The following is a 72089-nucleotide window of genomic DNA, read 5'->3' on the forward strand; positions in this document are numbered from 1 at the left end:
GCATGACCAAGTTTCCTATGCCACAACCATGGATCATCAGACATAGAAGTTAAGCAAATATGACCATCTATCTTTTCTAAACCATTAAGAATATAAACATTTCCATACCTTTTTCCAGGAAGGACTATTTTACTTGATTCGTCTTCAATAGCACAGCCTGTTTTCTTAAAATTTACCTCATATCTTGAGTCGCAAAATTGAATTATGCTCAAGAGATTGTAGTTGAGGCCATCGACAAGATAAACTTCAGTGATGTCACAGTTGTTATTGAAGGGAATTATTCTAGTACCAATTATTTTGCCTTTTGAGTTATCCCCAAACTTAACACTTCCTCCATCAATTTTTGTAACTTCTTTGAACAGGTTTTTGTCGCCTGTCATATGACTGGGACACGCATTGTCTAGATACTATTTTCCTTTGCGGCTTATTCTGTGGTGTTCCTGCAAAATAAAATGATTACTTTCTTTTAGGTACCAAGCTTGTCTGGGTCCTAGAGGGTTAGTGTTACCAGATTCAGAATTATTTTGGTTTCCAAACCCATCCTGAAGCGTTTGCTTTACGAAAACAACAAAAGGAATATCTATGTCCACTTTTGTTACAGTAATGACACTTAACTTCTGACTCACCTTTAGGTCTTTCATTAGTGCTAGTATTAGTCGACTTAGTTCTGGCTGGTCCTTTTCCAGTTAACTTGTAAGTCGTCTGGTTTGACCTAACAGAACTGTGAGTGGTAGATTTGCGCATGCCATTGAGTTGCATTTGTGATTCCTCAAACTCTTCTTGAAGTACTTCTTTTTCGATTTCACATACTTCATGTTTAAGTTTCCAGTCTTTAACTTCTTTAGTAAGTCTCTTAAGCTCATTCATTATTTTTTGAGACTCTTTCAAAATTAAATCAAGAATATCCTGCAATTCATTGCATCTTTCACAGTTATAAGATCTTACCTCACTTGTTTTACCTCGTTCCAAAAAACAGTTTTCATTTTCTTCATCTGAAGTGTCCTCATCTGTCCAGCATCCTGAGGATTTGTTCATTTCATTTTCCAGAATCGTCATGAAGCAGAGATTTGATCTCTTCATGGTCTGAATTGTCCTCATCACTCCAACTTCCGAAGGATTTGTTCTTGTTAAAGCCTCTAGAGATCTTCCTTTTCAGTTCTGGGCACTCGGCTTGAATGTGCCCAAATCTTCCACACTCATAGCACTTTCCATCATTCTTGTCCTATTCGTTGTATTGCCTAGATCGTCTTGGTGGAATTCTTCCTTTCTTTGTATTCCAGAATCTTCTCATTAATCCATCCATGTTTCTTGATAGCATAGCAATCTCTTCTTGTAGAGCTTCAAGATCATCATCAATTTCGTTTTCAGCTATTTCAGTTGAGGTCTTGAATGCAACTATTTTCTTTTTTTCTTCTTGACTAGTCTTCTTGAGATGCATCTTTTCAAAAGCTATGAGTTCTCCTCGTAGCTCATCATAAGATAATTTGTTTAGATCCTGAGATTCCAGTGTGACTACTTTGGTCTGCCAAGTGGTTGGAAAACTTTTGAGAATTTTTCTATCTTGATCACCACCGGTATAAGGCTTGCCAAATGCCTTTAGATCGCTAATTATTTTGCTAAACCTGACAAACATCTCTTCAATAGATTCTCCTTCTTTCATTGAGAAGAGTTCGTAATCTTGATCCAACATGTTGATATGTGTTTTCTTTACTTTGTTGGTTCCTTCATATATGACCTCAAGCTTGTCCCACATTTCTTTGGCTGTGTCACAGTTTGATATTTTCTCATATTCTTCAACACTTATAGCATTATGAAGCAAATTTCTCGCTTTATTGTTAGCACTTACCACTTCCATTTGCTCTTTTGTATATGAATCTATATCTTCAGGATCAGCAAGTGGTGGAGTAGCAGCAGGTAAGGGATAGTTCCCCTTTTTTATGACTCTCCAAACTTTGACGTCATAGGCCTCCATCCGCACTTTTCAATGGGAGAAATGTTGTCCATTGAAGTATGGTGGTCTAACTTATGAATTTTCTTCCTGAAAGAGAGCTCCTATGATAACTTGATTTGCCATGATCTTTTCTCACAAGCTGTTAAGCAAAAGTAGAATGTGAGTTTTGCTTTGATACCAATTGAAAGTACAAGAAGGGGAGGGGTGAATTGTATATTTTTAAACTTAATCTCTTATTAGCTAGTTTGTCAATTAGTCGACTAGATGTAATGACCTAACAGTTATAATGACAGAAAGTAAGATACAGAAAGTAAGTGCGGGAATTAAAGACACCAGAATTTTATACTGGTTCGGATTCAATGTGAATCCTAGTCCAGTCCCCTTGGGTTGCAAGAGAGTTCTCTTTAGTAAATGCGTTTCTTCGAGTACAGTGGAAATGACTTGATAACTCAGTTCCTCTAACTCGTTTCTTTTTGATACAATGCCTCACCAGTTTTGTACTCTCTTTTTTTCTCTGACTTGTTACGCATCAGATCTTAGAGAACTACAATGTATGTTTGCAGTAGAACAAAAAGAGGGTTTTTTGGTTCGATCAAAGTATAATTGTCTAAGATTCAAAGCCGGGTATAAATACTTTGGTGAAGATTGATTGTTGACGAGGCCTGACAACCCAAGAGATTTGATCCTTGGAAAGAGATTGATTCTATCCAAGAATAAGATAGCTAGTCGTTGCTCTTCCTTGATATCCTTCCTTCAACAGTTATTTATGATGAAGATTTACTCCTTGATTGTTGGTCCTTCCGAAATTAGCCGCTTAGCAATCTTTACAAGATCTTCGATCTCCCGGATATGATGGCCTTGATTAATGCCTTAAATTTAGGCTTGCGTGATTATTTCCATCGCAACTGTCCGCAATCTTTGCTGATTGATTTATTGATTGATTTCTTTCCTTAGGCATCCAGATTTGCTGATTGATTCATAATCTTTGCAGATTGTTTTCTTTCCTTAAGCATCAAGATTGACTTCAGCGATCTTGTAGTATCTTCTTGATTCCTTGTTCTTCTGTAATTGATTTCCTACATAGATATATTATTTGCATCAATAAAACTAGATCTAACAAATTAATAGCCTTAGTCGTAGTAATATTTATTTGAATTATCATCTATTTCTCCTCAAATGTCTCATGTTGATTGGAACAATAGAGTAGATCTATAAATACTCTTCTAAAATATTAGATTTTTAAAAGATATTCAATTTATCAAAACAATTGATAATAAGGAACATAGCAAGTATAAAAATCCTTCAGCAAAATGGGTCATAAAAGAATTTTATGACGTCACCTAATACAATAATTACAATTATAAGCAAAATTAGTTAGTATTTGAAAATAAGACAGATAACTTGCCAAAATCAATAAAATCACATTGGTATGTAAATTTTTTTTTTTTGCGATATACATAAATTAATTATCTATGCTTTTACCTAGAGGCTATTGTAATTTTTTTCTAACACATGATATTGTAATCAATAATAATTGTGTATCATTTTACACGTAATCCAACCACAAAATAAAGAAAGAAATTTACACGTAATCAAGAGTTAAAGACAATTGTTGCGTGTTCACAATCCACACACGACCACTTAAACTTATCTTAGCTGATGTACCTAATAATTGTTATTTGTTAATTCGCCAAATAATTGACTAATTTAATTTTGTATGCTAAGATAAGAATTTAGAATTAGAATTAAAGAGTTCTCAAAAGATAAAAGTGCCACTTCACTTATTCTTCAAGTTTGAAGCTCTGTAACGTTTGCATGCTCCTTCCACTTATGTTATTGAATAACTTAGATGACACAATTTCTTGAAATATATAATAACATCTATCACCAAAGTCATTTTCTACTAATAACTCTTTCTCAATTAAAAATATAGCTAATCCATTTAATCTTTCTTGAAACACTATTGATCTTAGATAAATTTTTATCAATTTTAATTTTAAAAAATTTCTTTCCACTAAAGCAACGATAACATGAGTTATTTAACATAATTCTATAAGCACTATATGCATTTGGAGCCCACAAGGGTTGGCTGAATTGGTTGGGTGAGTGATTTTCCACACGGGAGACCTAGGATCCATTCCCCTCACCGACAGACTCCTCAGTCAGAGCTAGTCACATCGGACTTGCCTGGTGCAGTTTACATTTTCCCTGGATACTATTTTCCTTAACACTTTTAATTCAGAAAATAAATCTAAACCATTAATATCAGATTGATTATTATGCTTTAAGGAACATTTAAGATTATGACAATATTTTTTTAAAATTTTATCATCTAGTGATCTCGGTTCGATATTCATTTTAAATGCGATTTCCTTGACAGAAATCATAGTAGTTGCAAATTCTTTTTTTCTATATTTGTTAAAGAAAAAAATCAAACCTTTTCACTTTAACTTTTTCTTTAAAAAACTTATATATAGCCTACTAGGTATAACAAAAAATGGGCCCAGGGAATCCTTCCAATGACATCTCAAATAGAGTAAATTCTCATCCTAATTCATTTCATCAAGCTTTTTGGAGAAAACATGAATATTCACATTGTAGATATGTAGTTCTTATGAAATAATTTGTATTGTAGGTCGTTTAGTATGTAGTCATTACATAAAAGTGACGTAATAAACTTCACATAACAAATGATTGATAAAAGAAAAAGAAACCCCACTAAAGAGCCGTGCTTTCATTTAACTTTAACGGGTATTAGAGAAAACAATGTATGCATTAGCTTTTGGTATTACGAATTTTTTGTTTGGTATACTTTTTTAATCTATATATTACTAATGCAAATATCAATTATATAACCTATTTGGTATTATCATACGTATAATTAATACATAACCGACCGTGGTATTAGCAATATCAAGGCTATTAGTGCATGCATTATCGTGGTTAAAGATGAAACTGTCTTTAAAGTCCCTTAAAACTAAAGAATATGGAGAATATTTTTGTAAACAACTAATTTTCCTAAAAATTATGCAATGCCTTTTAGTTTTTACCAAACAGTGGATAAAAAATAATATCTATATAACTAATACTTGCATTACTAATTAATGCATTAATAATCCATGTATTACTAATACACCGTAATCAACACTATTCTTATACACCTACCAAACGACCTCTAAGATAAATATATAAATCCTACTATCGAGAGCTTAACTTATATGGATTAAATTATCAGTATTTATTCATTATAACATATTTATTTCATATAATATATAGTTACGAAATTAATTTAGCATACTTAAACAGTTCGTCGTTTTAAGTTTTGAAATTATGAAGAGAAAAATAATAGTATACAAAAGTTATGAAATTGGAAAATGAGAATAATATTAGGACGAGGAAGAAAAAATATAAATAGACATCGTGTTCAATCCTTTCAAGACAATCTTCCGCGCACCACACACACACCACCTTCTTTTTCTCTCTCCTCTCTGTCTCCTTTCTCTCTCTCTCTCTGAATTATTTGTAATCTGGACCAGCTGGTACGAGGAAGCAATTAAGGGAGAAATGTGATAAAAATCAATGGATTCAACCCGAGATTCTCTGGTAATTCAACAAACTCAATCTTCCTTTTTTTCAAAAAAAAAAAATATAATTTTCTGGGTATTCATTGATCTCTTATGATTTCTTCAGAGTTCGAGTTCATTGACAATCTCAGAGAAAATATGTGCTGCATTTTTCCCAATAATAGCACTCATTGAAGCTTTAATCTACGCTGCTTCTGGTTGCTTGGAATGTCAGCACTTGTACCGTCCCAACAAGAAGAAGTTGGGTTATGATTATACCGACCTTGCCCGTCTTGCCAACGAATCTCGATGTAATTGATATTCCCCTTTTCCTTTTTTTCCCCTTCTTTTTACTGAAATTCTTTTTTTTTTTTGGAACTGAAAAAGGTTGATTTTTTTTTTTTTTTTTTTTTTGTTGTTGTTGTTGTTGTGGTTGTGAATTTGATTTTGCAGTTAATGTAAATGAAGTGGAAGCATTATACGAGTTGTTTAAGAAGTTGAGTTGTTCTATTATTGATGATGGTTTGATACATAAGGTGAGCTTGTTTCCTTTTTGCCTTTGGTTTTGTTGTTATTACTCCTTTTTATTACTTGATCTGATACCTCCTCTACTCGATTGATAATTTGGGATAACAATGTTCTTTATTCCTTCTTTACTAAATTGGCAATGTCAGTTCTGCCAAGTTTTTAGATCTTTGAAAATATTGTCTTGTTAAATTAATCTTTTGCTTTCTTTTTTCAGGAAGAGCTTCAGCTAGCCTTATTTCAAACTCCATATGGTGAGAATCTCTTTTTGGACCGGGTAAATGCTCTAAAACTTTTGTTCCTAGTTCATCTCATGTTCTCTCTTGGAAGATCTGTCTCCTTTTCCATAATAATAATGATAATGCTAGCACATTATAAGTGGCTAATAGAAGAACTTAATTTCCTAAAAATACCACTTTAAGTGCACTTTGATGCTTCAGTATCTCTGGATGCATTGGATTGATTATACTTTTCCTGATCACAGGTTGATGCCAAATAAACTGATACCTTGGTGTTTGTAGTCTATTTTATTCACTCTGTAAATTTATGTAGAACTCATGTGCATTCCTCATTATGTTGAACAGGTATCATTGTTTGATTCCGGAGACAAACCCTAAACCTAATCTACATAAGACAGTCATTCCGACCTTTTAGTAACCTTATTTGTTCCATCTGAATTTCGTCTTACTCTAAATAAGTTAAGCAACTATGTTTTTATTTTTGTGGTTCTTTGCATGTAGTATCTTGTTCAAACTATATTGAGGACATGCTCCTTTCTAGTGGTTGACACACAAATTGGAGATATCTTTAAAACGAGGAAAGGTTTATAAGAAATCTGCCTTGCATCAACTTTGCCTTACCTTATTTCTTCATCAATAACCGTCTCTAGCTTCACGTTAATGAACTTTCCAGTTCCTTTTCTGCAGGTTTTTGATCTTTTTGATGAAAAGCAGAATGGAGTCATTGAGTTTGAGGAATTTATCCATGCACTTAATATCTTCCATCCCTATGCTCCAATAGAAGACAAAATAGACTGTAAGGGGTGCAAGGCGTTCTTTTAGTTAATAGTAACTCAAGTCATCTGATGCTTGTAACTCATTGTAATCACTTTTCTTTTTGGTTCTCTTGCAGTTGCCTTTAGGTTGTATGATTTACGACAAACTGGGTTCATTGAGCGAGAAGAAGTGAGTAAACAAGTTTGAAATTCTTTTTTAATTTACTCCAAAGATGTGATAGTACCAGATGCGTTTAAAATAACTACCTTCGATTTAAGTCTAGCAATAACTGATAACCTGCACTCTTTAGTGTTTAAGTTCTATTCACAAATACTGGGAATGATTGGAATATAGCTTTTTCTGCCATAATTGCACGCATAAACTATATAACTTCAACTAGTTGCCACCAATGTGAACCCTTAACTTATTAGAAAAAGAACTAAGTTGCCACCAATGTGAACCTAGAAAGTTGATTGGTTCTGAAACTGAAAGCTGGAATATAGATCTGATGATGTCTCAAAAACTATTCTGGATAAAAAATGATTGATTTGTAAAGTCAGATGGGAATGTGAGTAAAAGTGATTATTCATAAACTCAGACCGGATTATACATCTGAGAATATCAAACTATTGTTTTTTCCTTTAAGTGGGACAGACGAGGGAGACCACACAAGGGTTCATACAGGATATTTACTATAAATCAAGTACTTCAACTTATTAAAAGCTGTTACAGCTAATATATGAGAAGTACAAGTGTTGAAGTTGATATTTGGCAGCAGTTAAGATGCTATGAGGACCAATTTTTGATAGCATTATATACTTAGAAAGCACGTTGAACTTGCAAGCTTTCCCACACCTGCTCCATTTAATTTGATCAACTCCATAGCTGATAAATACTGATCCAAAACTTGATCAGAAGTCATCATTTATCCTTCTATTAAGGAAGAATGCCCTCCTTTTTTTCTTCTGTTGTTGATTCATTTGAAATACGGACACTTAGTTTCATGCAGTCCTGGTTAAATAAAGTACATATGTGGATCATTGTTGTAACTACTGAATGTTTGTGCATATATTGATGCAATAAAGGTTGCAATCCATAGATAGCCTTTGAGTTTATGGTAACTGAAATCGGGAATGTTTGGTCTAGGTTGTGTGAGTCTTTGGGTGGGAGAGAGAAGAGGCAGCTTCCAGAAAAGCGTGACCAATCTTTCCTTGAAATCCATATGCATGCTTTCAATTATTTTTAACTTTCAGCAGAATCTCCTTGCAATGTTCTGTTTATTAAAGTTGACATCTAATTTAATTCTATATTTCTACATACTTTTATCAAATGAATTGATCGGAAAGTTTCCTCATTTAGGTTAAGCAAATGGTAATTGCAATTCTGATGGAATCTGAAATGAAGCTATCTGATGAACTGGTCGAGGAAATTATTGATAAGGTATGCTTTCGCCAAGGTGAATCTTTTTTCTGAAACTATGTCTGCATCATAATATTTATGTCTCCATGTTTCCGACAGACATTTGCTGATGCTGATTCCGATGGAGATGGTAAGATTGATAAGAAGGACTGGAAAGACTTCGCCATTAGACACCCCTCATTGCTGAAGAACATGACCCTTCCCTATTTGAAGTATGTTAACTGTTCTTCTGTATCGTGGCTTCTGTGCTTTTATTATTGTTGATTCAACCTCCATGCAAGCCACCAGATATTAGGTCTTTTTCTTTTCTTTCTTTCGCTATACTTGTTTTGCTAAATAGGATGGAGTGGCGAAATAAAATGAAGGAGAAACTAAACCCCCAATGACCACTCTATACAGAAAAAAAACATTCTCATTTGGTTCAGGAGAGAATAATTGAAGGTTAATAGGAAAAAAAAATTCTGGTGTTTCGATCCCCAAATAAAAGAAGGAAGCTTGTAGTACTACTCATTATTTCCTGAGTAGTTTGAAGCTTGTAGTACCTACTCATTATCGCCTGAGTAGTTTATCTTGTGTATTCCTCTTTCTCTTTTGCCTTTGGACTCTATTCTGTTTGGTGGGTCATCTGATCGATCAAATTCTCTCCTCTCAGAGGAGGCCTTATTATGTGGCCGAACTAAAATTGTTGTTCTTCTGTGTTGTTTTGCTTCATCTCTTTGGTAATAAATCAGAGAAGTAAATTTTTTTTGCTTTCGTGAAAACCCTTGCATTTCCTAGTCAGAAGGAAATCTTTGTAAATGTTGATTTCTTGTGCTTCATTTTACAGGGACATTACTACTGCATTCCCAAGTTTTGTTTTTCATACACAAGTTGAGGACTCGGAGAAAAGCCATTTGTTGTGACAAGTGGTGTGCTAGATCATAGCGTTGCGATGTGATTGGAGCTGGGAATTCCTTTAATCTGGTTAAATACTTTCAGCCATTGCAAGAAATGTCCTCCATTATAGCAGGGGGCATGCTGGTCATCAAGTCTAAAGCAGCAGCCAGCGGCTTTTCTTCTGGTGAAATGGCCTAAGCTGCCATCGGCATCTCATTTATTTTCACAATCAATCTGTAAAATCTCTTGTATATGATGGTGATTAAGAGTATTGATTAGTGAATCTTCAAATGTATTCCCCCCCAAACCTATGCACTCTTGTTAGAATATGCTGTGTGTACTTACACCCACCCACCCCACCCCCTCAAAAACCAAAAAAAAAAAAGCCAATTGCCATGTATATACATTTTTGCCATTATTGTTTCTTTTGGTTATGAAAAGCTGGTCTGTTCTTATTCTACATCACTGCTGTATAGAGATTTTCGTGCTATTTTTCAATCAATTAGAAAGTTTGTTCGTTAGAGTCAAGTGGCTGTTTCTTTATAGTGTTTTCACATGCTTCCAGTTCAGAAATCCTTCCTTTTCATGAATTGCCATTCTAGATGTGGTACAGTTTTGGCTGGATTAGCCTGACTGTCTGAGTCAGAACGTTCCATTCTTTTTAGAGTATTTATTTTTGACATGATCATTTGGTTGAGTTTTTTTAATGCCATTATCTAACTTGACTCTTTATCTCATCCAGTAGTTTCAGAAGGTTGGCAATATTAACTGTTGGTCTTGTTTTTAAATAAACTTCACCGGATATTTTATTTATTTTTTGAACAAAAACTTCATCGGATTTTAGTATGTTGGTTTTGAAAAAACGAACGAGTTATTTGATACATGATAAAATGTACAATGAGTGTAAATAAACTTTTAAAGAGTCACTGGTTCACAGACAAGATAAGATGGGAACATATAGCACAACATATTATAATAAGGATTAACGGATTTTGTAATTCAGATCGAGTTAAAGATGTCAATCAGTATATGCCCCCGAAAGCGTTTTCTGTAAATGTAATAAAACAAAATTAACAGGTACACTTGATTTTTAATATGTTAGAAACGCTTTTAAACAAAAATAAATTGTAAAATTCAGAACAATTAATATATTAAGAGAGAATAGTAAAATAACTATATGAGAAAAATGCTATGAACTCTTTCATGACCCATACCATATTGGTGTAATTTCAGTTTTCAACTTTTGTGTCTGAACTAATTATGGATCAACTAATGGCTACACTTATTAAAATTCTCGTTGCTTTTGCTAAAAGAAAAACAAAATCATGTTGTTAAAATATTCTGACTTCACTGGAGTATTTTTGGCTCAGAAATAGATATTTAGAGACACATCCTGGCCTTCCCAGGAAGAAAGGCAAGGGGTCTCCCTTACTTAAGCTCCGTTGTTTAATTCTTCTGGGAATTTTCGTCATTCATTTGGTAATATTGACCTTTGAAATATCTAGTCAAATACATTTCGTCATTCATTTGTTAATATTGGCTCAGAAATAGATATTTCGTCATTCATTTGGTACTTACTCTATCTAGTCAAATACATGGAACACCTTTGAAAACTTGTTGAACAGTATTATTCTATAATGGTGGTGTCCGGCCAACTTGCAGCTGCTGAAGCCATAGGCAGGCAAAAGAAAACCTGGCGAACTGAAGATCTTAGTAGCCAGAAGGAAAGAAAGCAAAAGCGATTCCCGTAATAACAACGGACAAAATGGGAGTTGCCTAAACCATAAAACGGGATTGTGGGAGGGCAATACAAGCGTTGTGCAGCTACCGAAGCAGTCTGAATGCTGCACCCAAGATAGCGAAAGTCCAGTAGCCGCACCTCTATTAATCCACTAGATATCTGCTATCTCCCATGAGCATAGGTATTGAGCAACTCTACCTACGAAGACTCGAGCAGATGAAAAAAAATCACCAAATATTTTCGTCTCTGCTCTAATTTGTACTGTCGTCTCTCATGATTTGCTAGACTAAAGTGTTAGCTTGAATATATTATTATTCACAAGAATATTCTATGGTTCATATAAATGGATGGTTATGGCACTAAAATTATGTGTCATCTTTTCAAAAAGATTTTAAACATCAGGGTTCAAACCTTGTGATATCAACAGATAGATTTCAATATGGTGGCCTTTAGGCTATGGAAGGCTACAAAATGTGGAGCATGATGAAGTTCGTGGAAGGCACTGATAAAAGCTCTGTGTTAAGGGTAATTCGATAACTTCACTTAGAAAAGAAAGGCAAACATAATGAAGAGATTTCCACATTCTTCAGGAATAACTACAACTTAATAATCAGCAATGCACATTTCCATGTCATTTCTCTTTCATTTGGTACTGGCAATTTGGTTATCAAATTCACAATTTCGGGTCACACGAGGTGTCATGATGCAGTTCTACCTGGAGCTCTTGGTGCGTTAAGAATTAAAAAGTTTAAATCTTGTAGCAGTGTGATACAATAAATTAGGAATCCAACAGATTTTTTACACAGTAAGTACCAAAAACAAACCATGCTAAAAGAAGAAGCGAGAACGCCAACAATGCTACCAAAAACGGCCATCCCACCATGAAAATGCCAAAGCATACAACTAGAATAAAAGGTGAAAATGATCTCAAGATTGAGATGTTGTCAACCCAATGTCCTTTGAACAATAAAAGAGCTCCAACATTGATCATGTTCCAGTTCATTGATCCACCATAAGAGAGCCTGTTCAGGCAATTAGCGAGAAACGAATAGCTGTTGCATGTGAATAAGTTATACGATTTGTGCTCAAAATGACGGATACTTGATTGAATGGCATCATCCCAAGTAACTGCAGACCCAAACTCTGTGTGTTTATAGCCATGCTTGCATGTGTGCGCAGCAAGGTTTCGTGGAAAGCAGCACTGTCCAGGAATTCAACAATCAGCAATTCTGTCAGTATTATATTGGTAAGATAAATCAGCTCTATTGCTTAAGAATTCTAACATGTGAATGAAAAAACAACACCAATGCACTAAGGGAGATAGGAGTGGTTAGTGCGTGGAATACAGGAATAATGCTACAACTAACTGTTGAAAATATAATGAATTAACAAAACAGTATGCCCTCTAACAATTTAAACTTTGAGATGAGGTAGTTACATAATATAACATGATATCCGAGTAGGCAAAGGTCCTGAATTCAATTATCATTGCCGCACATTATCAAAACGAATTTTCACATGTTTAGCTCACACGTGAGGGGGCGTACTGAAAACATAATATATTAACTAAAATTGAATTCTCTCTTATTGCTGCAGCCCTTCCTTTTATTTTTCCTAAGCCGAGGGTCTTTCTAAAACAACCTCTCTACCTTCTTGAAGGTAGGGGGGGTAAGGTCTGCATACATAATACCCTCCACAAACCCCACTTGTGGGATTACATTGGCCTGTTGTTGTGTTCTCTCTAACAACTTAAACCTTTAAATGTGGTGGCCACACAATTCAACAATAACAATTCAAAGGCTTAGAGCATGTCACAAGAAGTTATACCTGCTTTCTGTGTAGTTGAAGGTATTTGGCCACAGAACCGAATGCAAAATCATCAACATTAATAAAGTTGGAACCAGAAAAGCCGACAGCAGTACCATCCTCTGTGCATATTCCTACATGTCCAATGAAAGGTGCCAACCATGAGACCACTGGTAGAGGAGTCCACACTAAACAACAGGGGAACTTAGCATTCTCTGGATCTATTTCGTTAAGAGGCCAAAATTCATGCTGAATGTCTTCGACTGTTCTTATGCTCTCCACTTTGTAGGCAGGTTCCAAATCCATTAAAGAAAGTCCTCCTGATGGCATAGGGCAATATACAGTTTTGCAGTCATGAAAAAGAGGTTTCTGTTGCACGAAAAGAAGAAAAACAAAAGTCAGTTGAGGCAGCTATCAAAAGACATTAGGTATCAATTGTCCTACTTTATACAACTGCACCAACTGATCAGCAGATGTAGCATCAACATCCATGGCTGATGATGGTTAAAGAAGTTTGAAAATGAAGATAAAACATCTAAAAATAATAAGAAACTTCATTGGATACAACTCGTATTCATCAATTCTAAGAAATGGGAAAGTTCTCTTCCATATAAAATGCGGTAACTGATACCATTCCTTCAAGCTTACAGTTAATGACTGGTTTCAGTAAAATTTCAATCACAGCTTAGAGAATTGTACTCTCTTTCTAGAGTTTTGACTGCATGGTCTCAGTGTCCCTATTTAGCATGGAATATTAAATCTTCACAATAATCTGCTCTACAGCTCACAGCAAACTTTCTGTCGATTCCCTTTCTTCCATAGTGATCCTTTGCACTGTTGCTATTAAATTTTCAGGTTTGTGCTTCCTTATAAAAAGGAACATGGGATATTAGATCTTCACAATGATCTGCTCTACAGCTCACTGCAAAAAATTTGTGTCGATCTCTTTCTTCCCCAGGAATCCTTTGCGCTCTTGCAATTCAATATTTAAATCCAGGTTTGTGCTTGCCATTTGAGCTGCATATGTGGTATTTTGGTATTCTTGTGAAATGACTAAGTAGAATTCTCTGAGTTGTTTCTTAACTTAAAAAAAATCAAAGTATTTCTCTGGTGATTCCTAATCCTGCTCTTTTGGGTTTCATTTTTTGGATAGTGAGAAGTGGCTTCTAGAAGTAGGCAACACTTGGGATCTGCTTATAGCTTTGAAGAACGACAAACAAATGACAGGTACTGGTAAAACGTATGTTTTGTATTCAATCACACTGAATGATTTCACACTACTATGTTTTTCCATTGACTGACAAAATATAATTTTATTGCTAACACAACATCAAGAAAGAGCCTGAAACGTTACAAAAGAATGCATGGTATGCTAGAAATCCAAGGAATCCAAGAATTCCAACATTTGATCTGAATCATATACAGCCTGTCTACTACACCAAAAATACTAGTTTTGTAGACATTTGAACTTTACAAAAGACGAGGATTAGCCTATCATTTCTCTTTAACCATACTGTCCAGAATACATGTGGAGGGATGATTTCAGAGTATTTAACCCTAATAAAGTGTGCCAGTGCAATGGAATCATCATCTAGATGGGAATCAACATTCCTATCAACAAGTTGCCTCGAGCAAAAGATATTGTGTGAATGAATGACACTATACCTCTATATTTGAAGTCAGATATGAGCCACAAGAAGTGGTGCTTGGAAAACAGAAGAAGCATTTTTAGCATTAAATTACTAGGTATGTTCAATAGTCCATGACATTGTAGATCTGAAGTAGCAAGAAACTAAACAGATATAATACTGCCTCGGAATAATTTCCCAACCTATTTCAACTAACAGACAGGAAAAGAATCTGAAGGGGTTTTAACCTTTCTATCCCAGGTGTGTTCTGTCATACGCATTTCCTATTATTTAAGTCCAAACTTCCAATACTAGTGTTCTTATAAGTCACGTGCCCAAACATTTATAGAATCTCGAGTCAGAGGGGGATGACAGTACAACAGATCCGCAGGAAACGAAATGGGGGAGCTCATTGGGTGCGGAGATTCAGGGAAAACCTACTGGATTGAGAAATAGCTTAGTTACAATGTTTGATTGACTTCTTTACAAATGGAATCAACACTACTAGCTAGGACACTTGGAGATGGAGATTGGAGAGAGAAAGAAGCGGTATGCTCTCAGTTAAATCATACTTCCACAGATTTTCTGGTGATAAATAGTCAGGCTCCCAATACCTATTGGACATGATTCCAAGGGCACCAAGGAATATGGCTTTTTTACATGGTTTACAGTAAAGGGGGTCATCTTAACAGCTGAGAACTTGAGGAAAAAAAAGATCATACATGTCAGTTGGTGCTTCATGTATAGATGCGCAAACATGCGGACGACCTACTATTGCATTTTCATGTTGTTACCAGATTGTAGTTGACGGAAACAGGGGCGGAACCACGGTGTTGCTTATAGGTTCACGTGACCCTAGTAGCTTTTGCTTAAACCTTGCATATACACATAAGAAATCCACCAAATATCTATAGATATTTGACTATGGACCCATATGTTATTGTAGTATGAACTTGAGGTCGTTGTAGGAACCCATAAAACTCAAATCCTAGATCTGCCTCTGGATGGAAACTGGTCCTGAGTACAGTGACACTACTATTATATCAGCACAAAAAATAAAAAAACAAGTGGAAACAATAAGATTTTCTGCATTGTATTTTGATGAATTTTGCAGTGATATAACTTCCTTTTGGCTTCTTACTGGACAATTTGAGAAGCTGCTAACTAGGACCTACTAAAATTGTTTTAGGACCTAACCCCCACCCCAGCCACCCCGATTAACTTTATTGGATGTCAATTGGTCACATTTTATTCATGAAATGGGTTGGATTGGTATTAGTACGGATGCGGGAAATTCATTCTATTAGATCTAGGAAGTACATTCGATCTTATAAGTACCTTGTGATAGAATTGAGAGCATCCTCTCCTCTTTGCAGCTTAAAATAAGAGAATCTTAACTTCATAGTTAGTTAAGACTGCATTGCACTCCCTCCCAAGAATATCTCACATTTGCAGACTATCTACCTAAATAAGAAATATACCAAATTCATATAATCAACGATTTAGTAGAGAATTGAAAAGGCTTATTTCACTTGGCACCGAAATATGGTGCTTAAACAATCATTTAATGGTTCAAAACCTTAATCCCTTTTTCTTACTTAAAATATCAACATCAAGAATGACATTTTGATGTATACTGCAGAGAATAAATAAAGATGGAAGAATCAACTAACTAAATTTCAGGAATGAAAAATAGGAAAATGCACCTGCAAATAGTCGGTAAATGGGGCACGGAATTAAAGTGATAAAACTCAGCAGCTTATACGACAAGAAGATGATGAAACTATACCTGAATGAGTAAGTTGTATAGTTTTATACTTCCAAATTGTTCTTGAAAATGGCAAATAGGGTTGATGAAGAAGAACGGGAAAATATTTGGTTGATTTCTTTTCGCATTTATTCATCATCATTATTATTATTATTATTATTATTATTATTATTATTATTATTATATTGATTAATACTAATAATACTATCTTCTACTTTCAGATATTATGGGGAAAAACAGAAGTTGGGTTAGATACATGAACCTGGCAACACCGACCCACCTGTGGTCCCCACTTTATCTGTGATTTTTTTGATTTTCTTTTCGTTCCTTTTTTTAAAATTAATTCTCAAAGTTTGAACTTCTATATACTTTTCTCAATATTTTAATACAACATGCTTTCATAACTATTTTTCAAATGCCAATCTAAACTAAAGGGGAAATCAAGTGCTCCTTTAATCCCTATTTATATGACATCCTTGCTATTTAATTACATTTGAAAATATTTTATTCATTCTCATAAGAATATCATTTCATAACTTCCATGAAATTGAAATTTAAACTATCGAAGAATTGTCTATCAAACTATTATGTAGGTAGAATTAGAGAAAATATTTGATCAAACGCTAAAGAATTAGAGAAAGTTTTAGAATAATTATTGAAAAAATAAATTACTTTGTAATATTTTTTCTACCTACACTTATCTATACAAAATTGACATCTTAAACTCTACGTCAACCAAATAAAATAAATCTGAAACCGTACTTTTAATGTGCAATCGAAATTTGAAAAGGAGATCTCAATGGAGGTAAGACTATTATGCTTATCCATTGGGAATCTATATCTATATATATATATTAAAGCAAGAAAATTTGCATTGTGGTTAAGTCAAATGACAAGCTATTATAAAGCCACTTGGCAATCTTAAAGAGTTTGTGGGAGATTTTCAAATAAGGAAATATCACTTAAGAACTATATATAAAATTCCATTTATTGAAATTAAATTGAAATAAGAATTATTTTTTTAAAAAAATAAAGTTGAATCACTGTACTAATATTTTCTAACTGAAGTTTTTTGTTTAGAAAGTAAAGAATTTTGATATCAATTCTACCTGAGAAGACTATATCCTACCATAATCTAATGTGTAGTTTTAATTTTATTTTAAAAATTCAATACTTTTTAATGAGTTGAAGAATATATTTTAAGGTTTTAAACTAAAGTTCAAAATAAAGATATATTTAATAATTTATTTATTTCATAATGGATAATCCAAAATATCTGTTTTAGACTAAGTTTTCTGAATTTTAAACAAATATACAATAGAAATAAAAATTTTAAAGGCTAAAAGCTTCAACAAAAATAATAATTACTAGAAGTTTAATAATAAAAATACCATAATATTTTGGTGAAATACTATATAGTTTGATCATATGCACTTTTATTTTTGTCTATTATTGAATAAAACACTAAATAAAATATCATACTTACTAGGGAAAACAATTTAGAAAGAGGGGGATAAAGATAGGGTGAGAGAATTTATACTTTGAATTAGCTTAAATGATAAAATAAAGCAAATAAATAATTAATACTAAAAATATTATTGATAAATTCAAATATTATATAGTGAAAGATTAAAAATAAATAAAAATATTATTTTAAGAGAAAGAAAAACCATATTCGTTATAGTATATTATATATAAAGTAGGTGACAAGCTAATAAAAAGTTAAGTAATATTGTAACCATATTAAGTAATGGGTAACACAGTAACAATAGACAAAGAACAAAAAAAATAGAGATTTTTTTTTGTAAATAAATAATATAATTGTAGATATATAGAAGGATTAGACATTTAAAATTGATATAAGAAAACTTTTTTTAATTATTACGAGAAAAAATAAATTATGTGGATAATATCACGCAACTGAAAATATAATTTATAAACCTAAAATTTAAAATATTTACAATGAAATAATGCCAAGCAACAAATTAACAATATAAAGATGTAATTAAAATTGTCATGTAGTTAAGTTATAAAACAAAATTAAAGTCAAAACTCTATACGAAAACAAAAGGAAAAAAACTAATTGCTTATTGTATATAATACTAAATAATAATTACTAAAAGTGTAGATTTATGAAAAATAATAAAAGAGCTTCTTTGTTTAAACTTTGGCACATTTTCAAAAGAATTAGAAAAATAATACGATAATGTTTATATTATAGATATAACACGAAATGTGAAAAATAACTAAAATATTATATGATAGAAAATAATGTATATAGAGGAGAATAAAAATAATGTGAAGGAGTCTACACTTTAAATTTTTTTAATAAAATAATTAAATAGAAAAAATAATATTATTGATAAATTTAAACAAAACGATTGGAGCTACGGAACAAAAGAACAAAGTTAAATTAAATTTTATGGTAATACAAAACTATATTCATTGTATTATACTAAAAGTAGAGCAATGAGTAAGGACATTAAGTAACTCCATAAGCTAATAAAAACTCTCATGAAAATATAGCAAGTGTGCATTATGGTTAAGCCAAGTGGCAAGCTAATATAAAACCACTTGATAAATTATGACAATATTTGTTATAGTATTTAATTTAAATTGAAAGACATGATATTTATTTAAATTTAAATAGAAAGATAGTAAATAAGATTCTTTTGAATATGAATGGAAAAAAGTTAAATTTGAATTGATTGATTAATTAATTAGGAAAGCTAATCAACACATAAATGTTCCAATTCAAATAGGAGGCTTAACGAGTGAGGCGAGTTGTTCTAAATAATGAGAAAGAGTTTTTTGAAATTTGAGTTCACAACAAAAATAACAGAAAAAATAAAAACATGTTGGTTACTAGAAATAAGACTAAAATATTTAGGTTCGAACCCACAATCGTAATTACCGAGTTGTTGGATCAAAACTTAACTTTCATAACTACCTTAGGGATAATGTTTAAATATGAATCGACTCAAACATTGGCTAAACAAATGTCAATTGTGTTGTCTTACGGTAAAATTAATTATCCAATATTTTATAATTTATATTATACCTCAATTGTTTGGAAGCAATACATACTTTTTTTTTTATTTTTTTTTATTTTTTTATTAGTGCTAACAGTTGCTATGCCAAAATATATAAAAAGGAGGATAGATTCTTCTCAATGGCACTATATTTTTAAGAGGCCGAAGGTTCACTCGAATATTATATATATATATATATATATTTTTAGCGCGTTGTTGATAATTATGTTCTCTCAAATTGTGTGTGTGTCAATTAGAATGAAATAGATTTGGATAGGGTAAACACATAGATGAATATAATTGTACTATTTGGGATTGCTATTTACACAAAATAAAGTGAATCATAACATCATAAGATAAGATTCATTTAATTAAGAATTACATATAAGAACTCATCTTTTTTTTAGTACATGTGCATCGTGGAAGAAAAATATTTAAAGTAGGTTAATATTTATTTAATTATAATATATTAATCTTAACTATATCCCAAAGGTATCATTTAAATTGTTAAAAATAATGTAACTTTAATTGTGTGGTTGAAGTTGAGGTAACTAGCAAAATTATTGAGCAAAATTACGATCCAAGTTGGTAATTCCCAAAAGTTGGAATATATTGGTTGTTAATAAATTATCATATATGTATATATTAATTTGTCACCGTGTAATTTTAGGTTGGTAGAAGTTGACGCTGATGTGAGAATTTATTATGTTGAGATAATAATATAATATATTTTTATAATTTAAATTAAGATATTACTAAATGTATTTTTATTTGTTAGTACTCGATATAGTATGACTTCACTCAGTTTTAATATAGATGATATAGTTTGACTTAACACAAAATTTAAGAACGAAAAAGAAAACTTTTGAAACTTATTATCCTAATAGTTTTGTGGGACCATGATATTTGTATGAGTGTAAGAACTTCTCATTATATGTAAAATTGGTAAAATAAAAAATTTAAAGATAAATTATTTCCAAATACAGAAATGTGTCATTCTTTTGGAACAGACTAATAAGAAAAATATTTTATGTAAATTGAAAGGGAAGGAGTATTTATTTTTGAATCATATTGTATTTTTATTTGTTTGTATCACCGGCTATATATGAGATTATAATATTTACGCTTATCACAATAGTTATTCATATGATTTGTTCTTTTAATTTAAAGAATTTAACAGGATCATAATATTATCCGCACATCGTGCGAGTAGTAATACTAGTTAGGATCTTCCAAATAGGAGGATTATTATGTAAATTATTATTCAAGCAATAATATCATCTTATTTTTGGGCAAGTAAACAAATTTAAAAAAACAATAAAATCTGATCTTCAAAAAATAGGGCCCCACCAAATTAAAAAAATCAGAGAGAGAAAAGTGAGAAAAAGTTCAATGAAATGGTGTGAAGAGGTTTCAACGGTGATATAAAAAATTGCAAAGTTGCAACCACAGAACGTGTATTTGACCATAAAGAGATTAGCTAATATGTGTTGTTGAATTAAAAAGCATTAATTAAAAGAACATAGACACCTAAAAGAAGCTTCCAGAAGGTGAACTTCCTCCCTTGTGAATCTTGTGTTACTTGTTGGAACCTTCGTGAGGTTTCATACATTGAATATTGAATTATTGGTCATAATCCAACACTTTTTTATAATTGTGTGTTCGCGTCATTTCACGCACATTTCGACTAATTTTACGGAATATCTGCTATTCATATATCTGAACGGCTGGAAAAAAATCACTTAGTCTTTTTATTTTCGCTAGAATTTAAACCTTAAACCTAATGTTCTCAACCGACTTTATTAAGTAAATCCAACATATTATCCTCATGCCACCACCAAAACACATCATTTTGTTTGCGATTGTGGTCATATATCTGTATGCTTAAGAGCAATTATTAGTCAAAGAAAGCTGTGTCACCAGAGACGAGAGGTTGTGTCAACACTAGGGGCACCAAACCCAAAAACCAAACGAAATCGATTAAAAAACCCGATTAGGTTTGGTTTGACTTGATTTGGTATTGAGTAAAAAAACTCGAACTAAACCGACATATAAATATATAAATTTTATTTATATTTTTAAAACTTTATAGTGAATTTTCTTTAGAAAGTGTAGAAATATTTGGGATCCTCTCATGTATTAACCTTGAAAGTATAAATAAATTATTGTTAGACGACTAAGAAAATAACTATCTGTGTTACTAAAAATATTCTCCTATTAGAATATTTTAATAGATCATATGTTTGTCAATTTTTTCCATATTGACTAAACATATATTCACTTATCGAAGTTTTATCTATAATTTTAACAAAGTAAGATAGAAATAATATACATGTAACAAAAAGACCCGAAACCCGAAAAATCCGACAAAACCGAACCAATCCAAATCGATATAGTCGGTTTGGTTCGGTTTTGATAAAAATCGAACCAACCCGGTCCATGTACACCCCTAGTCAACACCAATAACAACTTGTTCTGTCATAAATTGATTAGTTTAGGCTGATTGTCAATTTATCGTAATCCTTCTCTGTTATTAGCTTATCACAATTCTCTTCCTTTATTTGAACTTAAGACTGACAATGTATGCAAAGTTCACGGAGACGGACTTACGTAAGGATGTCTCAACTCTTCTTTTTTCTTTTTTTTTCGCTTTCATTCTTTTTCTTTTTTCTTGCATTTCACATAAATGGTCTTTTTCCAAAGACAATTAGCAAGTAAATTTCCTGCTTGGCACTTCCATGGAATACGACATATCTGGTATAAATTGTTTTTTCTTTTTTCTTGTTAACAATATCACTTGTGTTTTAAGGTCACATTTTTTATATGGAGATCATTTGTTTGTGCTTGGTCAAAGATAAACACGAAAAAATGTAACTGCAAGTGGAAAATAAAGTATAAAAATACTTTTTGATGTTTGACTATTGAGGGGTCGTTTGGTAGGATGTATAAGAATCATTACTAAATATGTGTATTAGTAATGATGAGATTAGTTACACTAAAATTATTTCTTATCGAGTGTTTGGTTTGGTGTATTACAGGTTTTGAAAGGACAGTTTTATCTTTATAGATGTTTATCCATGTATTAAAAATAATGGTACTTTTAATGCAAGTTCACAACGTGATGCATTTACAGAAAGAGGGGAATGGAGATAGAACAATATACACTTTGTATCTATTACTATACAGGTGAGGTTGACATAATACATGATAACATATACAGAGAAGTAAATGAAGAAGAATGGCTAGCAGTTAGTACTTATGAATTAAGGAGCAGCAGGTTCACCACAGAATGCATCTGGTTCAAATGATCTTGCAGACTCATCATTGTATACTCCTGGTACTGATCTACCACCAGCTTCTTCTGATGGTATATAAACATCCTTTTGGCGGTTCTCGACATTGACGAAAACGAGGACACACACAAGCAATGATGTGGCAAGAACCACCAATGTGTTCTTTAATCTACTCAGAACAGGCCTCACCTGCAAGCAGAGTCACTTCACAATTCCATCGGTAGCACTCGGAAAGACTACCATCCCAGGGAAACAAATTTTACACTGAAAACCTTTTCCTATATTTCCTGGCTGTCAGCTTACAAGCATCTTTCGTTCGAAGGTTCAGAGTCAATTATATCAGGGACTTATGAGCAATCGAGTCTTTTGTATTGAATTGTGATGAATCAAATAGGGTAAAAAGTTCTATCATTTGTGCTTGACAATGCATGGAACAAAATCTGCTGATTCAATTACTAAGATCTGCCGTCCTTACCTATGTTGCTCTGACTCTCCGAAAATGTCGTCGGGCGCGCATTGGATCCTCCAAAAATAGCATATTTTGGAGGATCCGACACGGGTGTAACAATATTTTGGACAGTCAGCGCAACGTAGGTCCTTACTAGACTATGCCAGAAGAAGATGTCATGATCCAAGTCCAATAGAAAAATCAATGCTAGCTGTTCCTACATAACTAATGCATCATATTTCAAGCAATAAACTTGGTCAGTAAATAAAATCACTAGACCATTTTAGTCAGACTTACAATACCGTTTATTTAGAAAAGAAATATACTACAGCATTGTCGGACATTGAGATAGTTTATCCAAGTTAGCAACTTTATTACTTACAGAGAAAGAACCCAAAAGGCGATCTCGTGCCAAAACTTCAGGAGTCTTCACCCATATCTGCAATGAAAAATCTCCTTCAAGTACCCACGGATATGGAAATCTTCTCATCAGAAAATAACTTGGACTAGCCTAGTAATACTAGAAAATTACATGCATGAATTAAGCATTTAGCCTAAGCTATACTCCTTCACCCATATCAGCAAGGAAAAATCTCCTTCAAGTACCAAAGGATGTGGAGATCTTCTCATCCAAAAATAGCTTAATACTAGCAAATTATATGATGATATAAGCATTTAGCCTAAGGTATATTCTTCCATTCAACACAATGTAACTGTTTCTAACTCCATGTGAAGCTTGGCGACATATATACAACAGATGATTCCATTAACCATAGAATAAATGACTCATCGGGGAACAAACAAGATAAATCATTGGAATATCAGCAAAGCAAACCAACTTTGGTCACAAACAAGACTTGCAGTTGTAGCCAGTAGGCAGTTGCTTCTAGGTTAAACATATGTTTTAGGGCAACACTCAAGACCAAGAACTGGATAGCTGGACGGTGCAGCTGAACATAATCCAAGCAAGACCAGACCTTACCACTCCCACAACAGAATTGGACCTAAACTATGTTTGGTAAGGGTAAAATGAGGCAGAGATGAATAGAAAAGGGAGCTGGGACATTTTATATGCTTGGTTAAAAGGTAAGAGGTAAGAAGTGAAATTAAAATTAAATCATAGGGGTCAAGAGAAGGAAATGGTTTTGGTTCACGTAAGTCCTACCATAGCACAAAGTGAAGGATCAATATTTCCCCGGAATACAAAAAATCAACTAATCAGAATCCACACTCATACTTTGAACCAATAGCGTAGCAATACCAACTCATGTGGCAATACCAGCTCAAGCTAATGTCCAGGAGAAATTCCACCAGTGCATTATCAGTGGAGGTCATGCCTCTGGTTCGTTTTTATATAATTTTGCTAAGGTGGCCTATTTGATTAGTCGTAGCCCAAAACTTAATGACCTTCATATCAGCATAAAGAGCACAATAGTGTTTGACCAAAAAGTGTTAAATCTTTTCGTGAACTAATTAAATAGGAAGATTTGAGGTAAATCCTAACCAAAGATAATTCATCCTAGATTTGAGGTAGCAGATAAGAATGAACAAGCATATCTGAACATGAAATTTAACCATAGCAATAATTGAATCCCCTAATGTAAGAAAAGGGTGGTGATTTGACATAATGAAATTAATGATGCATACTGAGGATCTGAGCTTCCTTTCCCTTTTCCCCTTCGCGAGAAGACAGAGCTGAAGATCCTTCTTCCTCTCTGGAAAAGTCTACATGTGTGTGTCAGTTTTTCTCTGCCCCATCTTTTCCTTCGTTCTCTCACCTAGTATATATACTAAGTATCAGAGGCGGATTCAGAATTTTAAATTTATGGGTTCCTACAATGATTTCAAGTTAATATACATAACAATTGGATCAACGAAGTGGGTTCCAAGTTAAATATTCTTATACTTTTAATGAAGTTTTTAGTATAAATACAAAGTTTACACAAAAGTTACTGGGTTCACGGGAACCCATCAACCTTGCATTAGATCCGCCTCTGCTAAGTATTCTCATTTACACAACGGTCATTAGCCAGAGTGCCTAAGTCATTTAACTGGATTACAGATTGACCCTCTGAAATGTCGTGACATCCAATTCACCGTACAAGCCTTCTGAGTACACGACCTCGGCCGTGGCCGAGGTGCTATGTCGCTATAGCGTTGTACGAATACGACTTCGGCCTAAGTGACTTGTCGTCCCTCTTTACGCGGATTCTTGTTTGGTCAGATTTTGACCCATACAGTTAGTCCCTCCGTCTGTCAGGATCACCTTGGGCGAGCTCGGTAGACGGACCTTGCCAATTCGAGAGTTTGAGAAATCTGAGCGTTTTGGTTGATAGGGGAATACCCCATGGCGAGATAACGGTGTGACGTTTCGAAAGCTGCACCAAACCGTTGCGTCAGTTCGAAATGTCATTAATTTGTCATGCGTCATTATGGCGCATGTTCTCTGTGCGTTGCATCGTTTCCCGTGCCCTTTCCGTTTTCAAAATGGTGGCGCTTGGTTTTCCCGCTCAGGGTATTTATATCCCTATAAATGGGGGAATTTCTTACATTTGAATGCTGTGTTTCCCAATCGCTCAAGAGATTTTTGCAATTTTTCTTCTTCTCTCTCAGTTTCTCACATTTCCCTATGTTAAGAGTTCTTGTTGTCGTTACCTTTTTCCTTTATCGTTCCCAATTTTCGCAATCAGAGAAGAGATAGCTAGTGATCCTCTGACCCAGAAAGAGTTGCTGGTGCCCTTGCGCCCGAAATTGATATGCCTCCACATGAAGAGGGTGTAGTTAAGGCGGAAGACGAGAAGTTTCTAACTGTGGATGAGGTAGTTCCTCGCCCAGGGAAGGCAAGGAATGACTTCAAGAGCCCTGCCGAGGATGAGTTTGAACCAGTCATTTCTACGATGGATGCCGCAGCGCTCACGGCGTTCAAAACCAAATGGAGGATCCCTGATCACATTGAACTAGTTCCGGCGGGTCGTGACATAGTGCATATACACCGCCCGGGCTACTGTGCATTTTACGCATATCCATTTGTCATCGGATACACGCTTCCCCTTCCTTCCTTGGTGTTGGACTTCCGCCGCTTCTACGAGGTGTGTCCGGCTCAGCTCTCCCTGTACGTATACAAACTCTTCCTTATGCTTATCAAGTACGCGGAGCTGGCCGATCAGGGAATTTCTCTACAACACATGTTTCACCTCTTCGCCCCCCATTTTTATATGGGCACAATGATTCACCTTCGTCACCGAGGAACCAAAGGTTTGGTGGTGAAGATGGATGACAAGGCCAATCGCCGCTTTTGGGAAAACTTCTTCTATGTCCGAATAGAGCCCGTGGTATCGAACTCCGCGGGGTTTCCTAAAGCGTGGAATTTCGCCCGTAGGTCTTCCTTTCCTTTTATTATATATATTTTTTTGAAAATGGTTGTTCGTCGTCTCCCTTTAGTAATCTTGTCGAGTGTTTTCTTTTTGTTTTCGCAGCCAAGAGAGTACCTTCTTCGCAAGTTGCTAATATTCGCGAGTGGGTGAGCTCGATTCTGCCCCACAAGATGGGGATTCACGAATGGGCGCCTTTCCACAAGAGGTTTGGGCGCAAACCTTCTACTGGTGAGTCGGCTTGTTTCAGCCTTAGTTGCTTTGTTCTTTGCTCCATCTTTTTCTTCACCTTATATCTTCGTTTGGTCGAATTTCTCTCATTGGCAGGTCGGAGAGGAGCGAGAAGGACGAGGGCTCCCGTCCTTGCTTTCCATCAGCCGGCTTCTTCTGCCCGATTCGTGCCAAGGGTAGCTGTGGATGAGGGTGTCCAAAGTCTAGCTATTCCGCGGACCCCGTCTGCATCCGAACCTGTTCGTACGGAGGCTGCTCTTCGGCCGGACACTCCGGTTCCCACAGTCCGTTCGGCGGACGAACCTTCTCATGGTGGTGGCAAAGAGATCTCGTCAAAGAGGCAGAGATTAATGTCGGAGGGGGCGTCTTCTATTGAAATGCCCTCAAAGGGCGACCCTGTTTCGGTGGTGTCTGAAGCCGGCGGTGATGCCGGCCTGAGTGTGGAGGCGATGCCCATTTCGGGCATGGAGGAGGCTGCCATGGCGGGGAGACAGAGTTCGGGGGCTGCCGCGATTGTTCCGAGCGGTCCATCAACGTCTCGGAAGGCCCGCACCCCCTCTTCGACTAAGGAGAGGTTGAAGGGCATAGTGGTAGACGATTATGAATCTGATTCTGATATCGATCCTGAGGACATGAGGATGTTCGAGGAAGGTTTTACCAGGGTCGATGTGAGGGCGGAAGGCCCTTCTCGTGTGCTCGAAATTCCGTCAGATTTTAACTTGTTGGAAGACACTGTGGACTTGGTGCCCCAATTTGACCTTCTGTGCTCCACCGCTGAAAGCAGATCTCTTTGGGAGATCAGTGATTCCGGTTTGTCACGCGGTGTGGCCGGGATGGCCTTGAGGGTGAGTTTCCTTTTGCTATTTTCTTTGTTTTGTGCCATTTGCTTTCGCTGATTCTTCCTTTTTTCCTTCTCAGACTTGCATGCTGGAGATCGACAGTGCTCGTCGGGCTGAGACGCTATCGCAACAAGTGCTGTGAGATGCACGTGCAGCTTAGGCCGGGCAATAATACTCAGTCCCTCAAGGAGGAGTTGGAGATGAAGGACGAGGATCTGGTGCGGTCTATCTGCAGATGTAGCGAGCTCGAGAGGCTGCTTAGGGCCAAAGACGAGGAACTCGAGGTGGGCAAAGGGGTTGCGGCAGAATGTAAGGATCTTCAGGCGAAGGTGTTATCTTTGCGAGCCCAGCTTGAGCAGAATGCCACTAGAGTTGCCAATCTAAGTGCAGAGTGGACGGAGAAGGCGGCCGAGCTCGAAAGGGCCGAGGGAGCCCGAGTGGCGGCTTTGGTGAGGGTAGCGGCGCTAGAAGACACTATCCGCGTCCTCAGGTCTGAGCGGGAAGCCGAGAGGGCGACGGCCACGCTGAGGGAGGCAAGGCTCGAGGAGCGGATCGGTGAGCTCGAGCGGGATGCTTCAAACTTGGGAGATCAAGTTATGGCTCTCGAGGCCGAGAAGGCGCAATTGTTAGCTCAGGCCCCTCAAGAATTTGTCTCTGCTGCTGCTATCCCCCGCCATTTGTATGAGCTATGGGTCCATGCTGAGGCCCAACGAGATATATATAAGGGTTTGTGGGCGGCGGGAGCGTTCCTGAGGCCGCTTTTGAAGATGCTCGGGTTAAGGCACGCGAGACTCGTCTTGCCTGCGGTTATGACCCTGCGACACCGGAGGCCGGTGGGGGTGCTGAGATTGAAGATGAGCTCTCTTCTGATAATGATAATGCTGACGAGGACGGTGGTAGAGATGAGGCCGAGTGAAGTTTCGGTAGCTTTTTGTACTTAGCTTTTTTTTTTCTTTCGTTTGTTGTTGCTTGTTTTTCTTTTTTATGGGGGGCCGCTTTTGGTCTTTTGTAAGACGCTATCGTGTATGTATATCTTGTGAATAAGACAGTTGGTTTGCCTTTGATTGCATATCTCAGACTTTCTTTCTCATTCATCATTTTTTTTTTGAAAAAGATCTTTAGATTTTTCCGTGATGAGTCACTGATTTTTAGTTGGGAATTCGAATAAGGTCGAATTTAGCTTGCTTGTGGGATGATATAGTGCGGAACGTTTTCCTGATGTGTTGTTTTGGTGGCGTTTGTTCCTTGTTCGCGTACCTGGGAGAATGCTCATGTTCCTATCCCAATCCAAAAAAGAAAAATAACTAGTCAAACCCAAACGAAATCGTTTGTTACCTTGACCTGATTGGTTGGCGAGGGGAAAGGGGCGCTGTAGAACGACTCGTTTTGCCCCGCACTCTAATGACGGCTTCAGAGTTGATAGCCTCGTGCTTAGCTTCGCTGTTAGTCGAGTCTGGGCTTCTTATGGGCTGACAACTTACTTTGCCCGTTGGGATCTCGAGCTCGAGTCCCAGTTTGATCCCGTCCCAGGTGTACAAAAATAAAGGAAACATAAGTTATACTTCGTACATACGGGAACAAAAATAAGGGAGACATAAGTTATACTCCGTACATACGGGTAAGACAAGCTTGTTATTTCAAAGAATCATACAATAGGTTATCGTCCCTTCCTAAGAGGGGCAATGTGCATGAAGTATAGATCGGAATCTAACGTTAATATAGCAAATAGGATTGCGGACGTGCTCAGTGCGTAGTGGCCATAATCCCACTTTGACAACTCATACTCACGACGTGCCAAACCCATCGCTACAGTAAGACGTGGATTTTGTACAGATATCAGACATAATTTTGATTTCAAGCAAAGATCTGACCTTGGTTGGTTCGGTTATTTCAAAAGCTTGCCTACGAATTTCTCAAGTTGGTGTTCGCAATGAGAGGGCGAGGCTACGACAACCGGGAAGTGGAACTCTGGCTAACTTTAGATCTAGAGGAAACTAAAACTTTGGCTAGAAAGTCCCCACAGACGACACTAAATTGTTCGATCAAAAAGTGTTAAATCTTTTCGTGAACTAATTAAATAGGAAGATTTGAGGTAAATCCTAGCCAAAGATAATTCATCCTAGATTTGAGGTAGCAGATAAGAATGAACAAGCATAGCTGAACATGAAATTTAACCATAGCAATAATTGAATCCCGTAATGTAAGAAAAGGGTGGTGATTTTCATAACACTGAATGATAATGAAGAACACAGATAAAAAAAGGTTACCGTTCTTGAATAAGATTGATCCCCATACATTTGACATAATGAAATTAATGATGCATACTGAAGATCTAAGCTTCCTTTCCCTTTTCCCCTTTGCGAGAAGAGAGAGTTGAAGATCCTTCTTCCTCTCCGGAAAAGTCTACATGTGTGTCCGTTTTTCTCTGCCCCACCTTTTCCTTCGTTCTCTCACCTAGTATATATACTGAGTATTCTCATTTGCACAACGGTCATTAGCCAGAGTGCCTAAGTCATTAAACTGGATTACAAATTGACCCTCTGAAATGCCATGACATCCAATTCACCGTACAAGCCTTCTGAGTACACGATCTCGGCCGTGGCCGAGGTGCTTGTTGCTATAGCGTTGTACGAATACGACTTCAGCCTAAGTGACTTGCCGTCCCTCTTTACGCAGATTCTTGTTTGGTCAGATTTCGACCCATACAAATAGCACCATCATTGCTACAACATATGGAACTGTATTCATATTACTTCCTCAACAACGTTATTGTTCACCATAGAATTATCTGCTCTTTACATCAAAATCCAACTTCCAAATAAAACTCTTCCATAATGAGAAAGTAAAAAAGATTAGCCGATGCTATAATGAAGTTGCAGGTTTCTTGAACAGGATTTACTCAGGCTCCGCTACTTTCTTCTATTCCTAATTATGAATATGAGAGGTACTAATCAATATCTTTTTTTTATAATTGTATTGTCCTGACCAACTTGTGCGCACCTCGACTAATTCCATGGGATATTTGCCACCTCCCACTAGGAACACATACTACATAACTCTTACCTAGTGTTTTTGTCTCCGCTAGGATTCGAACCTTGGACCTCAAGCTCTCAACCCACTTCATTTCTATTTACTAATCAATATCTTAGTAAATAAAAATCAATAGACAACAATTTTTCCAGTAAATCATTATATTTTACCATCATCAACTACTACTACTACTACTACTACTAAAACATACCAACCCCACAGTAGTTGGGATCAAATATATGAATCTTCTACATCCCTTTTGCTCCATTAGGCACATCCTATTCCAACTAGTACTACTAATCCTAATAAAAATCAGAACTTTTCACAAAATTAGTACAACTAATCCTAATAAAATCAGAACTTCTCACAAAAGAAAAAAGTGGAATATTCTCTGCAGCTAAAAAGTGCGGGCAAAAAGCCAAGTAGCATTGCATTAAAGAGTTAATTCATAAAGTACCAATGCTATTAGCTAAAGGTACTAAGTTTCCAAATAAATAACAACTTCAATTGCATACATTCAAGAAAACTTAAGCATTAGTACCTGCCCATCATACCATCCTGTCTCTTCATCTATCACCAAGCAAATCCAAAGAAGAAAACAATTAGTTGACATTACTATCGAAAATATAATACTAATAAAAACTCAATCAAACAAAATAGTAAGAAAATTACATTCAACAGTGGCACTGAGCAATCTGTTACCAACATAAGCCCAACCAAGATACATCCTCACAACAGCAAAAGTGACTACAATAACCCCACCAGAAACAGCACCCAAGAAAGGTTTAAGGGGCTCGGGTTCGGGCCCAACCGACCCGAATAAGTTAACGGGTAGGCCCACAAAGAGGGCAAACGCAAGCCCAGTAGCAAAAAGACGGGAACAATACTCAACCAAGTCACCTGAAGCCCATGAAAACGGGAAAGAATCAGAAAGGGCCTTGAACTCGTTAACGGGCTGCTGCTCAAGTGGGACCGGGCACTCAGTTTCTGGTAACGGGTTGTTATTTCTGAAAGATGACAAGGGTATTCTTGGAATAAATCTTTGGTTATGAAAATGGTGGATTTTAAGATGATGATGGGTTGATGAAAAAGCAAAAGAGAGAGATGGGTTTTGTGAGAATGGTTTTAGGGAGCGAAGAACCAGTGTTGTTGTGGCCATTTGTTAAGTCCACTTACTATTTTTCTTTTTCGATTTGATTTTGAAATAGTTAGTAGGTATAATAATAAGGTTTATGTTTGTACATTTCTTTTCTCTTTTTGTTTTTTTGCTTGTGATGTTGGACGTGTGTTGGTTCATCTTGGAAAAGTCTACGGTGATATTGAATGGAAAAAATATCAAGAGTTGAGTGAACTTGGAGAACTGTAAATACCATTCTGCCCAAGTTAGATCTCTAATTTTGACACGCATTTTTCTTTTTAAAAAAAAAGTTAAATTGCATTTATTCTTACGCCAAACCACATTAATCTAATATTATTAAGTAATTAAATTGGTGTGAGAAGGAGTAATTAATTATGGTAGTGTATATAAGTAAAAAGATATGTTATGCATTTATTAAACTAGATTTAGTGTATGTGTATTGTACGTGCATTCTGCATTTATCAATGACATAAATTCCAAAATATCCCCACTTGTGAATTTCAAAATATTCCACTGAAATCTTCTAATTTTTTAATTTATTTTTTTCCTATCTTTTTCTTTCCACCACCTTTCTGCCATCAAAATCAATCTCAAGACTTGACAGTTTATTGTTTTTAACACCTTTATTTTCGTCTAATACTTTGGATCAATACATTTAGACTATTGGTCATAAAATCAAGAAAGTATTATAATATTCACAAACTCAATAGAAAGAGAAAAAAAATCAAGCTTAGAAAGATAGAAAATATAGTGCCAAAGTTGATGTCAGAAGAAAATAGGAAAAGTTGAATCGTCAAAAATAGGGACCTAGTCATAACTTTTGGATTTCTATTTTTAGCCAATATGTATTGTTGTATTCTATTCAAGTTTTAATAATTTAACTTTACAAATCCTAATCCTGGCCAAAGAAAAACTTAAAGAATCCTAAACATAAATGCACAGCAATTTTTTATTTTTTCCCAAATTAAAATTTAACGGTGACCACAATTACAATTATATCCAACTTAGAATGCACATAACAAGGGTTAAAAAGGTAAATGATATTTCGATAGGGGCTTCGTGCTTTTAATATAATATAGATAGATAATGTGAATAAATTTTTCCTCATATTTTCACTCTTTCTATTCTACTTTATATGATACTCTTACTAGTTGAGAAGTTGAACAATGGTTTTTTTCCACTACAACATTTTTTAAAAAATCTTTAAAAATTTTAATTATAAAAAGTTGTGTTTGGTAATAATTAATGCCGTTTCCGCTAATCGGATGTTCGAAAGGAGACCAAAATTAGAAGATTTGACAAAATACTAATAGTACTCTGATGCTTTGTTTGCTTATTGTTTAGCAATTCATAGAATAACATTCAGGTAAAAGTTAATACCCCTAGTTAAGATTTTTTTATCAGAATATGGCACTTTTAAGTGTTGGGGTCGGGGTTTCGGCTAGCTGGTGCTTGTATTACTCACTTAACCCAAATATGTAATATTGACTTGGTGGTTAACGAGTTAAGATGAAAGAATTAAGATCAGAAGTTTCATTTTCAAAGTTATTAAAGCATGATTTTTTTGTTCTTGATAATAATGTGTACTTCTTGTGAATCTCAAAAAGTTTAAGACTCTCTAAATCAAAGCCTGAGTTTGTTGTTCTTCCTAATAGTGTGTCGTTCTGCACTAGTGAATCTCCAAAAGTTAAAGACAATGTTAATATCACACTGATATTCCTACCACTTGACCAGAAGAAATTACTTACTCAGCTACAATCTCGTCAACAGATTCAACATTCCGTTTGTACCAAATAATCCAATAAGTTAAAAGGAGCCAACAATTTGCATTTTGAATTTGTAGGCACTTGCTCTCAATTTGGCTACAGCCTACTAAGTGTAAGAGAACATTTAGACAATGACAACACAGGCAAAAGAGAAGAGTTCACCCACAAAAGTAGTTGGGGCATTTTAATACCTCTTTGGCAATGCGTTGAATCCGCAGGGACATAAGCTCCTTACTCAAATTGGTGGCTCTACCCCTTAGCAAATAAGTGTAGCACTGTACAAGTATGACTATACACAAAACTGTCTTTAGCACAACAAAGAGAAGGAAGATGGTAATGCAGGAAATTTTCCTCATATCCATTTATTCTTCTGTTGGTACACAACCTGCAGAGGCCGACTGTTTACAATTGCTTCCTTTGACGACCTTCACAGAATTGAGACTTCTCCTCTGCTGCTCGTTTTTTGAACTCATTACATATCTCAATAGTAGTACATTCATCAGCCTAAAATACTAACTAAAAAGGATTTTATTTCCTTCTTTCCTTTTCTTTTTTTTTCCTTTTCATTTTACATAGTTCAAGTCCCCATACGACGATCCCTATGACCTAATTTCAACTACTGCACTTCGTGCAGCCATTGATTTGGAGATATCTGCCTGTTTCTGAATTGGTTGCGTTGAGTCCCCACTTCGAATGAACCAACTGCTTCCAATCCAGGGTTTTCTTGTGTGCTTCTTTGCATCCACAAGACTTTGCAATCAATTCTCAGTTGCTCTGGCTCTTTTTGAGCCTAGAAACAACCTTCTGTTATTATTACAACAATACCTAACCTGTCAACCTTATTGCTGATTTGTACAAGTTTCAAATCCCTGGACATTAAGACGCTGAAGACACTTGAGACGAGTTATGATCTGCCCAAAAGAAGGGCGCGCTTGAGAATTTCTGCAGGAGAAGAAATGCATTAGTCATTTAATACAAAGAAAAACTGCAGCAATTCTCAGACTGTGCACATCTCAACACTCTTGTGGACACGAACAAGTCTGAAAATCATCTACTCATGAAATAATATCAGAGTTGAATAGACACGCACTGATTCCAACAGTCACTTATAATCTCTGCAACTATGGGATCAACAGTTGCAGGAATATCAAGGCGTCTACCCTGAAAACCAACAGCTCCAACGACCTGCATTGAGTTCATCCCTGACCATGGCACTTTAAGAGTTGTCAACTCCCAAAATATTACACCAAAACTGTACACATCGGATCTGCAAACCAGGCAATCAAACTCATTTAATAAAATTCAAAACTAATAACCATAACAAAGTTCAGTGCCATGACGGATATGAATGAAGAGCAAACTTACTTTTCATTGGATGGTTCATTCCTTAAAACTTCTGGTGCCATCCATTCAGCCTGCAATTAATGGAATGCCATTAGCAAATTTGAAGATTTCAGTTTTCTCTTTCTCACCCTATTTAGACATAATCTTTGTCAACTTTTTGTTTTCGTTCTAAATGGGTATGGAGCAGTAGAAAAGAGGCCTGGAAAAGATAGCATAAACTGAGTCATAAAAGTGAACATGCAATCACCGTTCCGGCTGTTGACTTTGAAGAGAGAAATGTGTGGTGCTTCATGCGAGACATTCCGAAATCACAAACCTTCAAGCATGGCAGAAGCATGGATTATTGTAAACAAAAGCTTAGTTCTCACAAATCTTATAGGCTATTATTTACAAGATTCAAGTCAGACGCACCTTAACAACCCAATTTTTATCAACAAGAAGATTCGGAGTCTTCAAATCTCGATGCACAATGACAGGGTTGCTTGTGTGCAAGTAATTCATTCCTTTGGCCTACACGAAGTTGATAATTAGCAAACAGGTAACTAAAACTGAAACAAACCCAGGGATTCACTACCCAATAAATACCACATCAAGTGCCATCCGCATACGCCTTTTCTCATCAATTTGGATATTTGGACGATGCAGTAACCTATATAAACTTCCCCTGCACCAAAAATACAGGTATCAGATACACTTGAGACAAGAAGAGCAAACAAAATTGATATATTACTTAATAGTAACAAACACGATATACTAATAAGCATCTTGGCATCAATAACAATAGAGTTTTATATGATATAAGAGCTTCTTGCATGTTTAAATTGTATACCTATTTGCTCTCTAAAAAGCAAAGAAATAACAAGAGCGTGATTTCGTAAACGCATATACAAAGATTTGAGTGCACACAATGAAAAAGGTACAAGTCACTACTGATCCTGCAACATTGCCCAAAATATCCTGGGACGAGAATGGCTTGAAAAATGTATCCCATGAGCCAAGATTAGAAAGCCAAGGCTAAACATTTAAGAGATGGGCCAACTTTCAATCGTAGCATGTTAGTAATGTGCAAGTAGAAAAGAGTTCTCAACCTTGGCAGGAACTCAGTCAGTATAGAGAGATTTGGGGGGCGAGTTACAGCTCCCATGAAGAGAACAACATTAGGATGTCTCAGCCTCAACATAATTTCAATCTGCAAAACAAAATGCACACAAAGAGTCCTTAAATTTCAGGAAAGCTCATAAAGCACTAAGTACTACTCCACATCACATCTTCGTCTATGTACAACTTACTTCACATTTAAACTGTGCAAGGGCATCACTTGTAATATCCTGATTCATGAATTTCTTCACGGCAACTTCCTGCAATGCGGTAACATTAATTACATTCACTTAAGTTTACAGAAAAAGTGTGTTAAATAACTATAGAATACTACAGTCAACATTCCAGACCACTCTCATGCTACTTGCACAGAGGTGCTGGATGCTAGTCTATTTCTTTAATACTTAAACTATCAGTTCAAAGTAATGGATGGACAGTGGTCGGACCACATGTCAACTTTCATGGACACCTCCAACCACGAACCATAACACAGATTTGACATGGTACCAGAGAACACAGAGACTACGAAAAAGCTATATTATTCAACTTACCATCTACGTAACTATTAGAGAATGTACATGTCCCACATCGATTCTGTAAACATTTCTAAAGGGATTTATAAAAGTCGTTCGCTATTTTACCAATTACCTTTGTATTTTGAATTGGGTGCTCCAATTCTTTCACATCGTGTTAGAGACATATTTTGATAAACCCATTATTAGAACCTATGTTATCACTCTACGCTTCTTTCAACTAAACCTATTGAACCACTCTGGACTTATCTCTTTCAATCCAATCCACCGAGCCATTATCTACTCTCTGCTGTAGGCACATTCCTTAACATTTGAGCCTTCTCTTTCAACCCCATGTCTATTTCTCATCCTGATGAGCTTACTCTCTCTGATTCGTGCATTCTCTTCAGCCTGTACTCGACCTATTTCTCTGCTCCAAACCCACTCTCTAGTCAATCAAGCAATTTTAATTTCTCAACAGTTAAACCCGTGAAAAAGAAAATCTTCAAGTTGACATGCAGACTTAGGAAACATGTCTCATATCGGCCGACAAGGATTCGCGATGGAGTTTATATATGTCTTAGAACTCTTTTTAATCTAACGTTATGTCACTTGAATTGATGTTTTCGGTCCAAAAACATGAGATTTGGAGACTTGAGTCCCCTGATTATTTGAGAACCTCAGTTGGAGGTTCTAACGACTTAGCTTGGCTTCTTCTATTGTAAGCGTCAACGTGTCCATGATCACCTAACTAAACAAGCTAATTTGTGGATGAAAAGGCCAAGCACATGGAGAGAATGTTGATTTCTAAATTGTGCAGTTATTTTTGTTGATGGACATGTTTTGACCATTCCAGACTTGTTACTTAGTTTGGGTGAAGGCCCGTGCTTAATATACTAAAGATGTTCCCCACTTTAATGATATTTCTAGAATGACTAACTTGAAAAGGAAGGAATCAGACATGTCTACTTATTAGGCACAAGTTCAAGCAGTTATGAAGGAGTTTAATAAGTTGATGCCAGTCATTGCCAGTGTTTAATAAGCAATTAGAACAGCGACAAAAAGGTTCTTAGTTCTCATACTTGATAGGCTTCCAAATGATCTTGACTCAGTGCAAGACCAGATTTTGGCTAGTCCCAATATTCCTACAGTGGATGAGGTGTTCTCCCGCTTATTACCTCTTACTGCTCCTAGCCACACAGTGGTTACCATTTCTAGCATCACAGACAGTAGAGAATCTAGGTGGAAGTTGCTTTGGAAATTCTTGACCTAAGTGCACTCATTGTTATAAAATTGGTTATACTCGTGAGAAGTGATTGGAAGGCTCATGTTGCCCAGATTAATTCCATTGGTATTCCGAGCAATCAGACATTCTCTTTTTCTAAGGCAGAGTTTGAATGACGTCCTCCAGGCCGGTGAGTGAGCAGAAACATGGCCTGTATCTCTCACCCTCCACTCATAGACCTGTGACTCAAGTGCCTCTGATGATATACTTGGTAATGAATCACTTTTTCTACTATCTCCTTTTCAGTCTCTTCCAACAGTCACAGGCTAATGGCACACCGACTATGCTAGAATTGGTCAATCACCTACAACTATGCCCAGTCTTTTTCCAAAAAATTGTATTTCATCCATTCTCCCTAATTCTTCATTATTCTCTAGGATTCTTCATCTTCTACTGAACTTAGTTTGAGGGCATTTAAATAGCTAAATTAAAGAATTAAGTTCTACTTTTCTTTTGTTTTGCTGGAGAAGGATCTTAGAGTGTCTAGGCTTCGGCCAGGAGGGTTCTCGATAAGTTCTTCAAAAAATCTAATTCAGGTCCTAAAATCCTAAAATGAAGAAGATTCTCTTGTTTTGCTTACGTTCTTTTCTTTCTAAAAGAAATATCTGATTAAGTTTAATTTGGGGAGCTAGGCAAAAGAAGTTGAAAACCCAAGTAACAGAAGGGAAACTTTTTAACTGCCCCTTCTTTTCTCCTTCTTGCAATAATATCTAAACATCAGGTTTCATATGCTACTTCCATTTTTGGTTTTATACTACTTCGCAATCTCTTCAATCTTAAGGAGGATAAAAGTAGCTCATAAAATTGAAGGTGAATTGGAATGCATGATCTAAGATAAAGAGAGAATGAAAGTGGTTAAAACATTAAGCTAGGTGTAGATTGATTTGGCATGGAGAAACCATCATTACTACATGTACAAGATATTTCCCGTGATGTGAATGTATATGTTTGCATTCTTATCCAAAAAGAAAGTGTATATGTATGCAATCAGGAGCAAATGCATAGGTGAGAGTTAATTTGCAACTTAGGGACTAATGGGAAGAAACGAACTCGTGAAGAAAATATCAGCTTATCTATTAAGCTACATATAGAGACCAAAGAAGAGATCTTATCTTTACTGCATACTATTATCTGAAGGAACAGTTGGTTTGAGTGCTACTGCAAGCCCAATGACTTCTAAATTAGCTTTATCATCTTCTATTCCAAGCATATCACGTAGGAAAACAGAAACTTTATGCAGCAGTGCTGCTAAAATTAAAGTAGACTGGAAACCCTAACTATCCTTCCCCTTAGAATCATGAGAACCACATACGATTCCATGCTGCATTACTTTTTTTTTTTTTGAATTGGTAACTATTGTATATATTAAAAACATCAGTACATAGGTTGCACTGAAAACCAAATTTACATGAAGAGGATTAGTAGATGTTCTAATTCGAGACCTAGCAAGATCCTAGTATGTCTATGATTGTCAATGTATCTTCTATGTAAATCTGTTTGCACAAAAAACAAAAAAGAAGAATAGTTAGGTCTATGCTGCATTACTTTTTGTTTCTCTTTTCCTTTGTCATTGTCCTTCACAAATCACATCTTTTGAAATATCTTCAATGAGTAGTACAAGCTACCTAAATATTTTGTCATGTCATTGATTGTACAGAGTGCGCTAAGAAGCGTGTATGCACCCAAATGTAGTGTTAATAGTTCCTACTGTTTCACAATACAAGGAAAAGATTGACAATAGATATATGAATTTTATAATACTCTCCAATTTGAAAGAACTCTTCAGAAAATTAGAAAACTGATCCAAGAAAAACACAAATTCATTCTGCTTTCTTAGGAAAATGGAACATACAGAAAAGGGACTTGTCAAATAGAGCTGATGCACTATGGTTCTTATTCTACTCAGGGTAGACGATGGATATATAAATCAGAAATAAGACTTACTGTGCCATTCCATTCTGCACGGTATACCTCGCCAAATGACCCTGAAAAGTCACCTCAGTGTTATTATGTTGAGCATTCCATCTTAAAGATATTCAGTTTTTCACATTCACTTTAGGCAGAGACAAATAACTAATTTACATGGTAAACTGTAGAAACAAATAATCTGCTTCCTAAAAGTAAGCAAATAAAAGGACGTCAATCCCCATAGGTGAGGGATGGGGGAAATCTGTAGCAAAGTACTAAAAGTCCCTACTCAAACAATATTACTGAAGGCACTCACCCAAAAAATTTTGCCCTGTGAATGAAGTTGTGATAGAGAAATGGGAGTGGCCAGTGACAACAAAGTATACTTATAGAACTGGAGTGTACATAATACCAAAAAAGGGATACTATGATAACTTTTGGTAATAAGATATTGAAAAGGCATTGACATATATAACATCATTCTGTTTCCAGAAATTGGTCCAAATATGAACTGAAGTTGGAATGGCAGTAGTGTATTAATCATGTTAAGAAAGGTGATGCATTCAGCTATTATCAATTAGATGGAGGAGATCCAAAGCCCCAAGAGTTGGCTAAGTAACTAATAGCACATACATAAAATAAAAGATCTTATCATCTGCCAATTCACCCTAACCCAACGTACAAGTTACAATTTGCCAAAAGAATAAAAGCAGTTAAACTAACACAGAAGACAGTTTTGACAAGTACCTAATCTAACAAAATCCTCTAAATACGTCTATTTTACACCTTATTATTCATATAAATTCACCTATGACCTATTAACAGAAATATTCTCAAACTAGGAAATTCTAAAATGAATAAGCCTGAAAACACATAAACTTGGACAAAAGAAAATGACCGACTTTTTTTGTTTATGAACAAGTTTAACAACATCAATAGAAATGGTTTTTTACAGAGCATAAAAATATGATGTTGCTCTATTATCTGAAAACATACTAAATAGCCGAGCAGACACTAGTATGTACACAGTTTTATTTTTATTAAAGGTAATGAAGAAAAACAGTAAACTTTGCATCATTTGGTAACTGCATATGAACTGTCAGCTACATAGTTTAAGAATAACATACAAAACTATTCCGTCTGCCATTTTTCTTCAATCATTTTAAAACAAGATAGCTGTTCATATGTCTACTACAGAAAGGCAAAAGGTGCAAGCTTAAATTTGATTTTAGATATAGCCACCGAGACTTTTTCCAAGGTTGCACTGCCCATCCATGTACAATCACACAAAATGAACTTAAAGAACTTGGTCTTACCAATACCAATACGTTCACCAACATGGAGATCTTCCCATGGAATTTCCCACTCTGCCACCCCGCGTAGCATTGGAAGCTGCTCCTTCTGCACCGTGTAAGACTTGGACTGAATGCAAGTAACTATTTCCCTTGCTTTACTAGCTGATTCTTTGTCTTTGTATGTACAATTGTTATCTGAAATATTTCCAAAATTCTCCCTATAGCATTTATCACCTTCATCAAGCAAGACAACTTTCAGATTGTTCTTTTAGAATGGCGAAAAGTCAAGAAATCCACAAAAAAGGAAATTGAATCTAACTAGGCTAATTTAGGGGATGGAGAATATGAGATAGGGAATAGAGACTATCAATTCTTTTCCAAATTGGAATCCTTCTAAGAAGTCTATGGGATCATATGGATGCTTGTCCCCATTTTGACTCTTGTATGGGGAATCACAATAGGTGTACTAGTAATTGTTTGGTTAGAAAGAGAAATATCTGCAGGAATACAACAACGTATCAGCACACGTTGTTAAATAGAAATTAGGAATGTCCGTCGTTGATAATTTAGTCATCAGCCAGTTGTTCTTGAATGGGCCCATTCAAGGATGTAAAATATCGCAGTGTGATAAAGAATCAACTAAAAAAGATCCCCTAATTCCAATTAGGAACTCATTTCACGAAGATGAATAAAGTAAAATCCAAGAAATGCTCCATCACCAGTTTGGATTGTTTCATCCATTCTACATCTAACAGGTGGGAAACTCTCACCTGAAGTATCATTTAATGCATTGTCTCCAGGTGCAGTAACAGTATACTCCTGTTTGTGCTGCAAAATGCCAGTTTCATAGGTGATGCTGTAAGGGAACTGCATCCCAGTGAAGGCTATAAGAGACTGCTTGTTATTTTCTGAACTTTGTCTAGTATCAACAACCCTATTCTCTGATAATTGATTTTTTCCAGCAACAACTCCTAAAATCAAATCTGATGGTAAATACATTTGACTCTCTGGAAGAACATCTTGAAGTTTAACCTCTGTGTTTTCTGCAGGACCGTTCACATGCTCATAAGCTTCTCTAGCTTGCGTTATCTGTGCCATAGATGTATTATCATGGGAAACTGCTGAAGTGTCGCATAATCTAGTCGATGATGGAAGGAGATTTCCACAGTCATGCTCAAACTGCGTGCTTCCAGGTCTAACTGAACTATTTCCACTACCGCCCTTTGCTTCAATGCAGTAGAAAGCTGGTTCAGCCCTTGAAATCCATGTATTGGCAGTTCCATGAGCAGCAGTAACTGAACCTGATTTCGTCCCAGTTTGTGTGTCAAATACCGGAATTGAAATGATAGTACCACCAGCAGGAAGTGGTGTAACACTGTGCACGTCTACTGCATAACTTTGTAACTGACCACTTGATGCCTCGGTGGGAATCAGGGCACCCGGTGCACCCATTAAATCAATTATATATTCACTGCACGTTAAACCAATAATCATCAGATCCTACTGGAAAATTGCCTAAATTTTCATGGTCGTAATTCTACAGAGAGAAGGTTAAAGAACTAAATAGAAGATAAAGGCAAAAGGACAAATAGCAAATATCCTACATGAAAATAGCAAGCCTTAGACAGTAAACTTTTGACTAATTACTTGACAACAGAAAAGAGATTGTACAGTGGGAAATAAACAGTACTAATTTTTGTTGACAAGTATAAACAATACTTTTTTTATAAGTATAAACAGTACTAAATTTTACAAAGACGCATTTGGGTATGCCTTCATCTACTTGATAACCGAAACAAGAAAGAAGAAAAACTAAAATGGTTATTCTCGCAAAATAATATAAATCGGCAAGTATTAAGTATAGCAGTAGTCTCTGTGCAGAAAGTTCAACAAACTTGTTTCAAAATCAAAAGCAGATCTGCTAAGTCGCTCAAGCAGCTCAATACTTAAAATGAGAACAGGCTAAAAGGAGTGCAGCATCTTTTTCGAAGCTAGCATTTACCCATCTAAAACCCTCTAAACCTTACACCTGCGCTGTATGATTTTCAACAGGGTGTGTCAGAAATAAAACAAAGAAGAAGGAATTGAGAGCGTTAAATCCCACATTGGTTGAGGGAATGGGTTGCGGACTTGGGTAATCCCCCTTCATGAGCTAATTTTTTGGGTTAGTTAGGCCCAAGGTCCATTTCTTCACGTGACATCAAAACCATCAATTCATGTTGTTGTGATTCTCATGTTGGGCCCTTGTGTGTTATGTTATTCACGCTCCAGTTGTCCAGTTTTGGGTGTAAGGGGGAATGTTAAGCGCCACATCAGTTGAGGAAATGGATTGTGGTCTCATTATAGGGTCCTGGGGCTAGTTTTTGGAGTTGAGTTAGCCCAAGGTCCATGGATGAAAAGATTTAAAAGAGAGAGATAAAAAAACTCGATAGCCACTGTGAATGCTTTTCTTAGAAATATTACTTTTGAGAAAGCAGAACAAAATCTTAAATAAGTTCAAAACACAAACCGATATTTTCAGCAAACACTATAGTTCACATATACATCCAGGAAATATGCCCATCAAAAAATTGTTTACCTTCCATTGTCAAATTTGATCAAATTAACTGCTCCATCATCAGTGCCAGTATAGTAACTTCCCTTAACGAGCTTGCATGGCAAGTTGATTCTATCAGCAAGTACCTATCATCAGAGAAAATGATCCATATTGGTTAGAAGCATGAGTCTGGGAAAGACACCAACAGAAATCAGAGAAAAAGGTTGCTCCTTTAGAAAAGAAAACAGCTCAGCAATGAACGAGTACAGAAGAGAAAGTATCATTTACCCTTGGAAGTCAGAAATTTTCCATATTTTCCATTCGATCACAAAAGGAGTAAATACATTGAAAAACAATAGAATTAGCGCTGCTTTTTATTTTGAATAAGATGCCTGATGCCCTTATGCTAAAGCATGAATTTCACCGCTGAACCTAGACAGACATGCAAAGATCTATTTGAAGTAAATAGTGGGTGATACAGATGATAAAATGTGGAAGTTAGCCCAGGAATACTTCGATTCTGGATACTTAAATGGTAATGAGTACCAAATCATTTGATACTGAATCCAACACCGATTTATCCTAAAGCAAGTTAATCATCCATATCAATCTAGTAAAGAAATGTAAGGGAAGATTGAAGCTGTTGTCACCTTAAAGAGTAAGGCCCTATGTCTTGAATGTCCAATATCAAGACAGCCAAGGGGAAGAATGATAGACTTCAACGAAATTCTTAGCTCATAACTCCTTGCAGTCCACCTCTTTGACATTTCTTCTGCATCATTAACAGGACCTCCCATTCTATTAGCAACAAGCTCAGCAATTTTCTCAACTAAAAAACTTGTAACCGGGACCTTCTTCAAAGCTCGGCATTCCCGGGACATGAAGTACACTCTCTCCTCAAGCTGTCGCAGTTCCATATCAGCTGCACGGTTTACTAAGATAACTTCGTAATTAACATTATCCAAAACTGAAACTGCTTTTAGATCCACTAATAAAGGCATCTTCCCCTGAACCACCGCACTGGAATTAATTCCATAAACATCATAGAATCCATCCACCACTTTCTCATTATAATTTACGACATTATAGTTCTGCATTAACACCAAGTAGGAGGTTTAGTACCAATTGAAACTTAAGATGCAAAAATTAAGCAAAAAATACAGGAAACAAAATACTAAATAGAGACAGCCCTAATTCTGCTAAAATTTAAACATGCAAGAGCAGCATGGATCTTGAAATTGTTTTCAGCAAATATAGGTAGCAGGAGATTGTCAAGAATTTTAAGGATCTAAGTATATTCCTCCCCAGAAATAAAGTCCAATTTTGAACACAAGGACATAATCATGTGCAAAACTACACTTCAACATGGCAACAGTAAGTGAAAATCTATTTCTCTGGTGTTACGAACTAAACTTAGTTCAAACTAGTAACGGTAACTGTTTATACACAGACAACGACTGTGTTTATTAATACTTTTATACTGCAGCCTTTGTCAGTGTTGAATGTTCTAATTCAATAGGAGATAGGATCGAGGTAAGAACTAAATATTAAGTGAAAGTGGGGACAATAAAGAGATAAACTTTAACTTCTTGGTGTATTTACTTCAAAATAATGTAAACATTAATCCAATCCTACCTTTCACTAACATGAAATTAAACACTCTTTTCATTTTAAGAAAGTAAGAACTTTTGGAAGGACCTATAAAGCAAAGCTGGAGCAAAAGAACTGCATGTTATCATTTGCAGAAGCAGCAACTTTAAGAATACTACTATGACACTAACCTGACACTTCAATTGGAGAAGAAAGAAGTCTTAAATTATTCATCACTATTGACATGCATACCACTCAGTCTAAGAATAAGAAATATATTTTCTCCAAAAATTAGACATTAAATTTAGATTAGACATATTTATCAAAAGAAAAAGTTCAGATCAGCCATAACCAATATAAAGGGACTGACATAGTAAAGGAGGCTAAACAAAGCTATCAAAGGGATGTGTGCCATGGCTCGGAATATCCTTCTTTAAAGGAAAATAGGACAACTAGTTGGAAAAAAAGGAGTACATGTTTTGCGTCCGGTCATTACCTTTAATTATCTCCCTCGGTTAGAGGGGGTAGGGAGAAGGGGGATATTGTTTCTTATGGAAGTTAAGATTCTTTCATGGAATGTGAGGGGGATGAATGACCCAAACAAAAGGGTCATCATCAAAGTGGGAGTTAGAGAGTGGGGTGCTAACCTAGTTTGCTTTCAGGAGACAAAAATGGAAGTTTTGTCGGATGTGATTGTGAGGAGTGTCTGGGGAGGTAGTTGGATAAAATATGACTGGGTTCCAGCAGTGGGAAATGCCGGGGGCATTCTTCTAATGTGGGATGATAGAAGCTTGGAGGTAAAGGAGATTAAGAAGGGAGTTTTTTCTTTAGCAGCTCTTGTCAAAGATAGAGTGAGTGGGGATTTGGGGGAGTGTACGGAGCGGTAGGACAAGGGTCCAAGGTTTTTTTTGGGAGGAACTGGCCAATATGATGGGAGAATGGGACATTCCATGGGTTCTGGGGGAGACTTTAACACTATTAGATTCCCGGTGGAGAGATTAGGGTGTAGTATCATTTCGAGGGCCATGGAGGAGTTTTCTGACTTCATCAATGATCACTTTCTCATTGATCTTCCTCTGTCAGGGGAAAGGTTTACTTGGGCCAGGGCGGAGGATTCCAACTCAAGGTCTAGACTTGATAGATTTCTGATATCGCCCTCCTGGGATGAGTTGGTGCCGAATGTGCTGCAGATTCCTTTACCTAGGCTGACTTCAGATCATTTGCCTATCTTGCTAGATGGATGCAGAGGGAGGGGGGTGCGTGCTCCCTTCCGGTTCGAAAACATGTGGTTGAAGGTGCCAGGATTTGGTGACAAGGTGAAAGAATGGTGGACAAGCTACGGGGTATAGGGACACCTTCATTCCGTCTTTCGAGGAAACGTAAATTGCTCAAGGGAGATATTATTAGGTAGAATAAGGAGGTTTTTGGGAGGATAAAGGTTAAAATGAAGGAGCTTATGCATGAATTGGGGGATCTAGAGAAAGGAGAAGGGGCGAGGGAGTTAGATGAATCTAAGAAAGAGAGATTGGGGGAGGTTAAGAGGGAAATAGTCGAGTTAGCAATAGCTCAGGAGACTAGTTGGCGGCAAAAATCGAGGGCGTTATGGTTAAAGGAAGGGGATTCGAATACCAAATTTTTTCGCAGGGTGGCGGTTGCAAATCGAAGGAGAAACTTCATAGAGTCCTTAGTGGTGGATGGGGTGAGGATTGAGGGAGAGGAGGAGGTAAAAGGGGTGATAGTGGGGTTTTATGAGAACTTATACAAAGAGGAGTTTAGTTGGAGGCCAACTTTGGGGGGAATAAAGTTCAACCACATAGGGGAGGGAGACAGTGAGTGGCTAGAAAGGGCTTTCGAGGAGGAGGAGGTGCACGAGGCTGTGTCGAGTTGTGCTGGTGATAAGACCCCCGGGCCTGGTGGTTTCTCCTTGGCCTTCTTCCAGCTCTGTTGGAACACCATCAAGGGGGAGTTGATGGAAGCCATTGAATACTTCCATGTGAATGGTGTTTTCGAGAGAAGTATCAATGCTTTTTTTATTACTATTGTGCCTAAGAAAGAAGGTGCATCTTATATCAGTGACTACAGGCCTATTAGTCTCGTGGGGAGCATTTACAAGATCATTTCTAAAGTGCTTTCCAATAGACTCAAGAAGGTTCTTGACGTATCTGTTTCGTCCTCCCAGAATGCGTTTGTGGAAGGTAGGCAGATCCTGGATGCCGCTTTGGTGGCAAATGAACTTGTCGACTCCAGAAGGAAAAATAGAGATCCCGACTTACTATGCAAGTTGGACCTTGAGAAGGCTTTCGAACATGTCAACTGGGAGTTCCTGGATTTCATTATAATGCGGAAGGGGTTTGGGGCAAGATGGAGGGGATGGATCAAGTTCTGCATTTCCTCGGTCAGATTCTCCGTCCTGGTTGATGGTAGCCCGTGTGGTTTCTTTGGCAGCTCCAGGGGTCTCAAGCAAGGAGACTCCCTATCCCCATGCTATTCATTCTAGTGATGGATGCTTTGAGCAAAATGATGGATCGAGCAGCGGGCGGAGGTTTCTTGAGAGGATTCTCAGCTTCGATCGGGGTGCCCAGTGCCCGAAGAGTCTCTCATTTGCTTTTTGCGGATGACACCCTGATTTTCTGTGATGCCAATATGGATCAGTTGACCTACCTGAAGCAAGTCCTGCAGTGGTTTCAGATAGTATCGGGTCTCAAAATCAACCTCGGCAAGTGTGAGATTTTCCCGGTGGGTGAGGTTGCTAACATTGATGCTTTGTCTTATGTTCTCAAATGTAAGTTGGCTCCCTTCCCACTACTTACCTGGGTCTCCCACTGGGCGCTTCGCATAAGGATACTACGGTTTGGAATCCAGTGATCGAAAGAGTTGAAAAAAGATTAGCAGGCTGGCAGAAACGGTACTTGTCAAAAGGCGGAAAGGAAGTGCTCATTAAAAACACTTTATCGAGTATGCACACCTATTACTTGTCCATGTTGCAAGCCACTGTGAGCATCACAGAAAAACTAGAGCGGCTTCAAAGGAATTTTCTATGGGATGCAGCGGATGGAACTAGAAAGTATCATCTAGAGAATTGGCGGACAGTCACTTCCCCAAAGAAGTGGGGTGGAGTTGGAGTAAAAGATCTTAGCGTATTCAACAGAGCTTTGTTGGGGAAATAGCCGTGGGGATTCGGGGTAGAAGAGCATGCTCTATGGAGGGAGGTCATAGTAGAAAAGTACGATTCCACGGGAGGGGGTTGGGGGACCAAGGCAATCACAACACCTTTCAGGTGTAGCATGTGGAGGAGCATCATGAAGAATTGAGAATCCTTCAATGGCAACATCTCTTATAGGGTGGGAGATGGAAGGAGAATCGGCTTTTGGAATCATAGGTGGTGTGGAAAGGATACTCTGACGGTCTCCTTCCCCCACGTCTTCAGAGTTTCAAACCAGAAGGAATTGATGGTCCAACAGATTCGTAAGGAGCATGTAGGGGGTAATATGGGACCTCTCATTTAGAAGGAACATGCAAGATTGGGAGATTGCGGAGCTCCAAGATTTATTGACACTATTATATGGGCAAGACATGCCTCAGCCATCTTGTGATTCTTGGAGATGGGGTTTGCGTGGCGATGGTTTGTTCACCGTAAAGTCCTTTTACCAGAGTATGTTGGTGAGAGAGGAGGCCTCTTTTCCATACTCCTCGATTTGGATTCCTAAGGCGCCCACGAAGGTGTGCTTTTTTGCATGGGTAGCAGTGAGGGGAGTGATTTTGACGGCTGAGAATCTGCGAAAGAGGGGAATTACACTTGTTAGTTGGTGCTATATGTGTAAAAGCTCGGGGGAAGAAGTTGATCATCTTTTGTTGCATTGCCCTGTGTCTTCGGCTTTGTGGAGGGCGATCCTGAATCTTTTTGGTGTTCAATTGGTGATGCCAAGCACTGTAAAGGAAATGCTATATAGCTGGGCCGGTTTCCGTAGAAGAAGAAAGCAAAAAGCGTAGAAGTTCGCCCCGTTAGCTCTCATGTGGATAGTTTTGGGGGAGAGAAATAGGAGAGCTTTTGAGGGGATTGAGTCTCCTTTTTCACATCTTAAGAATAGTCTTTTATCTTTGATCACTTTTTGGTGCACTCATATAGCCCCTATTTGTATAGAAGATTGGGCGTCTTTTGTAGAGAATCATGTTCTGATGTAAATTCACTACTTTTTAGTATACTTCTTGTATACGGGAGTTCTCTCCCTTTTGATTAATACAATTTACCTTATCAAAAAAATATTATGTCCCTGATCTTTTTAATCTTTCTTTTCCCAGTTAGACCCAACTCCATGAACACCATGTTTCCGATTGTGGTAAAACATCTACATTTCTTTACACAACAAAGACATGCATGCCGTCTTGTAAGCAATGAAAAAAGCTAAACTGGAAACAAACAGAAGCGCTTAATACATGTCTCCTGAGTTTTCAGACATCGTATCTGAACTCCTTGAACTCTTCACGCTTCATAAGTGAATTTTTTTTAACAATCGAGAAATCTCGAGGGCCAAACCAGCGCACAGTTTGAAACTCAGTGGATAATTGGCCCGCTCCTTGCTGCATAAGTTTATTATGGTCACGGTAAGAAAGGCTTAATGGAACTGGGGTATTGGCTATTGGTGGTGCATTTGGCTAGAGAAAAATGGCAATATTATAAAGCAAGAACCCTGTTCAATCACCTCTATGACAAACTAAGTGGATTTGTGTTCAAAAACAACCTCTTGTGCTTGCCTTAGGCTTTGCTATGCCTTTTAGGCTGGTCGGCTAATTAAATGCTAGCGTCAATGAGAATGATTATACAATGTGTCGAGATGTATGATCATCTCATCAAAAAGTTTGTCAGAGAGCTCACTTTAATTACTTAATTATGTCTTCAACACACTCTCTTACATACAAACCTAACTCTTTTTGTTGGTCTAGGTGCCTGAACATTTTGTTAGATAATGAGTGGAGGTAAGACTTGAACTCAAAATCTGTCTATGAAACCATGTAGAATTCTGTTATCATCTCATCTAAAAATTTAAAGAAATGAACCTTCACCTAACTCAACCATAAAAGTTAACTCATGAGGTGAGGATTGTTCAAGATCATATATAAAGAGACAAACAACTCATTTCCTTACCCAATATGGAACACTTTAACACCCCTTCACACGCTCAAGATCAGACATCTGGAGCAAGAATAATTGAAAACGGGAGCCCAGCAGTGGGAAACACAACTACAGGGATGAGTTTGGCTCAAATATCATGTTGAAGAGTGTGACTATCTCATCTAAAACTTTAAAATGTTAAGAGAGAACTCGCTTTTAATTACTTAATTGTGTCTACAACATAATAAATCTGGGGAAAGAGTGAGAAAATGTAGACTTTAAAGACTATACAAGGGTGACACCGAACAAGTTTGGATTTATGCTCAATAGATTATAACATAGGCTATATTTTCACTAAGAAGTATGGTAACTCACAGGGAGAGTAAGTAGAATCTCCAAATGTTATTAATTGACCCAAAAGAAAAGTATGATAAAGTGTCGGAAAAAGTCCTCTAACGGGTACTAAAGAAGACATAATTTCATGTTAAGTACATAAATATCATAAAGGTTTTATGCAAACGGGTTGTCATGAGCGCTAGAAGTAGCAAAGCGGATATATGTGAGTTCGGAGTTCCCCATAACCGTTGGTTTAAACCAAGAATCTATTTTGAACTCACACTTGTTTACTCTAGTTATGGATGAACTAACCAATAGTACAATATGATTCCATCATTTTTACTATTTGCATACAGTATTGTGTTGAATATGATCAGTGAGAATACATACAGCCGTCTCCAACTTGTTTTGGACTAAGCATAGTTGTTTTGTTGTTGCAAACAATAACGTGTTAATTGATGGAACTAACAAGGGAGTCAATCAAAGGCTTGAACTCTGGGGAAACAATCTAGAGTAAGAGTTTAGGATAAGTAAAAGTACAACAACAAACCCAGTGTAATTCCACAAAAGGGGTTTAGGGAGGGTAGTGTGTACGCAGACCTTACCCCTACCTCGTGAAGATATAGAGGTGGTTTCCGATAGCTCCTCGGATCAAGGAAAAAAATAAATAGTGTTGAAAAAGAAATACAATAGTAGGGAAACCACGAAAAAAAAAAGCAGGAACAATAGCAAAATAATAAGATAATGAAGCAAAAGAAGCAACAAGTAGTAATAGAAATCTAAGAATAAGGAAATACAAGAAAATTACTAATACTACTGGTATGAGAAAAATACGCTCGACTACCTACTAACTCTCTATCAAAATTCCCGACCTCCATACCCTCCTATCAAGGATCATGTCCTCGGTAAGCTGAAGATTTGGCATGCCCTGTCTTTCACCCTCCCCAATACTTCTTTGGCCTACCTTTACTTGTCGTTTGACCCACCATAGTCAACCTCTCACACTCTGGGGAATCTATGCATCTTCTCTTCACATGCCCGAACCATCTCAGTGTAACTTCCCCCATCTTGTCCACCACAGAGGCGACTCTCACCTTATCCCGCATATCCTCATTCTTAATCCTATCTCCTAGTGTATCCACACATCCATCTCAGCATCCTCATTTTAGCTACTTTCAGTTTCTGGACATGAGAATTCTTGACTGGTCAACACTCCTCCTCATACAACATAGTCGGTCTAACAACTACTTTATAGTATTTACCTTTAAGTCTTGGTGAAACACTCTAGAGTAAGAGTTTACGATAAGTAGAAGTAAGAAAATATATATGCACCGGAAGCTTAGCCAACATGTAAGAACAAAATTAACGTGAGATTAGATAGGATTGCATTCCACGAATGTTGATTGGTTATGTTTAGGCAGACGCCTAAACATAGTGAAGCCTTCAATGAAGTGCCTTCTAAATGAAGGCGTAAGGGCATCTCAAGGAACCTCTGACAATGCTAATTTATACAAATGGGAGGAACTATGAAGTAGATGAGATGATGGAGAATATTACCTGCAAATATTTGGTGGACAATTTGGAGGGAAAGAAACTCAAGATGTTTTGAAGGAATTAGCAGCCCAGTGTTATCAAAGGCGCGTTTAAGCCCTGAAGTGAGGCTCAAAACATGTTGAACGCTTCGCCTCGCTTAGCGGGCGCTTCAGTGTTGTCATCAAGGCTCTAAAACATACTTTTCCTTGCCAATGAGCGTAATTCGAAAGAGGCGACACTAAATAATTGATATTTCACTTTATCGTAAATTTTCTTTAATTTTTTTGTCCGTATATTTAGTATTCAAGCTTATAGATATTAGTCTTAGACTACACATACATATCTGTAGTTTTTCTCCGTTTGCGCCTTTCTTCATTAAAGCCCACACTTTATTTGCGCTTTGCGTTTAAAGCCCCAACAGTCCTTAGAGGTTTTTTGCGCTTTGCGCCTTTGATAACACTGTAGCAGCCCAAATCAGAAAATCACGATGAGTTGTCTGTTCTTTTTTATTTTTGTTGTAAAGAATAAATCATGGAAGAGGCAGAATTTTTATTAGACATTATTGAATCCTTGTAAAAAGATTAAGGATTACTTTTGCTTTTTGAATCGTAAATATCGTTCCTAGCACAGTCTTTGTGCTGGAGATTTATAAAACACTGTTACCTTTCTCAAAAAAAAATGTACTATAATCTAAACTTAGGTATTAGTAATATCACTAATAGCCCAACTAGCTTGAGATATATGCATAATTGTTGTCATCATTGTATTAGAAGGATTTATCACTTCTGACAAAATAGAGTCAATTGAAGTTGTGTTTACCTAAGTTAAATAATGAGAGGAATATGTAATCTATATATATATATTAAAAAGAGAGACAAAGACACCATATTAAGCCAAGTGGCAGCATAGTAAAAAGTCATTTGGCAATTTTAGGACAAAAAAAATACGTATTCATAAGATTAAGCTAAGTGTCAAGATACTACAAAGCCACTTGATAAATTTTACAATTATTCATGAAAAAATGTTAAGCACCCATAAAAAAACCAAGATGTAAATAATATACAAAGTATTATTTATAAATTAAGACAAATTGAAGAATATGAATAATAGAAGGCTTCTCTATTTAGACTTTTGAACAAAATAATGGAGTAAAATGTTTCTCTCTTTATACTTTTGATGAATTCAAAATTACAACTTAATAAAAAATAAATAAGGGTATTTTAATTATAAGTAAAATACTAAATGGGAAAACTAATCCTATAGCAGTAGGAAATTATAATATACAAAGTATTATTTATAAATTAAGACAAATTGAAGAATATGAATAATAGAAGGCTTCTCTATTTAGACTTTTGAACAAAATAATGGAGTAAAATGTTTCTCTCTTTATACTTTTGATGAATTCAAAATTACAACTTAATAAAAAATAAATAAGGGTATTTTAATTATAAGTAAAATACTAAATGGGAAAACTAATCCTATAGCAGTAGGAAAAATGTACAGAAAGAGAAAATAATTATAATATTTGAATATTTATAATTTGAATTGATTGAAAAAATAATGTAATCACTCAAAAAATTTACTGATAAATTTAGACAATTGAAGATTTTTGAATTGTACAAAAAGATTTGATACTATTTCGAAAAATTTTGTGTTAAGTGTCATCACTATAACATATCAAGTTTAAATTTTTAGGACAAAACTCCAACAAAAGTTTCAAAATTATTTTAAAATAGAAGATAGAAAATTAAAATAAAAAATTAAACCTGCCAATTCTAAAAAATTAATACTTCCTTCCACATTTAAGAAAAATTAATACTTCCTCCCACATTTGTTTGGCAGTTTTTTGATTTATTTATTAAACCTTCCAATGCAAAAAGAAATATAATATTTTTTCCCACGTTTTTTGTGTTGCAGTTTGTAATGTATTTATATACTTAACATTTTTTACACAGAAACAAGAGGACGGAAAAAACAAATCACCAGAAAATTCAACCTCACGATTGATATCTTCCAAAATGCGGGCTTGGAACAACAATTCTATCCTACCTCCATGATTGATTCTTATTCCTGTTCTCCTATGCAAATAATTATTTATGCGGTTTCTTCTTTCAAGTATCCACATTAAGCCAAGTGACAGCCTAATAATAAGTCACTTGGCATTGCTCAAGACAATTGGTGATATTAGGATAAGATAAATAAATAATATAATAAAATTAGTTAGTTTAGAATTAGTGCGGTTAATTTTGCTAATATAGTTGTGAAATGCAGCATTTCTAATTATACTAGACGTGAAAGTTCTTTTTATGATTTTTGTTGCTAAGTTATGTGGAAGTTGGATGTAATTTTGTAACTATCAACACAAAAATCTGCAAAAACTATTCAAGCGGCAAAATGCCTAAAAAGTTAATTAACATTTAAATTTCAAAAGATAAGTAATTAACCTTATCCCTAGAAAACATCTAACCCCAAAACCCACGTCTTTTAAAAAAATATATTTATTTCCCTTGACTCCATCACCAATGTCCTCTTAACTAAAAACCTATTATTCTATGATCCGAAATACGCCAGCAAATTTCAGCATTCTCGCAACCGGTGACAATCGGTACGAACAATATAAAAATGGAATTGTTCACCATAGCAAGGTTTTTTGGTCGGCCAAAGTGTTCTCCAAGGGATATAAATCTATCAAAAGAAGCAACTTTTCAACCTATTAATTATATTATTACTGATCTGTTTTCGTATTTTTACACCAACATTTATCAGTCAATGGGTTTATATAATAATATTATCTACTAGTTCATTGAAGAAAGCAAAAAGATGATAACTATTTTTAAACATTTTAAATGCAAACTTTATCTTGATTTTTTTCAGTTTCTTCAAGTACTTAAATAATAAAATTGTAATTCAAGAAAAAATAGTAGAATTTAGATAGACTTAAATGTATGGATATCAAGTGCATTTACACGTCCATAAAATAATATCATTTACATGCTTCTTTGTGTGTATCGTATTTTTCAAGTAATATTTTCTCATAAAAATTGTATTTACTATTCTCCGTGCAACGCGCGGGTATGAATACTAGTTTCAATTAAAAATAGACCAAAATAAGCTCCCATTTAACAAACCATGCAGACACACAAAATTAGACATCTCAACAAGAGCATAGGTTTCAACATTTGCACACCCCTACCATTTTTCTTTTTATTCTTTTTGTTCTTTTGGTGTAGAGGAGCAGGTTGTCCTACAGGTGGGTTGATGCCAAAGTAGAAGGACTAGTGCATGGCGAAGATGATATAAGTGATTTAAGTGATATGAGTTCATAGCCAAAAGTAATATAACACAACTTCAGAACTAAATTAAGTTTATAGCTAGATTTTCCGCAAACTAATTCTTTGGCCAATAAGTTTTAAGTTTACAAGGTAGAGCATTTTTAATGAGGGAATCTAAAACTTAAAAGTAACCAGATCCCAATTGATTGATGCATTAAAAGGAACATCTCACTTTTTAGAGGGTAGCCATTTGAAATGGCCAATTTAGCCTAAAGGCTTTGGACGAAAGCAATTATAGCAACTAAGAAGACTCCAAAGTTCATCCACTATATTAGTAGCGCTATCCCATGATTTAAATGTGGTATTGCACTTATTAATCTTGAAAACTCAAAAATAGTACCTAAGGAACTCCTAGAAGCATAAGACCAACTATGCAAAAGGTTATACATAGAAATGTTTATATCAATCTTCTAGTGCTTACTTGTGATGATTCAACCTGCAAGCACCAACGTTTACCATATCCATGTACCATACACTTCAGAGAGGAGGATCAAGTACATCGACATGCACCAATACCCAATACTTGTACCTATGTAGATTACAAATTGGAGTCCCAAGGATTTGATTGAAGATCTTTGAGATTATTTTAGATTATTATTGCCTAAATCAATCCGAAATAGTGAGTAAACCAACCTTAGGCTTGGGTAATATGTTTTTAATGTTCAAAAATTTGAATTTCAATCAAATTGAATCATTTGAACCTACTTTACAAAATTCACTGCTCCTAATAGTTCTAGCCAAAAAGACTAAGGTAGAGAATGTCATATGTTTAACATAACTAAGTCAAAACCACATGCCCCTAGGCTTTTGTCGTAAGAATAAATCATGTGAGTGCACCCCCGGGATTAGTCGGGAGGCTCTTAGAGACTCGGACACCCGGTGCAAATCAAAAAAAAAAAAAAAAGAATAAATCATGTGATGTAGGTTAGGCGCACATCACGAGCTTGAACTATGCCACAATTTCACAAATAAAAGCCTAATATTTAAGTGGAGAAGGGTAGAGAGGTGAGCCATTATCCACCGAGTTTCAAAATGTGTGCCACTGGCCAAGGGATATTTTTCAGTTATCAAAAGGATAAACTAAGTCAAACCCACATGAAGATACTAGGCGTCGCTAAACATAAATACCTAATAAATTCTACATTCTAGATAACGCCTAATTAAAATGGTTCATAAAGCATCTATTTAGTTCCATGAAATGATTGTGTTGTCACGAAAGATGAAGAATGTAATTTAAATTGACCTCCAAGCTTATATTGTTAATTGTTTTTTTATCAGTATATTTTTAATTGTTACAAGGGGCTGTTTGACTATACTAAATCTGAAATAACCTCTACAGGTTCATATTTATGAGTACTCAAATGATCTAATTTCGGAGCTGAAACATTAAGAAGCATTGGCTGCACGTTACTTTTGAATGTAAAGTGTAGCTATCTCCTTCTATGTACAAAAGGAAACTCGGAACCAAAATGTTAAGTTTTGTTCACTTCTTAATATCTGACATACTTATAAGCTTTTAGCATCTGTATATTTTCAAACAATCTTTTAAAAACATTAACATACTAATTTACTTTAAAGACATGTTATTTTGTTAGGCTGGCTATTTTTAATTTTAGTTATGAATCAAGTTGTTTTCACTTAAAACTTGTAAAGCATTTTTAGTGGAATGTAATACATGCAATTGTAAGTTTCAAATCGGGTTAATAAAACACCACCAGTGATAGTCAAATAGCTAGAAACTACTTTTGTTGCTTTATTGCAGAATTCACAATTAAAGGATACTTTATCAAAAAAGTATTTGAATCCAACCAAAAAATTAAGAGTCGTGCATGGGTGGGGGTTCTCATTAATGGCTCAATAAAATACAAAATGTAGGTGGATGGATAACGCTTCAATTAACACGACAACGATTACAAGATAGAGCATTTATAATGAGGTAATCTACAACTTAAATGTAACAAGATCCCAGTCGATTGATGCATTAAAAGGGATATCTGACTTTTGTGGAATCTACTATCTAGTTACTTGAAATAGCTAGTTAGCCTAAAGGCTTTGGAGGAAAGTGATTAATAGCAACTAGATCAACCCCATAGTTCATAGTTGGAACCTACACTCATTGTCTTCTTATAGGGGATACTAAAAGATTTTATACGAGGCGATATTAAAGGGAAATAGATTGAATTAAAAGGTTTTTAGGACAAGACACGTACACAAAACAAAAATTAGATGTTGCTACAAGAATGTAGGTTAAAATCCATTCAAGATGCATTCCCCGGGGTCGGTGGGATTGATGCTTACATCATACATCTAAGCAAACACAAGGAACATGGGTAAGGTGGAGATGAGGTCTGTGTAGCTAGAGCACTTACAATGAAATGAATAGAGCTTCAAATATAAAGCCTAATTTCCAATTTTAAGATAATTTAATTGGCTGTCAAGTTCAAATTTCTGGGATTTATAGCTTGATCCTATTACCAGAGGCCTATGATTTAGATGCTATCTAGAAGCACAAGTTCAAGCAGCCCAATTATGAAAGACGCGTATAGCCGAGTAGTATCGGTGGGGTCTTTCGTTCAATAGGTGTGATTTGATTCTCACTATCCCCTTACCTTATCCCCTAAATAATAACAAAAAAGGTCAGGCAGTCTAATTTTAGATAATTTATGTGGCCAATTAGGAAGAAGCAGAGTTTCAGTATTTTTTCCATCCATAAGCAAAAATGTTGAAATTAAACCTAAATTGAGAATTTGCAAAAGCAATAAGGAAAACCAAAAGGATGATTGATTCATACCCAATAACGAAGTGAAAGGAACTCAACAGGATTTTCCAAAGGGGAACAGCCCAAGCTAATCTCTTGTGCAGCTTTGATCTGGGCCGTTTCTGGATCTTCACGAGAATTCGGGTCAGAAACACTGATCGCCAAAGCCAATTGAACCTGAAACTCCTCCTCAAAGTAATTAAAGTCAGCAGAATCTGAAACCGAACCCGAATTCGACTCAGCCGCGGCTCTAGCCAATGCGGATGAAGTTGACCCAGATTGTGTCGGGGACACAGATGAAGTTGACCCAGATTGCTCAAACCGGTTCGTTGTTTGCTGATTCGGATCAAGCAAAGGCGGAGGAGACTGATGAGGTGGAGGAGGAGGGGTGTGATGAGGAGGGTGGTGGGGATGCTGATCGGCTACACCACCGCCGATATGAAGTTTACGGAGTAAATGCTTCATTTTGGACATGGTGAAGTATCATGGAAGGGAGAGAACAAAAAAAGACTCAATTTTTAAGAGAATTTGGGGATATGAGGAAAAGGGGTGGGTAGAAAAAGGGGGTTTGGGTTGGGGTGGGGAGAAGAAGGAAGATTCGGTTAAATTTGTACAGTTCTTGAGTTGCTAGTACTAAACTCAAACTCTTGTTCTTCAAGCTAAGGAGAGAGAGAGAGAGAGAAGGGAAAGGGGATGGTGGTGGAATTAATTCACTGCTCCGTATTTTTTTTTCCTCTTCCCTCCAATAAGAGTTACAAGTGTAGTTTGTACATAGTCTGTCTTTATTTAAAATTGAAGTCAATACACACCTGTTGTGGGGAGTTTTGGTTTTGGAGGTTGCGAGAGTGGGGGAAGGTGTTTAGATGAGGACAAAAAAAGGCCTGAAGGTAGAGATTGTGGTTGATGGAATTTCATTCATCCATCCTAGTAGTAATGAACAAATGATCTAAGGTCGTACATCATTTGAGTTTCTCTATGTTTCTTTTTTCACCTTTAGGTCCATATTTATGCCCAAAACTTAATTTTTGTCATTTTCTTAACTAGTATGTGTTGTTATAAGGTTCCTTTGATGACCTCCAAGAAATTGGAACGGAAAAATATGCGTTGCTATAAGATTATCATAACTTAATTTAGAGTAAGTGTCAACTCGAAGGTAGATGCTAGGACGTTGCAAGGAATGACTTATAGTAAAATCTGAGCTCGTTTGGCCTTGCAAGCACTTATTAATATGCGTTTTTTCCTTTATTCATGGTTGATATATTCTGGCACCTTAGGTGTATAGGAACCACACAAATCTATTCTGGAATCGGTATTTAAACTCTATTACGACAACAATATGATAGGGCAGGTCTGGTAAAAAAAATAGCTCGACCAAGATGATAAAAAGTTTAACACCTTCCATTCGTATTTCTCCTTTTAATATGAAAACAAAAAAAATTAGAAGGTCATATTATTCAAACCTCTAATCAAACATCTTTTTTTTTTCACTTTATATCTCGAATCATGGAATTACTATTTATGGTGACGTTAATGTACCTCTTAGGCTACCTTTGCATGTTATGGTATACCTTCGAGCATAAACACAATCACCACAGCTCTTATTGATGTCGATATTACCGCCAAGAAAAATCATATGTGGTCAAGTCAACTTCGACAAGATATAATCATCACTGCTTTTGGCCATTGTTATCTGCCAACGACATGTTATAGTTGTGTCATTACCAACAAGGCCACAACACTCTGAATCACGAAAAAGGAAAAAAATGAGACTTGAGAGCTTTCATTATATATAGAGAACATGAAGAATAAAAATGAGAATGAAGGCCACAACTAGTCAAATCAAGATTTGCATGTACACTCATAGACAAAGATAATGCAGTGATACACAACTTTTATTCTCATCTTCAACTTACTTCCCTAGAGACAACACCAGAGGCAGCTCAATCAACTCACAAGCTAGCTCGGGCTCCCACAAAATTGATATATAAATTCCTTGGTCTTGGCACACCTAAGATGGCATTGAACAACAAGGTGGATCCCAACAGAGGGTCAAGCCATGGTCCACTTGTTTGCGATGCAGGTTGAATCATACAGCTAACTCACTAATCAACGTCTAATAGATGTCATCTTCGGCCTAGAAATGAGTAAAACCAAGATCCTTGAAGTCAATACACTTGAAGTCAATCTTCGGCCTAGAAATGAGTAAGGGGAAGTTGTCTGGATGAGGATAAAAGGAGGTTCGAGGGCAGAGATTACGACTGATGATGTTTCATTCATCTATCTAAGTAGTAGTAAATGATTTAAAGTCGTACATCATTTGAGATTCTTTGTTCCTAACATTTTCATATTCAAGTACTATTTTTTTGCTAAAAAAATTATTTTAATTCTTTCTTAATCTTAGTTAGTATGATTTGCTATAAGTTAGATATTAGGATAAAATTATAAGTAACGACCCGTAGTAGAACCACAACTCCCTCAATTATAAAATTACTTGTCATATGTTTTTATTCTTGCCTTTTTTCATTCATGGTTCGATATATTCTATTGTCTTATGCGTAGAGGAATCTCTTAAATCCATCATGAACGCAGTGGTTAAACTCTACTGCAACATTGATGTTGTGGCTGTTGGATGAGATGGGACGGAAGGCTATGATCGAGGTTAAGTGGTCGAACTCCAAACGGCGTCGTTTGGTTAATTTAAACGGGCAGACCGAGTATGGGATGGATTGAACGGGTCTCTTGGGGGAAATTGGATTGGGTCATGGGGAAATTTAATAGCCCAAAAATCAGCCTTCCTTCATTTTCTTTTCTTTTCTTTTTCAATTTCAAATTTCCTTTTCTTTTCAAATTAAAATTAAAACCTAAATTAACTCTTAAAACCAAATTAATTACCAAATTAAACTAATTACTATTCATAGCATTTACAAAAATTAAATAACTCCTAAATTAAGAGAAAAACCATAAAATTCAAAACTAAAAAGGTAAAATGCAAAGTGAGTTATTTTTTGTGATTTTTTATTTTGTAAAATAACTAATTTATTAATTAATCTAAAAAAATATAAAATTAAATCCTAAATGCAAATGCCAAGTATTTTTGTGTTTTCATAAAATTAAATATGCACAGAAAAATGCAAATAATTAAGACAATTCTACAATAATTCCTAAAATGACAAACAATTAAAAGAAAAAATCTAATTCTCTGGAATTCTGTAGGAGTAATTCATGTGGGACAAAAATCACGTACTCACAGTTGCCCCTCTTTGCTCGGAGACACGAAGGGTTTTTAGGCAAAGATAAAATGAGCAATTACGAGGGATTTTTGCCCATTTGAAACTCCATGAGAAAAGTTTTCAAAAGAGCCTAACCGAACCTTGCTTCAGAAGTTGCTTACATATCCTTGGCTATAAAGGAATCAGGCCAGTGTAGTTCTGGAAGTTTTGGTAGCTGGGACTACCAGGAAGTTGTGAGCCTGTGACTTCACTACTACTATTGCTTGTTGAACTCCTTATTACACCAAAATGAAAAATAAAAACTAAACTAACTAAGCCTATCCACTACGAGTTATAAGATTCTTATCTATAAATCTTTTGAAGCTTGATCTTGAGTCTTAGATGGTTCTTGTTGTAGACTCCGATCTGAATCTTGATGCTCGTCAGTTGTAGCCTCCAGTTCATTCTTCAGCTTTGGATCAAGGCGGGACATGCGAAGCTTGTGACTTCAATCATATCTTGAGCAGTCCGCATCTTTCTCCGCTACAACACTTTGAGTTCACTTCTTTTTGCTCTTTTTCTTTTTTTCTTTATTCTGGATTGAGACTCATTCTTTTGGTCATCTCGAACCCTGTGCCTCGAGGTAAAACCTGCTCAGACACCAAAACAAGCAAACGAACGAAATTTTTCTGCCCTAGTTTTCACTAGGAAAATTTCGTGAGTTATTTGTAACAACAATCTAAACTATTTCTTCATTGGAAGCAATAAATATCAGGATTATGTATCATTGGGAAAGAGATTAGGGAGTGGAGCCCTATATCTATACTAAAAATCAACAAGGGAGTGGAGACCCTATGTTGGCAAAAGGCGACTAGGGAGTGGAGACCCTATGTCTAAAATAATCTCAACTAGGAGTGGAGACCCTATGTTGGCAAAAGGCGACTAGGGAGTGGAGATCCTATGTCTAAAATAATCTCAACTAGGGAGTGGAGACTCTATGTTGGCAAAAGGCGACTAGGGAGAGGAGACCCTATGTCTAAAATCTCAACTAGGGAGTGGAGACCCTATGTTGGAAAAACGTAAAAATAGAGATCGGGGGTCCTATGGTACCATTTTTTTTGAATTTTTCTTCTTATTATTAATTTTTATTTTGATAGAATGAATGAATGCAGGAAAGAATTTTGAAAAGGGGACTTCCCTTTTATGGATTGTTGCTGCAAAGCTGTTCCTAGCACTTGCGCATTTTTTTTTGGTTGCACCTGCTTCTTGCAAGGTTGCTTTGGATTGCACCTGTTTTAGGTTTTCAAATAAAGAACAATTGTTAGTTTGAAACGATGGTTGGTTTTGTGGCCTTGATTGTTGTGATCCCTTAATCTCGGCCCAACTCTTTTGATGAGAACCTTTGCTGCTTGCTGGCTTTCTGGAGATCGATCTCTCTTCAAAAACCGAGGACCTCGACTTCCAAAATTGCACATGAGGTTCGCTCGTGTGGGACTTTGTCCTTTTCATCTTATTCTGCCTTTATGGGCACTTGACTTTGGGATTCTTTCATTTTGGCAAAATACATAAGTTGTCACCTGACCTATGGCCCAAATCCCTGTTACATACTTTCTAGGGACGAATATTACTTTACACACCCAACCTTTCCAAAGTATATCTAAGACACACCACTTTTGGCAGCTGACACGCGCGTGTTTTATACAAAAAAGAGGCGAGTGAATGTAAAACTTTCGGGTCTAAACCATTATCTAAATGCCACATGTCCCTAGCCTTTGTTATTTTTTTCTTTTCTATTTTTAGTTATTTCATCTCCAAATAATTTGGTCTCCCCCCCCCCCATTTTCTTCTTCCCCTGGACACCTACTTTGTCATCTTCATTAATTAAACTCTGAAACACAAAAATAGTTTTAGAGCTAGGTACAAGTTTCAAATTAATTAGTCATCTCCTTCAAGTTTAAATATTTTTAGATCTGCTAATTAAATCAGTGACTGATTTCTCCATTTTTTTCATAATTTTGTTTTTAGATCTGCTGATTTTTTCTGACTTCAAAAATTTTTTTTTTTGAATGGGTGTGAAGAAAGGGTTTATAGTGTAGGTTTTGCTCTAAAAATTAATGACGATAGTGGTGGCTACCATGGCCAATACTTAAAGCACCATGTGATAGATCTATGTGAATATTGGCCATGGCGATAGTGGTGGTTGCCATGGCCAACACTTGATTCATTTGAATATTTTTTTTTCTGGTGGGTATTTCCATGGCTGTGGGAGTTTAGAGGAGGCTTGGTGGGTATTTCCATGGAGTTTAGAGGAGGCTTGGTGTGTGAGTTTAAAGAAGATGAGAGACGTAGGGGAGGGGGAGGGGGTTGTTTTCCGTTTTTTCTTTTAAATATATCAATTGTAGTGTAAATTTAGTATTTTAATTTTTTGTTCCTTGAGTTAGGACATGTGTCATGACTTTATTGGTACATGATATTACACATATTCTGAAAAACTGGTTAAGAAAAAAGTGGTGTGTCTTAGATACACTTTGGAAAGTTTGGGTGTGTAAAGTAATATTCGTTCCTAGAAAGTGTGTAACAAGGATTTAGGCCATAGGTCAGGTGGCAACTTATGTATTTTGCCTTTCATTTTCAATAATTTCAACTTCCGAGCATCGACCATCATGGTCAGTCGGGATCGACTTGATGCACCCGCTGAGGCTGGGTGCTTTTCTTTGGATTTGGCTTTTGTTAAGCAGAACCTTGTAAAACTAATCTTGCCACCTTTTCTTTGTATTAGTTTCGGAACAACGTTAGATTGAAAGAGATTCAAAGAAAAGTAAACAAAGGACAAGAAAGTGAATTGAAAGAGAAGTGTCCCTTTCGGGGAGGAAGAAGGACTTATCTGGAGTGTCTGCAAACTTCAATAGACATGACATGCTTCTTGGACTAGATACCTGATCTGCACAACTATCCAACTTCTCATAAACTCATTATGACCCGTGTTTTAAAACTGAGAAACCTTGCCAGGACTCTTTCAGTGCCAACGGTGGTGAGGGATTTCTCCTTTTCGATCAACGGCACCCTTTGCGGGTTTTCGCCAATTGACCTCTCTCATTTCTCTTCTCACCGTCGCCTTATAGTGCTCTTTATGAGTTTTCACTAACAAGACTCTCTCATTTCAATTCTCTGCTCACTATCGCCTTACGGTGCCCGTGGGTTTTCACCAATAAGATTCTCTCATTTTATTTCTCTCATCTTGATTGCATCGGATCTAACAACTGCATTCTCCGATTTTGAAAACCTTTCACCGATTGATTGGAAGGACTTGAACAAGGCTTGGGTAAAAAGAATTTGGATCAAATTACAACTTTGGAACTATTCAGGCGGGATCACCGCCGAACCATTATAACATCTGCCCCAGTTTCACTTCTAGGGGAAATTGTATTTTTGTTTTGGTATGACTAAACCCCAGAGAGAGGCTGCCTACGTATCCTTTTGGAATCAAGTCGAACGTAGTTCAGGAAAATATTTTGTTTTGTTGTTTTGTTGTTTTTTTATTTTTTCCTTCTCTTTTGTTTTGATGATGATTTTTTTTACAAACGTCTTCAGGTTCCAAAGAGGATAATGAAAGAAAGGTAACCGACTCAAAGGGTTAGCAAAGGATTGAGTGTTTGGGGTAGCGAGAATGAAAGCCTTCGTCATCCCAAACGGATAATGTTGTTGCTGCAGAAAGACTAGACATAATACCTTTTGACTGCGTGTGCATTTACAGATATTTTAGGGTCATTTCCTTCGATGTCTCCCAGGTACAACGCCCCTTTTGGCAACTATTTTCTGCTAATGTATGGGCCCTTCCAGTTAGGAGCGAACTTATCCTTTTCTTCCTGATGATGGGGGAGAATACGCCTCAAAACGAGTTGCCCCACTTCAAAGTTCCTAGGTTGCACCTTCTTGTTGTAGGAACGGGCTATTCTTTGTTGATACAACTGCCCGTGGCAGACTGCAGCCATTTGCTTTTCATCAATTAGGGTTAACTGTTCTAGATGGGTTTTAACCCACTCACTATCCTCAATTTCAGCTTCAACAATAATTCGAAGAGAAGGGATTTCAACTTTTGTGGGTATCACGACTTCTGTGCCATAAACCAAAAGATATAGGGTTGTTCCGATTGATGTGCGCACAGTAGTGCGGTATCCCAATAATGCAAACGACAACTTTTCATGCCATTGCTTGGAACTTTGGATCATCTTTCTCAAAATCTTTTTGATGTTCTTGTTTGCTACCTCAACAACACCATTAGCTTTAGGCCAATAAAGGGTAGAGTTCTGATGCGTTATCTTGAATTGTTCGCATATCTCCCTCATCAAATGACTATTCAAGTTTACAACATTATCCGTAATGATAGTTGCAGGAATACCAAAACGACAGATGATATTGGAGTGCACGAAGTCTACCACCGCTTTCTTAGTGATAGATTTGAGAGTAATTGCTTCAACCCACTTTGTGAAGTAGTCGATGGCGACCAATATGAACCTATGTCCATTTGAAGCTTTTGGCTCGATCGATCCAATGGCATCCATACCCCAGGCAACAAATGGCCAAGGTGCTGACATAGGATGTAGTTCTGTAGGTGGTGCATGGATCAGATCACCGTGCACCTGACACTGATGACATTTCCGGACAAAACTGAAGCAATCCTTTTCCATAGTCATCCAATAATAGCCTGCTCGAAATATCTTCTTTGTCAAAACATACCCATTCATGTGGGGTCCACACACTCCTGCGTGCACTTCATACATGATTCTTCCGGCCTCTTCGACGTCAACACATCTTAACAAGTTGAGATCTGGAGTCCTTTTGTACAAGACCTCGCCGCTCAAGAAGAAACCGCTTGCAAGTCATCTAATAGTTCTTTTTTGGCCTCCACTGGCTAGATCAGGATATTCTTTAGTTTTCAGAAATCTCTTGATATCATGATACCATGGCTGAACATCCGGTTCTGCCTCAACCGTATTGCAGTAACCATACCTTTCTCGGATTTGGATTTCCAACGGGTCAATGTGGAGATTGCCTGGATATGGCAACATTGATGCCAAAGTAGCGAGTGCATCGGCCAACTCATTGTAAAAACGAGGAATGTACCTGAACTCGACTGACTTGAACCGTTTACTAAGATCATCCACATATTTCCTATAAGGAATAAGGTTGACATCTCGAGTTTCCCACTCTCCCTGAGCTTGTCGGATAATTAGGTCTGAATCTCCCATGATCAATAATTCTTCCACATCTTGGTCGATTGCCATATTCATACCCGTAATGCAGGCATCATACTCGGCAATGTTGTTTGTTCAGAAAAACCAAAGCCGGGCTGTGGCTGGATAACGCTGACCAGTGGGTGAGATCAAGATTGCCCAATTCCAACGCCTTTTGCGTTCACAGCTCTATCGAAGAACATTTTCCAAGCATTGGTGTCTTCGGATATTACCTCAATTGAATTTACCTTTTCATCCGGGAAGTATGTGCTCAAAGGCTGGTATTCATCATCAACAGGGTTTTCAACTAAGTAATCTGCTAGAGCCTAGGCTTTCACTGCCGTGCGGGTGACATAGACTATGTCAAATTCAATGAGCAGGATCTGCCATTTTGCTAACCTCCCTGTGGGCATCAACTTCTGGAATATATACTTCAGAGGGTCCAACCTGGTAATGAGGTAAGTGGTGTAGGCCAATAAGTAATGCCTAAGCTTCTGAGAGATCCAAGTTAGGGCGTAACAAGTTCTTTCCAACAAAGTGTATTTGACTTCATAACTGGTAAACTTCTTACTCAGATAGAAGATTGCCTGCTCTCTCTTTTTGCAGTCACATCGTGTTGCCCGAGGGCACAGCCGAAGGAATTTTCCAAGACTATCAGATACAAGAACAGAGGCCTCCTCGATTCAGGTGGGACCAAGACTGGCGGGTTCGACGGATATTCTTTGATTTTGTCAAAGGCTTCTTGACACTCATCCGTCCATTTAATAGTTACATCTTTCTTTAACAACTTGAAGATGGGCTCACACGTGGAAGTCAACTAAGCAATGAATCGGCTATTGTAGTTCAACCTTCCCAGTAGGCTCATAACCTCTTTCTTTCTTGGAGGAGGCAAATATTGAATAGACTTTATCTTTGTTGGGTCTAACTCGATGCCCCTCCGACTGGCTATAAATCCCAAAAGTTTGCCAGACGGAACCCCAAATGCACATTTGGTCGGATTTAGCTTCAAACCATATTTACACAGCCGCTCAAAGAATTTTCTCAGGTCCTAAACATGGTCGTCCTGGGTCCTGGATTTGATGATCACATCGTCCACATACACCTTTATCTCTTGGTGCATCATGTCATGAAAAATGGCAGTCATGGCCCTCATAGAAGTTGCCCTGGCGTTCTTCAACCAAAAGGCATAACCCTGTAATAGTAGGTGCCCTAGGGTGTGGTGAAAACTGTCTTTTCCGCATCCTCTTCATCTATCAACACCTGGTGATATCCTGCATAACAATCCACGAAAGACTGTATCTCATGTTTGGTGCAGTTATCAACAAGGATGTGGATTTCGGCAAAGGGAAGTTGTCCTTGGGACTTGCTTTGTTCAGATCTTTATAATCCACACACACTCGAGTTTTCCCGTCTTTCTTTGGTACGGGAACTATATTAGACAACCATGTGGTGTATCAGACCACTCGGATCACCCCCGCTTTCAACTGTTTTGTGACCTCTTCTTTAATCTTGTCACTGGTATCAGTTTTGAACTTTCTTTGCTTTTGCTGAACAGGAGGATAATCGGGGTAGGTCGGCAACTTGTGAACTACCAAATCGACACTTATTCCTGGCATGTCATCGTATGACCAAGCAAACACATCTTTGAATTCAAACAAAAGTTGGATCAATGTGTCCCGGGTTTTTTCATCTGTGTGAATGCTTATCTTGGTTTGTTTGACTTCTTCAGAACTACCCAAATTAACCAGCTCGATATCATTTAATTTCGGCTTAGGTTTATTCTCAAATTGTTCCAATTCTCAATTTATTTCCCTAAAAGCCTCCTCTTCATCATATTCCGGTCCTTGATTCATTATTTCACAATTATACAACGTGTTTAGATCTGGGCATGAAGTACACAACCATGTCATGTTATTTAAAGCCGCATTTTTAGAACTAAAAGAAGAAATAAGAAAAAGTAACAAAAATCAGAAAGAATAAAGAGAGATGAACGATGAAATATTGATTTCATTTTATTGAAATTTGAAGATAACAGGGTTTACATTGGAAATTAAAGACAATAAACTAAAAGAAACATCCGAGTTACACCCTAAATAACTCATGATGTAGAAAAGGTTGCAAGACTGAACTACCGGGATTCCCACCTGACTGGGAACGGAGTAGCCTTCCAATTTTGTAACTTGGCATTGGGCCCCATATACAACACCTCAGCAGTGCTCGAGCCTTCTCCCAGCTGAACCATGTGGGTTTCATACAGTATTTGCCTTATGGATCCACATATTTCTTTTATTTCCTCGGCCGTGAAGGCCTCATCTTCTTCCTCTTCATTGTACTTGGGCCTGACGAAGGTTTCGAACAGATGCGGGATCGGTTGAGGCAAGACCCAACCGTTGTTCTTTCTCTCATTTTCCCATGTTTCATCCGTTGGCGTGGCTTAAAAACCCACACCAAAGAACTTCTCGCTAGCAGCCAGAGTGATAGGTTCTGTGATTCCTTGCAATGACGTCCCGATCCCCTTTCCGGATTTATAACCATGCCTGATCATTTCCTTGGCAACCATAATTGACGCATTTGAGAGAAAGGGTTGAGGACAAGGGCTTCCTTCTTCACATTGGTCTGAGACCACAACCTTGAAAGCTTGATAGACTATGTGTTCACTTCCTTCCCTAGCTTCGATACATGGGACTGACGGGTCCTGGTAAATCGACTGCTCGTCCTCTCCATGGACTACAATCTCCTGACCTTCATATTCAAACTTCACCATCTGGTGGAGAGTAGAAGGTACGACCCCTGTCGCGTGAATCCAAGGTCTTCCTAAGAGGAAATTATAGGAAGTATCCATGTCTAGGACCTGAAAGGTCACCTCAAAATCCACCGGACCAATAGTCAGAATCAAATCAATCTCACCTATGATGTCTCTCTTAATGCCATCAAAGGCATGCACAAAGACATTGTTGGGCCTGATTCTCTCAGTCCCAATCTCCATTCTTTGCAAAGTTGAGAGAGGGCAGATATCCACTCCGGATCCGCCATCCAGCATGACCCTTTTCACATAGTATCCCTCACATTTAATTGTCAAATGGAGGGCTTTGTTGTGGGTGGCCCCTTCCGGGGGCAAATCATTCTTGCTGAAGGAGATCTGATTGATTGCGAAGAATCTCTTTGCCATCCTTTCCAGTTGCTCAATAGTGGTTTCAATTGGGACATAGGCTTCATTGAGGGTTTTTATCAACACCTTTTAATGCTCGGTTGAATTCATTAACAGAGACAACAAAGAGACCTGAGCATGAGACTTTCGGAGTTGGTCAATTATCTCATAGTCCGCAGTTTTCATTTTCCTGAAGAACTCTTCTGCTTCTTTGGCACTAACTGGTTTCTTGAGGGGGAAACGCTTCTTCGTGGCATTATTTAATTCCTCTAGATTGAGGTATTCTTATCCGGGTTTCATTTGCTTCTCCCAGAACTTCTTTTTCTTTGTAGGTTACTACTGCCTTTTTATAATTCCATGGGATGGTAGTAGGATCTGTCATGGGCCTCTGCGGTGCGCGGCCAATAACTACGGGCTCATTCAACCTTGATGAAATTACTATTCCCCGTACCACATAGATCCCATTAGGCACATACATTTTAGATCCCTTGTTTAGCTCAAACCTTCTTGAAGGGCTCAATGTCACTTGTTCTTTCCTGTGACCCCGGGGAACATAGAGAACGTCATCTTTTGAGGGCGTTGCCCCAGTTTGGTTTCCACTTCTTTTTCTATATTTTGAGGGGTGGGTTTACTATTCTTCTCCCCCTTGTCTTGTTTTGCGGTAGCCTTTGGCTTCTTTTCAACATCAGTAATTGCAATTATGGCTTTCAAAGCATGATCAAACTCCTTATCTTCGTAAATCATTCCAATAACCGGTCCATTGTTGTGAGCCGGTAATGGATTATTGGTCACATTAGGAATGTCTTCGGCCTTTAGCACTATCCGCTTTTGTTCTATGATATTTTCAACAGCCTTTTTCAGGGTCCAATAGTCATCTGTATCATGCCCTTCCGCTCCCGAATGGTAAGCACATTGAGTACCGGCTCTGTAGGAGGGCGACTTTGGGTTTTGCCTGGTTTGGGGTACAGGCTGCAACAGACCCATCTGAACAAGTTTAGGGAAAAGGCTAGAATATGATTCACCAATGGGCATGAAGTTTGCCATCCTGGGTGGTTCCCGGGCACGAGCATTGTAGGGGAAGTTATTTTGTGGAGGTTAGGGATTATAGTGAGCTTGGCAAGGAGGTTGATTTCTGGGAAATGGAGCTCGGTTTTGGTTGAACTATTATTGTGGCCTAACGTAGGGCTGGGCATTCATCACTGCGTATGGCTGAGGAACCATAGAATAGGCCACATCCTGATGGGGATAGGAATGTTGTGGGGTTTTTGCAGGGAAGTAAGGTCTGGGTGGATGGGGTTTTCTTACACTTGAAGTTGTCATTGCCACTTCTTCCTTCTTCTTTCGGTTCGTTACACCTCCAGACCCACCTTGAATTGCTTGGGAGGTAGCCCTTATAGCAAATTGACTCAATATGCACCCTGTTTTTAGACCATTCTCAACCATTTCACCAATTTTGGCCTCGGCAAACGGTTTTCCTATCCCGCACATCATATTCTAAAAATAATCAACAACTTGGGCTTGAAGAAAAACACTAACCATCTTTGTTTCATCCATTGAAGGCTTGACTCTGGCCGCTTGTTCGTGCCATTTGACAACATACTCTCGGAAGCTTTCCGAGGACTTCTTCTTGAGATTCGACAACGAATTCCTATCAGGGGCTATGTCGATTTTATACTGAAACTGCCTGACAAAATCCCGAGCCAGGTCGTCCCAAATATGCCACCGAGATATATCCTGATCCATGTACCATTTAGAAGCAGTGCCGACCAGGCTCTCTCCAAAATAAGCCATGAGAAGCTCCTCTTTTCCACCTGCTCCCTGCAATTGGTTGCAGTACCTCTTGAGGTGGGCTATGGGATCCCCATGCCCGTCATACTTTTCAAACTTCGGGGTTTTGAAACCCAAGGGTAAGTGCACGTGTGGGAACATACACAGATCAGCGTAGGATACACTATTTTGCCCCCTCAAACCCTGTATATTTTTGAGACTCTGATCCATACTCCTCATTTTTCGGGTAATCTCCTCTTGTTCAGGGTTCTTTGTGGTTTTCTCCTGTCCTGCGGTAAACTCGTACCGGGGTTGTTGAGGGTAGGAATTAGTAGTGAACTGGATAGGTTCCAGTGGGAAAGATGGTACTTGAAAGGTGAAGGATAATGGATCAAAGCTAGGCCCAGGTATAGTAGGTTGTGCCGTAGCTGAACAAGGTAGCGCGGTGAATATGTTTGAGGCCGCACCTAATTTTAAATCCTGGGGGCGAGTCTCAGAAGGTGTTCCAGAAAAGTGGGATGAGATGGTAGGATATCCCAGTGGGGTATTTGGATAACTTATGGGGACGTTGGAAGTCCCACTTGCCCTGGGAAGTAGCTCAGGGAATCTAGGTATCGCACTCGGTGGTTCTCTGCCATTGGACCAGGCGTCCCATATTTCCATCATGCGGAGAT

The 72089-nt window shown here is 36.9% G+C and overlaps 5 protein-coding genes across 9 annotated transcripts; 1 reads left to right on the forward strand and 4 right to left on the reverse strand.

Annotated features, from left to right (window-relative positions):
- The first annotated feature begins 5530 nt into the window (after positions 1–5530).
- On the forward strand, positions 5531–9355 carry CBL10 (calcineurin B-like protein 10). The gene is given in 9 exon segments (NM_001302592.1): positions 5531–5554; positions 5642–5825; positions 5968–6050; positions 6257–6316; positions 6966–7074; positions 7171–7223; positions 8394–8474; positions 8553–8665; positions 9280–9355. Coding segments are annotated over 9 exon segments (783 nt in total).
- A 2424-nt stretch (positions 9356–11779) lies between these two features.
- On the reverse strand, positions 11780–16376 carry LOC104230529 (protein REVERSION-TO-ETHYLENE SENSITIVITY1-like). 3 transcript variants are annotated; one of them, XM_009783363.2, is made up of 3 exons: positions 16294–16376; positions 12898–13245; positions 11780–12271 (listed from the first exon to the last, which is right to left on the reverse strand). In XM_009783363.2, exons 2-3 carry the CDS (start codon positions 13204–13206, stop codon positions 11849–11851), a joined length of 732 nt encoding a protein of 243 aa, XP_009781665.1. In that variant the 5' UTR covers positions 13207–13245; positions 16294–16376; the 3' UTR covers positions 11780–11848. The 3 variants fall into 3 exon arrangements, with proteins under 3 accessions (XP_009781665.1, XP_009781664.1, XP_070009055.1); XM_009783362.2 differs by having other exon boundaries at positions 16211–16300; XM_070152954.1 differs by lacking the exon at positions 16294–16376 and adding an exon at positions 15843–15946.
- A 6008-nt stretch (positions 16377–22384) lies between these two features.
- Positions 22385–31884, reverse strand: LOC104230527 (uncharacterized protein ycf36). 3 transcript variants are annotated; one of them, XM_070153079.1, is made up of 5 exons: positions 31189–31737; positions 31058–31086; positions 24693–24823; positions 23428–23484; positions 22704–22786 (listed from the first exon to the last, which is right to left on the reverse strand). In XM_070153079.1, the coding sequence occupies exons 1-4, from the start codon at positions 31673–31675 to the stop codon at positions 23475–23477; spliced, it is 657 nt and encodes a 218-aa protein (XP_070009180.1). In that variant the 5' UTR covers positions 31676–31737; the 3' UTR covers positions 22704–22786; positions 23428–23474. The 3 variants fall into 3 exon arrangements, with proteins under 3 accessions (XP_009781663.1, XP_070009180.1, XP_070009181.1); XM_070153080.1 differs by lacking the exon at positions 22704–22786 and adding an exon at positions 23168–23270; XM_009783361.2 differs by lacking the exon at positions 24693–24823 and having other exon boundaries at positions 22385–22786; positions 31189–31884.
- A 1541-nt stretch (positions 31885–33425) lies between these two features.
- On the reverse strand, positions 33426–58913 carry LOC104230526 (probable serine/threonine-protein kinase SIS8). The gene is made up of 14 exons (XM_009783360.2): positions 58091–58913; positions 44049–44489; positions 43441–43544; positions 41633–42333; positions 40884–41096; positions 39604–39644; positions 36054–36122; positions 35853–35953; positions 35350–35428; positions 35176–35274; positions 35012–35080; positions 34786–34835; positions 34511–34687; positions 33426–34362 (listed from the first exon to the last, which is right to left on the reverse strand). Exons 1-14 carry the CDS (start codon positions 58529–58531, stop codon positions 34260–34262), a joined length of 2688 nt encoding a protein of 895 aa, XP_009781662.1. The 5' UTR covers positions 58532–58913; the 3' UTR covers positions 33426–34259.
- A 7233-nt stretch (positions 58914–66146) lies between these two features.
- LOC138875995 (uncharacterized) lies at positions 66147–66551 on the reverse strand. The gene has a single exon (XM_070154879.1). It carries the CDS (start codon positions 66549–66551, stop codon positions 66147–66149), a length of 405 nt encoding a protein of 134 aa, XP_070010980.1.
- Positions 66552–72089: the final 5538 nt, after the last annotated feature.

The sequence above is a fragment of the Nicotiana sylvestris genome, chromosome 8, assembly GCF_000393655.2.
Source record: "Nicotiana sylvestris chromosome 8, ASM39365v2, whole genome shotgun sequence".
NCBI classification, from domain to species: Eukaryota; Viridiplantae; Streptophyta; class Magnoliopsida; order Solanales; family Solanaceae; genus Nicotiana; species Nicotiana sylvestris.

Bases quoted from the DNA above. Each gene is read 5' to 3' on its own strand.
- LOC104230529 (XM_009783363.2), bottom strand. From the start codon at position 13,206: ATGCCATCAGGAGGACTTTCTTTAATGGATTTGGAACCTGCCTACAAA. The intron at 12,272-12,897 runs GTATAACTTCTT...ATTCCTGGACAG, and splicing joins TTCAACTACACAGAAAGCAG to TGCTGCTTTCCACGAAACCT.
- LOC138875995 (XM_070154879.1), bottom strand. From the start codon at position 66,551: ATGGCAATCGACCAAGATGTGGAAGAATTATTGATCATGGGAGATTCA.
- LOC104230526 (XM_009783360.2), bottom strand. From the start codon at position 58,531: ATGTCCAAAATGAAGCATTTACTCCGTAAACTTCATATCGGCGGTGGT. The intron at 35,954-36,053 runs GTAAGTTGTACA...TTTGTTTTGCAG, and splicing joins TTGCACAGTTTAAATGTGAA to ATTGAAATTATGTTGAGGCT. The intron at 35,429-35,852 runs GTTGAGAACTCT...TTTTTGGTGCAG, and splicing joins CTGACTGAGTTCCTGCCAAG to GGGAAGTTTATATAGGTTAC.
- LOC104230527 (XM_009783361.2), bottom strand. From the start codon at position 31,675: ATGGCCACAACAACACTGGTTCTTCGCTCCCTAAAACCATTCTCACAA. The intron at 23,485-31,057 runs GTACTAATGCTT...TTTTCATTGCAG, and splicing joins CAGGATGGTATGATGGGCAG to ATATGGGTGAAGACTCCTGA. The intron at 22,787-23,427 runs GTAAGTAATAAA...CTCTGCTTGCAG, and splicing joins GCCTTTTGGGTTCTTTCTCT to GTGAGGCCTGTTCTGAGTAG.